The sequence below is a fragment of the Jaculus jaculus genome, chromosome 10 (assembly GCF_020740685.1).
Source record: "Jaculus jaculus isolate mJacJac1 chromosome 10, mJacJac1.mat.Y.cur, whole genome shotgun sequence".
Classification (NCBI taxonomy): Eukaryota; Metazoa; Chordata; class Mammalia; order Rodentia; family Dipodidae; genus Jaculus; species Jaculus jaculus.
The window spans coordinates 20943613-21004560 of record NC_059111.1 but is presented as its reverse complement, the minus strand read 5'-3'; the positions used below and the strand labels follow the sequence as shown (position 1 = coordinate 21004560).

The window sequence follows — 60948 nt, the reverse complement described above, 5'->3', positions numbered from 1 at the left end:
TGATGGGATGTTGTGTGAAGCCCTCTTACTCTGGAGCTACAGCTAGGATCCAGAACTGAGTACCAAAGGGACAGAAGCAGAGGTGCCCTTCAGATTCAGATCTGCCTATAGGCTTCCAGAGGGTCAGCAAGTACCGCCTCATGAGGGACTAGTGGGGGAGTAGGTGTGGGAAGCAGTCCTTGGCCACGTGAAGGGTACAGCACAGGGTTTGTGGCTGAGGCCACTTGCTTCCCTCGTCATGAGGGGTGATGGCCTCCCTGCAGCCGCAGGGAGTTTCCTGTAAGGAGATACATCTGCCTGGCATCCACCGGGTGGGTGAGGGTCTGCTTAGCTAGGGACTTGGTGGTGTGCCTCAGGGCTGCCTGTGAAGGGAGAAGGGAAATTGAGGGCAGGCGAGCGGCGGAGTGAGCGCTGGCTGTGTGAGCTAGCTGGCTTCGGCTGACATGCCAGCCTCCCTCCAGGGCAGGGGAGAATGTACAGGTCTCGCTTAACAGTCACCGGTCGATCACAGAGCAGAGAATGATATGGGGCAGGGCAGTAAGAGGAGTAGAGACTCTGCACCCAGGACAGCACATCCCGTTTCTGCCCCCCTTCCCTGTCTTAAAGGCCCAGAAGAGGGAGAGAAAGGGCAGTCTGGAGCCGGAGACCATGGCTTGGACTGTGCAGCTGGGGGGGGGGGGAGTTGGTGTCACAGCTCCAATCTGAACAGAAGTGTGATGGCAATGGCAGGAGCTGAACAGGAGTGCTGAGGACTGACAGGAGACTGTTCCCTAGATGAAAGTGACAGCGTAGCTGTGAGACGCAGTCTCAATGTCAGATGTCATTAAGATCCCCAGCAGGAAATGAGAACAGAGCACAACTTCACATTCATATCCCCAACAAATTGAAACTCTACAATAGACATGTTATACTTGCCAAAAAAAAAAAAGCTTTCAAAAAAGGTAAAAGAAGAAAAAAGAAAACCGAATTTTCAACCTTCTTGGGGCAGGTAATGTGCAAGGCTCTGAGATGTTAGTGAAGATGGTGGAGGGAACCACGGTGGGAGACCACGAGGATTGAGGACCGTGTCCTTCCTTTTACTCAGAAGTGACAGAAGCCCGCCTCACATTAGCTTAAGCGAAACTGGGGACTGACCCTGGAGCATCTCAATGCATCTAACTGAAAGACTGAGCCAGGCGAGGAGCAAGTGGGTATCGTGACCTGGGGCCAGGAATCTGTGAACCACAGACCCTGCAGGTTCTTAGTTTTTAAATTTTATTTATTTCCAAGAAGAGGGAGAGAGAGAGAGAGTGAGAATGAATGGGCATTCCAGGGGCCTGCAGCCACTGCAAATGACCTCCAGATGCATGTACCACTTTGTGCTTCTGGCTTTACGTGGGCACTGGGGAATTGAACCCAGGTTGTTAGGCTTTGCAGGCAAGCACCTTAACACTATGGGTTCTTATTTTTGTTTTCAGCTGCAGTCGACTTCGTTCTGCCTTTTCTGTGCAAATTGGTTTGCTCCACAAGACAGACCACTGGCTGCTTCCTAGTAGCTTGTAGTAACTTCTGCCATGGGAGAGGAGTGCCTCTTAGTGGATGGATAGACAGCCAGGGAAGCAGCCTCATCTGAGGGAATGGTATGGGTGCCCCAAAGATGTGCGGGGTTGGTCAGTCATGACTGGTAAGATTCTGACAGTGTGACACAGCACAAACCTTCAGCAAAGATGTGGCATTAACCACCCCAGGATGTCATGCCAGCTATAGGGACTATGGCGAAACTCACCTTGCGTGAAACCCACAGCCAGGGCACCAACAAGGTTGGTAGTAACAATAACCAGCATTTGTGTGCATGCGCCATGTGGCGAGGCTGGGCTCTCCGTGATTTCTGTTTTACCCGCACGGCAACTGTATTATTCTTGGCCTTTGCAGATGAGGATCCAGAGGCCTGAATAGGTTTCATGCTCAAGGTCATGCAGCCAGTGAGGGACAGTGCCTCTGACTTCCTGGGTCACGTTTCTTAGCCCCAGGCTCTCCTACTTCCAGAACTGGAGGTCTAGCCAGGCTTTGGCGTTTCTGGAGCAGGTCAAAAGGCTCAGAGTACAGTTCTGTCATGTGGACTTGCAGGCCATTCAGCCAAAGCCTGAGATGCTTCTTGGGCCCTGAGGCCTTCCTACAATTCGCTGAGCCACCAGTGGTCTCCAGAGTGTCATTATCAGCTCCTGCAGAGGTGATTGCTGTAAGCAGATCTCCATCCTGATGGCTTTGGGGGACATTATGGGCCCTGGTTCTCATCTCCTTGTCTCCTTTCATCCTTCATCACCTTTGGAATCCTCTCTCTCCCTCTTCCTACATTTACCCCAGACTCAGCTGTAGTTCTCGTCGTTTATGTGGGCTGCAGGCAGCACTGTGGTCAGCAGAGGGCGCCCAAGCCTCTTCACACCCCAGGGCCAAGGCCTGGCTTTGGAGAGGAGAGAGCTTAAAAGCCAGGCGAGGAGGGGCTCTGTGTTCCAGGTCACCTTTCACCCCTCCTCAGCTCCAACCTCATTCAGACAGTGGGGCCGTGTGCCTGCACCCCAAGTTAGCACATGTGTTCTCATGTGTGAGCATGGGTTGGGTATGAATGTGCTCATGGGTTGCCTGTGTGGTTTTTGTGCACTGATCTGTCTCTCTGAGTCTGCTTAGCCTTGGATAACAGTGGTCTCTAGCATGCCTCCGTGCGCATTGGCGTTTGCATGGCTGGATGTACTTGTGCCTCTGTGTTAGTGGGTATCTAGGAGCACCTGCATGTGAATTGATATGCCTTTGTGGGTGTTAATTAGTTGTCTGTATCTAGGTTTGCTTGGCTTCATGTGTTAGGGAATCAGGGTGTGTGGTTCTACATCTGAGGCTGTGTTTACGACTGGATCTCACCAAAACCTCTTTCAAACATTGAAATTCTTGTTTCTGTTCTTCCATGGGACAGAGAATGGGTGCCTCAGTGCCTCTAACCAATGCAAACAAACTCCAGATGCATATGATCTTGTGCATCTGGCTTACATGGGTACTAGGCAATTGAACCTGGGCCCTTAGGCTTCGCAGGCAAGCGCCTCAACTGCCCTTGAAGCTCTGCCTTTATTGTGTTAGTCAATCATCCTAGCAGTCCTGTGAGCAAGGCAATATTACCATCTCTTTGTACAGATGAGGTCAGTGGGACTCAGGGAGTTCAGTAGCTTGCCTAAGGTCACACAGCTAAGAAGTGGCAATGCCAAGATGTAACTCTTAGCCTTTATTCCAAAGCCCAGGTGGCTTCGCAGCTCCTAAAGCTACCCTGTCACGTTGTGCTTTACTCACAGGAAGACGAGAAGATGGGCCTGAGGTCAGCTCAGAAAGCTCCCAGAGCAGCTGCTGATAGCTGAGATGACCCGGCTGGGAACCTGATACTGGTGGGCAGTCTGTGGTGATTTCTAGGTGAAAGAACAAGGGAGCATACTTAGCTGTTTTCTGTGGGCTAGTTAGCTGACAGGGAGGGAAGGAAGGCCTGGGCTTGGGGGGAAGAGAAGGGAGAAAGGGAGAGCAAAAGGAAGTAGTAGTTGTCTGCTGTGTGGTTCCAGGTCTTTGCCCTCAGCTCAGTCTCTGAGGCCACCCTGGCATGGAACAGTGATGGGTACGGCCACTTGATGGATGGGCCCGGTCATATTGCTGGGTTGGTGTGGCAGAGGAGAATCTCAAGGCCTGAGGGTTTCTTCCCCACATGCCTGACATCAGAGGGCTTGGGCTCTGTAGGCCACCCCTGGGCACAGCTAGACACAAAGAACAGTTTCTCAGCACTGCAGGCATATCCTGAAGAGGGTTCAAGGTTAGATTTGTCTCTCTGATTAACTTGACCTCAGTGTTCCCTCCTTGTGGGCCAGGATGTCCTTCTTGTTCCTCACAAGAGGGCTAAGGCACTTTCTCTGGACAGACTTGCGCTTGGTTGGCCAATCAGACAGCTTCCCAAAGGAGCAGAGAGGTAAGACCTGTGGTTCTGTCCTACCCCTCCCCTTCCTCCTCACCAGACTTTGTCCCTCTAAAAGCAGCCAATAGGGCCGATCCCTCCTTCTTCTCTTTAGGCTGCCACCATTCTCTGCCCCTTCTCCCCCATCACTACAAATTCTATTCAAAGACCTTAGGGAGAAGGTCAAGTTTAATGACAATTTGAGCAGCACCTCTAAAGGACAGTAACATCAACACACACCATCTTTCTTGGACATTTTCCTCTCCCCTCTTCCCCCGTCTCTACCTGGGTCTCCCACCTCCCTGGCTCTTCCCTCTCTTGCTCTTGCTTCCCGTTCAGCACAGTGATGGAGCTGAGAGTCTCCCTGGCTCTCAGCTTTCCCGAGAGGCAGTGGGAAAATCACACCTTCACAGTAACAAGACCCTCCAACATGTGGGAGCAGTGCGGTAAGCTTCCCAGCTCTGGGCGTCTGGGTTGTTGAGACTCCCAGAAAGGACAATAAGCTGAAGCCCAGGAGACCATCCACAGTAGACCACCCAATCCACTGTCAGAGGCCAGGAGCCAGTTGCTTCCCTGGGATAGCCAAACACTCCCAGCATTTGGACATTGGCTGCTTTCCAGATCACACTGGATCCCTGGGACAGAGGCCAGGGAAGGGACCAACATGTCCATCTTCCTACAGGCCCACAGTTCTGCTCTGCTTTGCTCTGTGAGGTAGACTCACAGCTGGCAGCTGGGGCAAATGCTGGGAGCCCATAAAGAGGCTCTGGGTCCCACTGCACCAGGAGTGTGGGGGAGGTGAGCGAAGGCAATGGTGACCGTGTGGCAGTTGCCAAGTCCTGTGACATAATCCTTCTACTGCAGTGACACTCAGGCTCTCAGTATGACTTCACTGGATCTGGGGAAAGACATGCGCATTTGATTTTGTTCAAGCCAGTTCAAGCGGATGTCAGAACACCCTGGACAAGGGCAAGGGCCCGAACTTCAGGACCCCAACCTTGAGGATATGCTAACGTCAGGGAGGCAAAACCACCAAGCAGACCCTTGAGTCAGAGCGCCCCCTTCACAGATTGGCTTCAGAAGGGAAAATAAACCTGGCTGGTTGGTGGCTTGCACCCCTGTAGTCCCAGCACTCAGAGGTCGAGGCAGGAGAATTACCGTGAGTGTGAGGCCAACCTGGGCTACATAGTGAATTCTAGAACAGCCTTAGCTGCACAGGATCTCAAAACAACAACGACAACAAGAAATCACAAGAAAGCATCATGAGGCATTTTTCCCCCCAAAATAAATCATTTAGCAATTTAATTGCCGAATTTTTTTTTTTACCTAATTTAAAAGTGCTCATCATGTGAGTAATTGGACAATGCATTATTGAATTACTGAGGAATCTAATGCCTTAATTGAAGAAGCAAACATTTGGGTGCTCAAGTAGCTCACGGAGGACACCGAGGAGGTGTACACGTGATAGATGGAGCGGGGACCGGAGGCCTTGTCCCTTGTGGGCCGTGGGCCTGTCGGGGCCTCTCTGGTGAGCCGCCCCATGCCCCGGGAGCCCCAGCGCTATGGCATCAGGGATCCCGTGTGGCAGGCGCAGGCCCAGCCAGCCACACCCCTGTGCTGCCGCTGCCGCTGACTGGGCTTGGCCCGCTGCAGTTGGTGGTGGGTCGCTGAACCCTCCTGCTCTTGGCACCCTTCGCTCTCTCTTTCTGTTCTTTTCTTAACCTGTCCTTTCTGCCGCTCTTCCTCTGTTTCACCGTCTCCCTCCGTTTCCTTCTCTTCCCCTGTGCTCTCGTGCTTGTCTTGTTTGGTCTCTGTGGTCTCTCCACATCTTTTCTTGCCTGTCCTTGGCTGGCTCTATTTCCTTGGAGTTTCCGGTCATTCATTTTTTTGAGGGACATTCCTAGCTAAGACTAGTGCTGTGAACCTACAGACAGGATTTCCAGGGAAGTCCTTGGTGGCTCTTTGAAGAAAATGAAACCCCTGCTTTGTAGCATTTGCCCATTTTTCCATGGTGTGAATCTTCTCATGGTCCATTTTAGACTACCAACATGATGGTACTGAGCGCAGCACTGAGAGGAGACACACAGATTTGGGTTTCCTGGGCCAGCACAGCTTGGACTGAGGAGGGGGTTCCCTGCTGGCTGCCCACAGAGCAGCCCATGGTCACCTAGGGGACTCAACTCTAAAATAACACCGCACTTCAATCTGGTTAGTTCTCATTTTCTCTCTCTCTCTCTGTGTGACACACACACACACACACACACACACACACTGATCCCCTTTGGGAGTGGCCCAAAGCCAAGAACACTCACAAGGGAAGCCTCAGAGCTGAAACTCCTGGGCTAAATCACAGAGCCAAGGTGCGAATTTGTGTGGCATGTGGTGTGTGGTGTGTGTGGTATGTATGGTGGTGGTGGTGAGGGATTCTAGGCCAAGGGCAGAGGCCAGTGTTACGGAAGGGAATGTCGCTATTGCTTTGGATCTGGGTGGTGACTGTGGCAATTTAGTGTTACCAGCCTGTCAGTCCCGAGGCTGGAAAAGAGAGATGGTGTTGAAGAGGTAGACACGGGCCAGGATTAGGACATCCTCAGTCCTGAGTGAAGGGACCTGACCTAGTTTTCTAGGCCATGAAGAGAGAACATGGGTTACCCTCATTTGGTTTTCCCAAAAATGAGACTTAAAAAATATTATTCTTATTTATGAGAGAGGGAAAGAGAGAGAGAGAAAGCAAAAGAGAATGCACAACACCAGGGCCTCTAGCAACTGCAAATGAACTCCAAACGTATTTGCCGCCATGGGGCATCTGGCTTACACGGGTCCTTTGGAGTTGGGCCTAGGTCCTTAGGCTTCACAGGCAAGCATCTTAACCACTAAGCCATCTCTCCAGCCCAAAATGAAACTTTTTAATTTTTTAATTAATTAATTAATTAATTTGTGTGAAAAAGAGAGAGAGGAAGTGGTGTGGGCAGGTGGGGGGGGTGGAGAGAGAGAGAAAAAAAGAATGGGTGTGCCAGGACCTCCAGCCGCTGCAAACAAACTCCAGATGCATGCACCACTTTGTGCATCTGGCTTACATGGGTCCTGGGGAATTGAACCTGGGTCCTTTGACTTGCAGGCAAGTGCTTTATCCACTAAGCCATCTCTCCAGCCCAAAATGAGGCTCTTGATAAGGATTTGGGTGACAGCATTTGTTTGGAAGACAGTCCCAGGAAGTGAGTGAGGAGTGGGGATGTGAAGCAGGGAAGAAGCAGTGGGCAGGGCGGTGCCAATGAGCAGGTGATCGCTGCGGGCATCTGAGACTTGGTGCCGCCAGGCCTCTAATGGTGCTGAAAATGTCTCAGGGTTTCTCACCTGTAGCTGAGCAGTTGTGGGTGTTTAACCCGTTGGCTCCTGTTGTAGTCACTTTCACGTTGCTGCCATATGGACATCCAAACCGGGCACAGTTTGGGGCAGGAAGGGATTCATTCCAAGCTTACAGGTCTGGGGGAGGGGGCATTCTGTCCATGGCTGCAGAAGCTGCTTCCACACATCGAAGCAGAGAGAGACCCTCACCAGCCAGCAAACACCAAAAGCAGCAAGCACAGAACCAGCAGCAGACATCAGGGGCTCTGGCCAGAGCTCAGACTGCCCTGCACACCTTTGGGCTGGAAATCAGATCTGCCCCACAAACACACCTTAGGGCTCGACCCCAGGATCCGCCCTCCCAGTGACACCTCCTCCAGCCAGGTGGCTGGATACCCAAGTTACAAGCTTTAATAAAACACCTGAGTCTATGGGAGGGGACATACATTAAACTACCACAGCTCCAGTCTCTCCCATCAACGGCTGCTCCTAGGGTATTAATGCCCTGACTCTGTTTCCAAACTCACTCATAGGCCAAGCTCAATGTAAGGGCAAGAAGCACCCTGGTGAAGAGAAACCCGAGAGGCCGAAGGGCAGGGGTGCCAGAGCAGAAGCTACAGTAGGTTATGGCTTGGACCTAGTGGGGTCCATTGGACTGAGCAGCATGAGGCTGGTGGTGACTCTGCGGAGGAAGCATTGCCAGTGGGTAAGGGGCAGAAGCAGGGAGGAGTTCAGTTACTGAGAATGAAAGACAAGGCCCCCGTGGAGACTGTTCTGGAGAGCGTGGAGGACGAACAAGAGCGCTGCTGGAAGCAGCCTGGCACCGGGAAGAGTGAGCTGGGCGCCGCTCCTATCGTGGCTCTGAGACAGGGAGAGAAAGAAAGACGGTGGCCCTACGGGATCAGCAGCACGTCACCCCGCCTGCTGCTAGACCTGGACTGGCAGAGCGTGGGAGAGAGCTCCCAGGGTTCCCCGCCCCCCCCCACCTGCACTGCTTCACATTGAGAAGCCACGACATTCTGCTGCCACCTTGCACTTCTGTCCTATCCTCGGGAGTCCGGGATCAGCCCGGCATGACCCAGTTCCGCCGGCGTTTATTTGATTGATTGGATGCAGACAAGGCTCCTGTTCTCGGGGGAGCAGAGCCCGTGCTAGGCATCGCAGGAGGTGGGGAGAGGAGAAAGACCGAACCTGAAGTGTGGAGGAGATGCAGGTGTGCCAGGGAAGGCTGTGAGGGGCGTTCAGTGGGAGTGCCTGTGTGCAAGCCCAGAGGGGAGACAGCTCTTCTGTCCGTGGAAAGCTTCTCGAAGCAATGGAGTCTTGAAAGGTAACGGCATTTCAAGGCAGGGAAAGTGGGGACAGGTATCCCTGGACGTCAAGGGCTTATTCTGTCCTGCTTAAGCCTTCCTAGAGCTGAACACCATGCCGTCAGAAGTAGGGTTCATCAGTTAGAGGCAGGGTGTCGTGCCAGACCTTCCCATCTGTCCTTGAATAGGATCAGACCGCCCTGGTGGGGAGGTGCCAACGTAGGATGTGTGGCAGGAGATGAGGAGGGCTAGAGGAGGTGGTCATTTGCTTCCTTATCCCCTGAACCTCACCTTATACAGCAAAAGGGACATGCAGACACAATTGGCAGGAACCTTAGAATGGGCGGTACCATGGATAATTCAAGTAAGCCTGACATCATCACAAGAAGGAAACAAGAAGGTGAAGGGAGAAAATAGAAGGTATGACAATGTCAGCGAAAAGTTGAGCTGATGAGAGAAAGGGGCTCTGAGCCACCAAAAGCAGGCCACACTCAGAAGCCAGAACAGGCAAGGACATGGGTTTTCAAAGGAACCATCCTGAGTGGCATCTTGACTTTGGCCCAGTGAAACTGGTTGCAGACTTCCAGCCTCTGGTACCATCAGAGGCTCCATGCACACTGTTGTAATTTGTGGCAGTCTGTTATAGCAGCCAGAGGAGACAGATACCCCCAGAAGCAAACTGCATGAGGGCTTGCGTGTGCTTTGGAGGAGGACCAAGGGATGGGCTAACTGCTGTGTAGCTAAGATTGACTGGGGTGCCCTGGGACCACTAGTGGCCTTACGGAGCTGCCCACCAACGTTGGAGCAAGAGTCTTCTAGTCCATTGGCTGGAGCCTCCCTGGGCAGAGGAGGCACCTTGCCTGAGTCTGCTCCCTCCAAACAAGGGCGCTCTTGAGGGGAGATTCAGCTGCAAGACCTCAGCAGATCACACTTGGTCCTAAAGAGGCGCAGCTCGGCAGCACACAGCTCAGCATGTGTCTGAGCATCTTTTGCCTGTGGTCCAGAGGTTAGTTCTTTGACCGCTTTCTACCATCCTGGGTGTCCAGGATGCAACTACACCTCTCCTGGAGTAGGATGTTGTGAGGGGGGCTAGTCTGAATATCCCTAGTGACAGTTGTCAGGAGACATTTTATATGCATAGCTGCCATTAATCTTAGGAACTGTTATCTCCATTTTATTTATTTATTTGAACGTGTGTGTGTGTGGGCACGTTAAGGCCTCTTTCCACTACAAATACTACTTTTTGCCTCTGGCTTATGTGGGTGGCTTGGGAATTGAATCTGGGCCGCGGGCAAGCAAACGTCTTTAACCGCTGACCCACCTTCCCAGCCCCAATGATCTCCAGTTGGCAACTGAGGTAAAGTGAATGCTCAAGTTCAGGGCCAGGAGTCTCCCTAGGTCTAGTGCCTTCACAGCTCCGTGACATTGCCCCTGTTACCCACTATTTCTCACAAATAGTGTCATCTTGAGCAGGTCATTTGACCTCTGGTCTGTTTTTGTTGTTGTTGTTTATTTATTTCTTATTTTTCAAAAGAAACAGAGGGGCTAAACAGATGGCTCAGTCATTAAGATACTTGCCTGCAAAACACAACCACCCAGGTTTGATTCCCCAGTACCCACATAAAGCCAGAGGCACAAAGTGGTGCATGCATCTGGAGTTCATTTGTAGCAGCTGGAAACCCTGGTGCACCCATTCTTTGTTTCTCTCTATCTTTCTCTGCTTGCAAATAAGTAAATAAAAAAATATTTTAAAAGAAGGAAGGAAGGAAGGAGGGAAGGAAAGAAAGAAAGGGAGAAATAAAGAAAGAAGGAAGGGGAGACTGTAGTCTTTGTCCTGCTTTTCTCCTAGGGTTGTTTTCAGGGGTCCTCAGAACAGATTACACCTATATAAGTTTTGTCACCAAACCTGTGCCCCCACTGTCCTGACCCTCTTGGCCCAGCAGGTTTGCTCTCACCCCTGTTTTATCTCGCCAGCCCCATAGCTCTAGGCCTCTGGTCCAAGGGAGGGTGAAGTGGTGTCTCGTTGCTGGTGACTGTGGCTTTCGGGTCTGACTTGGGCTTGTCGTACAGTTTCCCTTCACCCTGGAGAACTGGATCTGGGACTAGAGGGTCCGTGTGCTCGGCCTCCACTGAGGGGCAGTGAGGATTGAAATCTAGCTCTGCTGGGTACTTTTTGCTTGGCACAAAGACATCATTTGCCAAGAACTGCATCTGCCTAGAGCCTTCTTTTCACAAAAGCCCTTCATTGGGTCTCAGGGGTCCAGGCATTCTGAGCCGTCTTTAGGAGCACAGGGCTTGTAACGCAGCCCTGAGACTCTGGCATTAAGAGCACAGAGAGGGCAGAGAGAGGTGCATGTGGGTGTGACAAGATGAGTGTGCCTCTGACCCAGTTCCATCCCCAAACCACTGGCTCAGCAAACTCTCCCACTGGAGCTACCTGGGACCTCTCAGAATAAGAGTTATGCCACTGGCTTTCCTGGTTCTGAGTCCATTGAGGTTGGACTGACTGGCACCCTGGGGTCTCCACCTTGTAGACAGCCTGTCTGGGACTTGTCAGCTGTAGTGACCATAGGCGTCAGTCCTCCTGAGAAATCCATTCTCAAATATTTATACGCAGACCCTTGAGACCCCTGGCTCCATTCTGGTCCTCATCCTCACCTCCACCACCCTCTCTTCTTCAACAGCACCCTTTCCATAATGGTGGTCATGAACCTAACCTTTGGCTTCCCACCTCACCCACAGCATCACATCAAATATCACCTCCTCCATCTCTGCCATCATTACCGCCACCCATACCAGTAACCTGCTGTGTGTGTTACCACCACCTGTGCCAGTACCCGCTGTGTGTGTTACCACCACCCATACCCTGCTGTGAGTATTACCGCCACCCGTGCCAGTACCCTGCTCTGTGTTACCACCACCTGTACCAGTACCCGCTGTGTGTGTTACCAACCACCACCCATACGAGTGCTCTGCTATGTGTTACCACCATATTACCACTACCCATACCAGTGCCCCACTGTCTCACTGTGTGGGTGTTACTACCACCAGTACCCTGCGGTGCCTGTTACTACCACCAGTACCCTGAGGTGCTTGTTACTACCACCAGTACCCTGTGGTGCTTGTTACTACCACCAGTACCCTGTGGTGCTTATTACTACCACCAGCACCCTGTGGTGCTTGTTACTACCACCAGCACCAGCACCCTACTGTGCTCATTACCACCACCAGTAAGGGAATGCCAATGTGACTGTTACCACCAACAGCCAACACCAGTACCCCACTGTGCTTGTTTCCACCAGCAGCAGCAGTACCCTACTACATCTGTTGTCATCCACTGTCCCCCACAGTGCTTGTTGCCACCACCAGTACTGTACCCCACTGTACCTGGACACCAGTTACCACCTCAGAGCCCACTTTTACCCTTGTGGTTACCATTTTCTGTCTCGTTTGCACCCCTGTCATCAGCAGCAACTTCACCTCCACTCTCCCTGCCAGCTTCTCAGCTGCACACGCCTCAACTCACGATGGGACTGTGCTTGGAAAAGCCTTCATAAATTGAAATCATGCTCAGGTGAACGTGCATGTCGTAAACAGAACATCGTAGTTTAGGTACTCAGTAGCAAGAGGGCATGCTACTGCACATGGTTAGCCTGAGAAGAGACGGAAATACACAGTCAGCCAGGTCTGGTGGTGGCGGCCTGCACTCTCAGCTATTTGGGTGGAGCTGAGGCAAGGAGAGTGAGGTCAAGGCTGCCTGGGCAACTGAGGACCTGTCTAATGGCTTAATGGCAAAGCATTTGCCTAGCATGCTGGAGGTCCTAGGCTCAACCTTTAGTACCTCAAAAACAAGGGCTGGAGGGATGGCTTAGTGGTTAATGCATTTGCTTGCAAAGCTAAAGGATCCCTCCCTGTTTGATTCTCCAGGACCCATGTAAGCCAGATGCACAAGGGGGCACATGCGTCTGGAGTTCATTTGCAGTGGCTGGAAGCCCTGGTGCACACATTCTCTCTCTCTCAAATAAATAAATAAGATTATATATATATATATATATATATACATATACATATATATATATATAATTTTTTTCATTTTTATTTATTTGAGAGTAACAGAGAGAGAAAGAGGCAGAGAGAGAGAGAGAGAGAGAGGGAGGGAGGGAGGGAGGGAGGGAGGGAGGGAGAGAAGGGAGGGAGGGAGGGAGAGAGAATGGGCATGCCAGGGCTTCCAGCTACTGCAAATGAACTCCAGACACGTGCACCCCCTTGTGCATCTGGCTAACATGGGTCCTTAGGCTTCACAGGCAAGCGCTTAACCGCTAAGCCATCTCTCCAGCCCAAGATTAAATATATTTAAAAAAAACAAAAAGAGCAAAATTCAAAAGTATGGTTTCTTCTAAGTTTGTATTACTCTTGCTGTACTGTAAAATTGAAACATTTTATATTGAACCGTCATAAATCAGAGACTGTCTGTATTTGCAACTATTACCATTTCCACCGTAATATCTGCATTACCTCTGCCACTTTCACCATCCTACCAGCATCTCCTCCAAACTTCAGCACCTAGCATTGAACCCTAGCTTTGAGACTCAGCTCAGAATCCATTACAAAAGAGTATCCCCTGCCGGGCTGATAGGCAGCTCCACCCACATGTTTTTTGGAGGGGAGGATCAGCCAGCCAGGTGTCTGAACAGTCCCTCCTCTTGACCTGAGTGCTGACCCTTCCTCTGGATGCTTCTGACAGGAGTCCATTCAGCTCTGCCTGTCAGCCATTCCTCTTCCTGAAGAGACAGCTGCTATCTGGTTGAAGGATGGGAACCAGTAATCTGGGGCTGTCCTTGTTTGCATAATGGTTGCATACATTTGCATCTCATTTATTCCCATCCTCTGAATACTGCACTGTGGGTGTTTGGGTACCATTTGCATATCACTGCAGGTGAGGGTCAGATCTTTAAGACTTGGGCACTTATTAATTCCTCCAAAGAGATTCTTTTATGCGCTGGTTCAGAAAAGAATATGAAATGCTTAATTCTGGAATAGTTCAGAAGAAGAGCTCCAAGATAGGGAGGTAGGTGGGGGGACAGGGAGTGACGCAGGGCCCAGCGCTTGTGGGGAGAAGAACTTTGATACAGTCCAGGAAGAAGCACTAATTGGGGAGGTTGGCTACAGAGAAGGGAGCTCTGTTGCTCAGTATTAATTTGAGACAGGACAGAGCCCTGGGCAGCCGCTCCTGTCCTTTCAGGGCCATGGTCCATTCACTGTGTGACCTTCAGCAAGTCTCTCCCTCCCCAGGTGGGGGGAGAGGCCAGAGAGTTGATCACTAATCCCTCTCCACTGGACTTCCACTCGCTACTGGGGCTGGTGGGGGGGGGTTGTCTGTCATTCATGACTCCCCTTGGGAATCACATGGGGAAGTTGCGAAAAGACCAGCACCTGGGCCCCATCCTCAGCCATTCTAATTTAACTGGTGGGCCCTGGGCATTGGCTGGTTACTTTTGCTTTTCTTCTCTTTTCATTTCTGTCACGTGTGAGTGTAGCATGTGTGCTGTGGTATAGGTTTAGTGCACGCATGTGTGTGTGCAGATGTGTGCGCCCTGTGTTCACGTGTGCAGTGAGAGGCTAGAGGAGAAATTTGGGTGACCTCCTCAACTGCTCTTCTGCGTTGCTCCCTGGAGACAGTTTCCCACTGAACCCAGAGCTGCTACTTTTCCCCCCAACATTCTTTTTTCTGTGTTTTTAAACTTTTATTTTTTATTTATTTAAGAGAGGAAACGGGGAGGGAGAGAATGGGCATGCCAGAACCACTAGCCACTGCAAACGAACTCCAGATGCATGTGCCACAGTGTGCATCAGGTTTATGTGGGTTCTGGGGAAGCAAACCTGGGTTCTTAGGCTTTGCAGGCAAGTGCCTTAACCACTAATCCATCTCTCCAGCCCTGGAGCTGCCACTTTTGATTAGACTGGATGACCAGTGAGCGCCTGTTTCCACTTCCCACAGTCTAGAATTACAGGTGTGGGCACATCCAGAGCTTTGGTTATTTAAAAAAAATTTTTTAATTTATTTGAGAGAAAGACATAGGGGTAGAGGGAGCTATGGGCACACCAGAGCCTCTAGCCACTGCAAACAAACTCCAGATACCTGCACCACTTAATGTATCTGGCTTTACTTGAATGCTAGGGTATCAAATCTGGGCTGTCAGGCTTTGCAAGCAATGGCTTTTAACCACTGAGCCATCTCTCCAGTCCTAGCATTGGTTACTTTTAAAAAATTTCCCTGATGCTTCTCATGTGCAGCCCAGACTAAAAGCTACTCCCAGAGATTCCATATTCCTTCCTCTACCACTGGCCTCCCTCGCTTCTATCTGGTGGTCTTATCCCACTGCAGGCTTACCTGGTCCTACAATCTGGCTAGAGAGATGGAGCTAGCGTCCCTGGGTTGAGGTTTCTGAATTGTATTTTCTTCCCTTCTTGGGCAGGCCTTTGGCAGGCCAGCCCTTACACTAGCCAGGAATTCTCTTCTCTTCCCCTTGGTTTTGTTCCATCCTACCTTCTCACCATTGGAGCAGGTCCAGAGAGAGTGATGCAGGGGCAGGGTGGGATAGGAGGCCCCCTGTCTATCTCCCCTTCACCCCTAGTCTCCTTGAACTTAAGCTGGTCTCTCCCTGCACACCTGCCCCATTCCTGCTACCCAGCTTTGCTGCTCTGAGTTCTGAGCCTGCGTAGCCAGACTCCCTCTTGGTTTCTCCTGGTCATCGTTACAGACCAACTGTCTGGAAACCAACCCTACAGGCCTCCCAGGCCTTTATCCTAAAGAAGAAATGTGCAGAGAGCATGAACTTGATTCCAAAACAAGACAGAGTAGGTGTGGCTGTATTTGGACCTTCCCAACACGTACTGGGGACACAAATTTTATTCAAACATTTTGTCTAATATATGTGTTTATATTTATTTACAAGCAGAGAGAAGACACAGAGAAAAATGGGCACACTAGGAACTCAAACTCTAGAAGCATGCACCACTATGCATCTGGCTTTACGTGGGTACTGGGGAATCAAACCCAGGTCGTTAGGCATTGCAGGCAAGCGCCTTAACCACCGAGCCATCTCTCCAGCCTCACAAGTTTAAAGAAGGAAAAAAGAAATAGGAAGAAACTTTTCCCACACCCCTTCCTCAACAGCCAAGCATCGCAGCCCACTTGTAGGTCCTTACTTGCTAAGAGCAAGGTGGTTTGAGAGATGGGGACCTGCCCTGCAGGGGACCCGTGTGGAGCAGTGAGCAGGGCAGGCAGTTCTCAAAGCAGCAGCAACCCCGGGTCTGTCACTGTAGTGACTACTGGCTCCCATTCAGCTCTAAGCGCCATGGGAACAGAGACTACGTCCCGTTCACACAAACAGTTGACGTACAGTGTGGGGCCAGCAGGCATCTCGCAATGAGTACTTCCTATCCTGTGGATGTTGATGCTCCCCTAAAACTCATATGTTGGACCTTAATGCCCAACATGAGGGGATGAGAAAGTGAGTCTTGGGCTGAAGAGATGGCTCAGCGGCGAAGGCGCCTGCCTGCAAAGCTTAGTGACCCAGGTTCGATTCCCCAGTACTCAAGTAAAGCCAGATGCACAAAGCTGCAAATACATCTGGAGTCTGTTTGCAGTGACTGAAGGCCCTGGTGCACCTGTTCTCTCTGTCTGTCTGTCTTCTCTCTGCTTGTAAATAAAGTAGAAATTAAAAGCAAAAGAAGTGAGTACTCCAGGAAGTGACTGTCATGACAGCCCCTTTCTCCTGAGTGAGATTAGTGCCCCAATAAAAAGAGGTTGAGGAGAGCCACCTCAACCCCCTTTGCCATACACAGTTGCAGCAACAGGCCACCACCTGGAAGACAGAACCTCTCACATGTTGAATTTGCTGGCACCTTGGTATTTGACTTCCCAGCTTCCAGAACAGTGAACACGACAATTGATTTCTGTTTGCAAGTGACCCGGTCTAAGGCATTTTTTATTGCAGTCTGAACACATTAAAACATTACTCAGTATGTGTTGAAATAAGCTATTTAGGCCAACGTAAGCTCTGGCACGATGCTATCGTAGGCTAGATGACGCCTAATGCTTCCCAGACTGGACCTTACTAGAAAAAAAGAAAAAAAAAAAAAAAAACCTTACTGGGTGATTGAGTCAGTGAGCAGAACCCTGCACTGATCGGGTTGTACACATTGGCATGGGAGGAGGGGGAAGGGGTGCTCTTGGCCACAACCCACAGGGCCTCCGGGAAGTCCCGGTGAGTTTGTATTTCAAAGGTCTCCATGCCCTCCCTCCATCACCTGGGTCTTTCAGTGTCTAGTTTTGCCCCACCTCACCTGTACAGCCTAACAGAGATTTCGAGCATGGTCCCTGGTATGCCAGAAGATCCTTAAAAGGACAGCAGGGAAGGAGGAGAGGTTCAAATGATCGCAGAGGGGAGGGCTCTGAGATCTCTACCTCAACTTCAGCCATGGGGCTCCTGGGAAAGACTGTATAACTATAGAGCAACAGTGGTTTTCAAAACAGATTGGGAAGTCATTGTTCTAGGAGGGAACTTAAGGATTTTTTTTTTTCTTTTCAGGGGAGAGCATGAACACAATACCCTACTACTACAAATCATGCAGTTGAGTTTCCCACATTTGGGGAAATTTCAGGGGCCAGCACATCTGGAGTGCAATGGATAGGTCTCGCCGTGGGAAAACCACTTTAGTGATCATGGTATCTCCCCTGCCAGGTAAGTATGAATTTTGGAAATTTTTTACTTTTGTTTTATTTTTATTTATTTATTTGAGAGCAACAGACAGAGAAAGAGGCAGACAGGGAGAGAGAGAGAAAGAGAGAGAGAGAGAGAGAGAGAGAGAGGGAGGGAGAATGGGCGCGCCAGGGCCTCTATCCACTGCAAACTAACTCCAGATGCATGCATCCCCTTGTGCATCTGGCTTACGTGGGTCCTAGGGAATCAAGCCTCAAACCGGGGTCCTTAGGCTTCACGGGCAAGTGCTTAATCACTAAGCCATCTCTCCAGCCCAGAATTTTTTAGGCTAACTTACACAACTAGGCCAAGAGAACCAGGAGAGAAAACACATTTGGGATTTCTAGAAACTTCTTCCAAGGTTAGATCAGCAAGATGCCTTACTATGGTCCTTTGGCAAAATACAAATATAATTATTTCACTCTTAAACTGTATTCCACGCAGAAATCTATGGTTTTAAATAGTTTTTCTTATGCAAGAGAGAATTGGCACACTAGGGCCTCTAGCCATTGCTGTTGAACTTCAGATGCATGTGCCGTCTTGTGCATGTGTGACAGTGCTCACTTACCTCACCTTTGTATGTCTGGCTTATGTGGGATCTGGAGAGTCAAACATGGGTCCTTAGGCTTTGCAGGTAAGTGCCTTAACCACTAAGCCATCTCTCCAGCCCAGGAATCTTTTTCTTAGTTTAGAGAGAGAAAGAGGGAGAGAAAGCATTGGCATGCCAGGGCCTCAGCCACTGCAACTGAACTCAAGATGCTTGTGCACCTAGTGGGCATATGCGACCTTGTGCTTGCCTCACCCTTATGTCTCTGGCTTATGTGGGATCTACAGAATTGAATATAGGTCCTTAGCCTTCGCAGGCAAGTGCCTTAACTGCTAAACCATCTCTCCAGCCCAGGAACCTTTTTAAAACTTATTTATTTGAGAGAGAGAGAGAGAGAGAGAATGGGTGCACCAGGGCCTCCAGGCACTGCAAACAAACTCCAGATGCATGTGCCCCCTTGTACATCTGGCTTATGTGGGTCCTAGAGAATTGAACCTTTGGCTTTGGAGGCAAATGCCTTAACCACTAAGCCATCTCTCCAGCCCAGGCCAGGAATCTTTATTTAGACAAACTGTCTTGGGTGGGAGTTGGGGAGATAAAGGAACTGGTAAAGTGGTTGGCTTAAAAGCATGAGGCCTGAGTTTGATTCCCAGAACCCACACAAAAATGCCCGCTGTAGTGGTGCATGCCTGTAATCCCAGCACTGGGGAGGGAGGCAGAGACAGGAGGCTCCCTGGCCAGCCAGGCTAGCCTTATGGACAAGTTCTAGGACAGTGAGAAACCCTGCATCACAAAAGGCAGGCAACATTCGTGAGGAATTACACCAGTTATCCTCTGGCCTCCACACACACACACACACATACATGCAAATCAATCAACAGTCTTGGGAACATACAGCTAAGGAGAACATGGTGTGTACATGTATCCATGTGCCTCTATCCAGCAGATGCTTTCTTCTTAACCATGCAGAGACAAGCCTGTGGGTGAGGCGAGGCCCCATTGTTCATTAACACACTCCCTACCCCGCCCTGGCAAAGGCAACCCCTGGAGCACACAGAGCCAGCGTGGGTGGGCGTGTTACTCGAGAGGAGGAGACTAGACGCTCACAGGGACACAGCAATCTTGGAGTGATGGTGGAGCAGTTATCTTCTCATAGCTAGGCCAGAACAGCCCCGCTCCCCGGAAGCAGTGTACGGAAGGAATGGGGTTTGTTTCGGCTCTCTCCAGGGAATGGTTCAACATGGGGAGGCATGGCAAGAACAGACAACTGGGGCGGAGGGGGGGATGTCGCATCTCCATGGCAGCTCGAAGGAAGTAGTCAGAGTCACCTAGTGCCGAACAACCAATGGGCTGGACCAACACCCAGTGCCACGCTTCCTTCAAGGCTTCAGCTCATCTGACATTCCAACCACCGTATGTGGTCACTGAGAGGGGCACGGTGGGAGCAGGAGAGTGGGAAAGATGCTTGTGCCATATCCGTGTGGACCAGGATCTGCAGCAAGACCAATGGTGCCCTCTGTCTGTCCATAGCGAAGCCCTTGGGAAGGTGTGTGTGTGTGTGCATGCGTGTGCGTGTGTGTGCACGTATATGTGTCCACGTACGCATGCTGCTGTGCCATTCTGGGACATCTAGCCAGCCCCAGTTCCTCTGTAGGCCTAAGCCCTTCTCCATGTCTGCCTGCAAGAAGGCCAGCTAGAGCCTGAGGCAGGCTGGGCAGGGGCTTGTGTCCATGGAATAACCTGGAGGAACACGTGGGCTGTATTTCCAGTGGGGGGGAGAGTGGCTTTCTGGGCATGGTCAGATTGCAGTGTCAGGAAAGGATGAGGAAGGCCAGAAGGCCCTGGTTAGCTCACAAGAGACAGGCAGAGGGTAAGGAATGCAGGGAGCTTTGAAGCCAGGTGGGGAACTGCGTGCTGCCCAGAGATTTGGCTTGTTCCTTCCACAGACACTGGTGGAAAAACACTACACACATGTGATCAGTGTGTTGGGAATAAGGAGAACACAGTGGGAACAGGGGCAAAGGCCAGGTCAGCCTCCTCCCAGGACCTGAGTCCCAAGTGTAAACCAATCCTTTTATGTTCCATGTTGTCTTCCACGAGTGTCTGGAAGACTTGTCATAGTTGGTCTAACCTACACATTTGTGCCCAGCCTTGGAGAAGAGGAGTCAGGACGAGCTGCTCTCCTAACGGGTGTCTCCTCCCTCTTACTACAATGGTCTGCTTGCTCACTATATAGCTCTGACCCCACCCTCACATGTTCCAGTGTCACAGGAGACACACAGCCCACCACAAACCAGTACTCCAAAGGCTGTTTCCACGGTGCTATATTGCCCGTGCCCTCACCCCAGCACCCACTGGACTTGATCTTGACCCCATGGTTGAAGAGTCACTTTCATCCAGTCCAGTGAGGTCATGTGTCCACTGTGGGTGTTGTATGTCCTCAGAGGAAGAAATCCTTTAGTGGCTGAGGAACCTGGGGGAAAGGAAGGCCACAGATGTGTGAGGTAAACAGACACTGACTGTTGCACATGTGTGTCAGTCTGTCCAGCCAAGAACATTCCCCTGAGCCCACAAGAGCCAAGCCTGTACCCAGACCCCTCGGAAAGGACAAAGGGGATGCAGGATGAGGTCTGTGGGCCCAGGAAGGGATGCCCGCAGCGAGGAGGCCCCACAAAGCAAGTTCCACAGGTTGCCGGTGGAGAGTGTGGCTGTGAAGTTGGATGTGCCTGCCGTGGGGCTGGGCACAAAGGTCAGAGAAGGCTTCTCGGAGAAAGAGATGATGCAAGAGGAGGAAGAGGCCAGGCGTGGCGGCGTACGCCTTTCATGCCAGCACTTGGGAGGCAGAGGTAGGAGGATCACTGAGAGTTAGAAGCCACCCTGAGACTGCATAGTGAATTCCAGGTCAGCTTGGGCTAGAGTGAGACCCTCAAAAAAAACAAAAAACCCCCACAAAAAAAAAAAAAGAGGAGGAAGAGGGCATATCACCAGGCAACCAACGTACCTCGCTTTGCATGAGCTCAGCATAAACCAGGCAGCCAGCAGAGATCAGCTCCTCGGCATCAAGGTCGATGAGGTTGTTGCAGGCCTGGGAGGGAGCATATGCCGTGTGTGTGTGTGTGTGTGTGTGTGTGTGTGTCTGGGAGGGTTGTGTAGGCAAATAGGTCTCTCTCCCTGGGCTCTTGGACACACACAGCACAAAAGCTGCTGATGGCGACAGTTATTAGGAGTCACCTGATGTCTCCCCAACCTGCCTGGCGCCATGTGTGCAGCTGTGGACAGTGGGGGGAAGGGATGGCTAAGCACAGCTTTCATACTGGGCTCTTGGAAGTCCTGGGGTTCCATCAGCTGTCTCAGATGAACTTAAGAAGGACTTGTTTTATAGCTGCTGTCCCAACTGTGGTGTTTCCCTCCGCCCCACCCCCTCCGACTTTGGCTGCTTTTTAAGCATGTTGGAAAATCCAAGGTCCTTTTACCACAGAGCCACGGGTTAAGTACAGAGGCAATGAGTAGAGCCCAATGGCCTCGGTTTCTTGGTATGCCAACTCAGAATGAGAAGAACACTACAGCCCCGACGATGGGCTTGTCCGAACCATACGGAGCTAGTCTGTTAAAAGCCTTTGGCACAAAGTTCAGTGCTTTGGCTCTCAATGCAATTCCCCTCTGGAGACAAAGGCAGCCAGAAGCTTAGGGTGATGAGCCTGTGTCCTGCAGGATGGATATGTGTGTGTGTGGGGGGGGGTTGGGGGTTTTGGAGGGTGACGGCTCCAGAAGTGCCCGCAGGACTGAGAAAAGGGCATGCTCACCAGGAGGATGGCATCACCGCTCATGCTCTCCAGCAGTGCCTGCTCGCGCACCATCTGCAGCATGCTGTAGGCCACCAGCACCTGGAAGTTTCTACAGGGCTTCCCGGTGAGCAGGACCTAGGGGCAGGGGCAGCGGCAGGCCTGAGCCAGGGCCCTGTGGCCTAAGACTAAGACACCCTGAGGATGGCAAGCCCCTGTCAACCATGCACTCAGAGCCACTCCAAGCCTCACATCTGGCTCACTCCTTCCCTCACACAGGGGAATGCTCACAGGGTTTTGGGTTCTGGTTATGGAGGAGGCCACGATGAGGATTTTAGGGAAGGCTGGGCATGGTGGCACACACTTATAATCCCAGCACTCAAAGGGAGGCTGAGGTAGGAGGATCGCAGGGATTTTGAGGACAGCTTGGGCTATAGGGTGAGTTCCAGGTCAAGCTGGGCTATAGTAAGATCCTGCCTCAAAATACTAACGCAAACAAAGACCTTAGGGAATTCCTCATCAGGAGAGACTGGGAAACTGTAGCATCTGAGTAAGTCACACAAAGGAAAACTTGATGGGAGCTCGGCAAGCCAGGGTCTCCCACAAAGACCTGGGGCTGTACCAGATTTAGGCATGGAGACCAGCAGACCAAGAGGGAGGGGTGAAGGTAAGAAGAGTGTTCTCATGGGACACTCAATGCCAGGTTGACATTTGGGCTGGGTCTTGCAGGCAGGAGGAGCCACAGGTAGTGGTGCGCTCCCAGCAAGACCATCTGCTGTCTGTGGAGACCGGTCAGAGGACTACGGCTGTCCTTGAGCCTGCCTTCTTCAGGAGTGTGGGCTCTGAGAGAAGCTAGCGTCCTGGGAGAAGGGAAGGCCCAAGGAGGGAGGGCAGACAGCTGGAGCAGGCCAGCTGAGCTGCAGGTCTGACCAACTCGACAGGCAGACGCTTCTGTGCCTGCTGCCCCGCAGAAGGACTAGCCAGCAGGGCCTTTGCACCCAAATTGACAGATTGATGCCCCAGCTTCCTCTCCAAGGCAGAAGCAGGGCTGCTAGCCCAATAACACCCCGGGCCACCGAATGCCATCCACAGCCAGGAGGAAACAGGAGGCAGGAGAGAGAATGTGCAGCCGCCTCTGTGACAGCTGGGGCACCCCCCCCACCCCCCTGCCAGCGTCTCACCTCCCAGAGCCTCCAGACGTCATCGAAGGATTTGAAGACACGCTGGAAGCAGAGGCAGAACCAGGGGAAGAGCGACTGCACGGCCCCGGTGCCCTTCCCTTCTGTGGGGAGAGAAGCAGGTGCCAGCCCAGCCCAGGAGGCTGGGTCAGAGGAAACAGCGGGGGCAACACACATGCTAAAGATGCCAATCAGATGAGGCCACAGCAGAGCCTGTGAGACCCAGAAAGCACACACACAAAAAGCACAAACAAAAAACCCTAGGTGCTACTTTCCCAAGTGGCCTGTTTGGAGACTGGGCATCGGTGCTCAATAGCACAGGCCTCAGCCCCCCCCCCCCCATATGTGACTTCCCCCACAGGGCCTGGAAGGAAGGTCCAGCGAGCTGGCTCTTGTCCCTCAGGCCTGGGGAGGGGGTGGGGGGCGTTGGCTGCCACCTTGGCTTCTGGCCCTTCCCCAGCCTGCCCTGGGGCGAGGTGCCATCGTCAGCAGCCGGGGCCACTCACTGAGGTGCTCGGCGAACGAGGGGTCCAGGAAGGAGACGAGGTCGCTGAGCACGTCCAGGTTCTTGCTCACCCCGATGTTGAGGACACAACTGTGCTCCTGCACGAGGTGGAGCCAGCGAAGGGAGCGTCACCCTCGCTCGTCCACAGGGCACCGTCGAACCGGGCCTGCCTCTCGGCCCCACCTCGGAAAAGCCTCGGGTCTGCCGCAGCCGAGGCTCGTGCGTGAGTCTGCGCGTGCGTGAGTCTGCGCGTACGTGAGTCTGCGCGTGCGTGAGTCTGCGCGTGCGTGAGTCTGCGCGCGCGTGCGTGCGTGCGTGCGTGCGTCCGGGCTACAGGCCATGTAGAGGAAGGAGGAGGAGACCGCACTAAAGGGAAGGCTTTGGAGGCCTGAGTAAGGCTGTTGGATTTTACTCTGGAGGCCTGGGGGAGCCCCCGAAGACTGACCGGAAGGGAAACTATTTAGGGAAGGGGAGGCCGGCAGGACCTGAATTCAGAACGGTGCTTCATCCCTTGTGGGTGCCCGTGCTTCCCCTCTTCCCACCGCCAGGAGGGCGGGAGAGGCCGAGGCTTCTGGGCCTTTGGGGTTGTGGGGGGGGGGGCGAATGGAGACGGCGAGATCGGAGCTGAGCCCAGCCGAGCCCTCACCGTTTTCTGCAGGAAGAACTGGAAGAGCCAGAAGGTCTCATGTTCATGCTCCACCATCAGCTGGAAGATCATCACCATGTCGTGGAAGCCCTTCTGGTACTCTGCGAAGGAGGACGGGCCGCCAGTGAGGAGGAAGAGGAGGAACGGGCCGGGACAGGCCGGGGCTCGGCCCTCCACTCACCCGCCTGCGTGTTGCAGACGTAACTCAGGAGCAGTATTTTCTCCAGCTTCTTCTTGTCCACGAGCACGTTGCCCAGGACGTCTTTGTCGTACAGCTTCTGGATGTCACATGCTGGATTGGGACAAGGGACAGGAAGGTAGCACTAGATCATCTCCAGCAGAGGGTCCATGCATGAATGGATCTCCTATTCCAAGAATATAGGTCCAAAGACATCCTAAGACGGGGCACATCAGCCCTCACCAGGCTCAACTCCTCGTCATCCCCTGGACTGTCTGGGTTTCTCCCCCCACCCCCTCATCCAAAGCTTTGACCAGGCCATACCCTCAGCCAAGAATGCCCCTCCCTGTCCAATTCACACTGAAGCTAGTTCAAATCCAGGGGAAGAAGAAAGGAAGGTAAGGTAGCAGGAACAGCACCACAGCCAGAAGCACATCCCAGATACAACTGGCATGGGTGGGTGGACTGACCCAAGCCCGGCTAGAAAAATTCCAGGCCCGAGTCTGCAAGGTAGCTGCCAGGCAGGAATCATCTGTCCCTGGAAGTGTCTGGGGAGAGACATGAATGACCTCAGTCCTCCTCCCACACCCCCTGCTCACCGATGTTGTTTCGGGTCTCTATGAAGTTCTGGTGCAAATTTTCCAGCAGGGGCTGGATTTTCTCATACACCTGGCACAAGGCTTCATAGTTCCTCCTGCAACAAGAGCACGGAGCCTGAACGAGGTGGCTTTCTCCTTCTGAGGGGGAACAACTGTGAGCGGCAGCTGCTGTTGGGCTCAAGGGGGATTGCCCCCATCTCTAATGCTTTCCCCTTTCCCAGTCTGTGCGGCCCTAAGCATTCCCCAGTGTGTGCCTGGAGCACTGCATGGGCACAGCTTAACACACAGGCTGTACGGTCTGACGGTGGCATCCCCACTCTGGTGCCACCACTTACCTACTGGGGGTCTGCAGAGGTCTCTGACCTTCCCTCTCTAAGCCTCAGTTTCCTCAGCTGTAGAGTGGGAGCTTTCCTGGTACCTGTGCCTCTGAGTTAGAAGTGCAGGGTGAAAGAATGTCTCATAGCCTGGCATGGTGGCGCACGCCTTTAATCCCAGCACTGGGAGGGCAGAGGTAGGAGGACCACCGTGAGTTCGAGGCCACCCTGAGACTACATAGTGAATTCCAGATCAGCCTGGGCTAGAGTGAGACTTTACCTCGAAAAAAAACCGAAGGAAAAAAGAAAAGAAAAAGAACAAAAGAAAGGAATACCTTGTGCACATCTTTATAATGTAATCAGTTGGTGAATGGGTGACTGTGATTCCCAAAAGGTCTGTCCCTGTCCATGACCCAACTCCCAGAACCTGTGAATGTGGCCTTCTCTGGAGAACAGGGGTTTTCCAAAATGTGAACTAAGGATTATTCTGAATTTTCCAGGGGGATCCTAAATCAAATGACAAGTGTCCTCACAAGAGACGCAAAGAGAGAAGGAAGTGTGGCCATGGAGACAGAGGGGAGCAATGCAGCCCCAAGCTGCAGAAGCCCTGGCGCCAACTTTCTTTGGGAAGTGAGGAGAGGAGGTTCGCGTCCCAGAGTCCTCAGCGGAGGCCAACACCTTGACCCCGCGCTTCTGCCTCCAGAATACCAAAGAAGAAACATCTGTTCTTGGCTGCTTGGTTAGCGGTGCTCAAGACTCCCCAGGCGTCCAGCCTGGCGCTTACATCCCCAGGGTCTGGAGCTATTCTCTGGCCCCTGTATGAGGACTTTCTACATCCTGTCTGGGTGGTGCCTCAGGGCTGGGAGAGGCCGCTGTGCCAGACCCCAGAATGGTAAGTCAGCCTACACCAAATGACCCTAAAAAGGAGGAACTCCACCACGGGGTCACTACGACTGAACCTGCAGGTCCCGAGGCCTCATATGGACAGGCAAGGCCTGCAATACATCAGAGACAAAGGGGGCAACCAGGTTGGGGGTGCAGGTCAAACTCTGCCCCTTTCTGCCTGGGAGCAAAGAGGCATGTTCTGGTCTCAGTGCTATACATCCGAGTCCCAGGGCCAGAGATGAGCCTCTGGTTTCGGGGAAGCACTTTTACCAACATCATGAATGCTCGCTGTGTCTCCCCCATGCACAATGACATACCTGTCTTTGTAATTTGGTTCCTACATCCACTCTGTGAAATATATTGTGATCCCTCCCCCATTTGATAGGAGGAGACTTGGCCTTCAGCAGAGAAGGTCATGGGTAAATTCACCCAGTATGTAAGCGATAGTACTGGAATTTGAACTCACTTCAGAGCCTAATTACAAGAGACGTCTCCAGCCAGATGGGACCAGAGTAGAAACCCAAGCAGGACAGTGTAGATGCTGGGGCCAAGAGGTGCCACCTTTTTGGATCTGTTCAAAACTACAGGGCATTGGGAGGGGCAAGCACAAAAGAATCTCACATTGACCCTGGCCTAAAGGAAAAGGTGAGGGGCTGTGGAGATGACTGAGTGGTTAGTTCAGAGCCTGTGTGCTAACTATTGAACCAAGATGTCTCAGCCTCGTAGCTCTCTGGGAAGATCTGGGAGGGTTGCTTCAAGGAAGTGCTCTCTCCGCTCTGGGCCTTGCAACAAGGGTGGGCTTCTGAGAGCAGATGATGGGGAGGTCAGTGTGGGTGGAGGGGAAAGCGTGAACACGTGAACTCTCCTCAGATGGGGTCGTGGTGGGGGATGGGGCAGTAGATCTGAGGCAGCTGGTGTGGTCAGATGAGAGGCACTTTGGATAAAAGAGCCAAGATTGGGGGAGGCCCTTGAAGTCAGGGTGTGCTAATTTACAATGTCAGCAAGCACTCCTGAGGTTTAACCTGACAGGAGAGGACAGGAGCAGTCCTCTGCTGGGTTTATAAGTCTCCTGCTGGGCATCCAGAGGAGATGTGGGCTGGGCAAGGGAGGTGGGATCCTAAATCAGCTATGGGCGTTGGGGGTAGCAGTTGGCAGAGACAGGAATGGAGTCCAGGGAAGAAGGTGGGCTTTTCACAAGTTAAATGTGCAGAGTGAAGTTTGGGGCAAGGTGATGAGGGGAGTTGTTGGAATAACCTCCTGCCTGGAGATGCTGGGATGGTCCATGGCTAGAGAGGAGGTCCTCTATATTATTTTCACACACACACACACACACACACCCCACACAAATTTGGAAATAAGTTCAAATTCCAGCAATATTGCCTACATTCCGGGTGACCTTACCCATTACCATTTTTGCTGAAGCCTGTCTCCTCCTCCTCCTCCATGCACACTCACCACACCTGCTGTTTATGGGTCTAAGTGGGGAAAAATAGGGGTCTTCTCTCAGAATGAGGTGTCTACTGGGCCGAAGAATCTTGGATCTGCAGGCTGGCTGGACACCCCCTGAGACTTGCAGGTCCACCCCTTCCCCCCGAAAGAGGATCTGGAATATTGTACCTCCTTGTGCTGTCCACTGTGAGCCGCTCCTCCCAGGAACTTTGCCATGAGTAGTAGCCTGTGAGGAACTTCCAGGCTTCCGTCCTTATGGAGGGGTGCAGGCCCTGGAGATGGATGGTCATGGGGACTTGAGTCATTTGCTCAAAAGACTACCCAATGCCATGCCTGCCCTCTTGCCATCCATACCTTCAACCCTCACCCGCCCCACCACTCAGTGTCAGGGTGAAGCCAAAGGTAGCCTGGGCCCCATACCCTTTCCAGGATGTTAATACAAATGTAGTCTCGTGTTCTGACCAACTGACCATTCTCATCGAAGAAGCTGTTCCACTCAGTCTTGTCAATGGGGGGATTTTTCTTTGCCTAGCAAAGACAGTCAGTTCAGCCCTTAGCTCAAGACCTGTGGTTTTCCTTCTAATGTAATGTGATTTTCAAATGCTAGGCTGTGGCCTTTTTTTTTTTTTTTTTTTTTTTTTTTTTTTTTTTTTTTTTTTTTTTGAGATAGTGACAGAGAGAGAAAGAGGGAGAGAGAATGGGCACACCGGGGCCTCCAGCCGCTGCAAACGAACTCCAGATGCATGCACCCCCTTGTGCATCTGGCTAACATGAGTTCTGGGGAATCCAGCCTTGAACCAGGGTCCCTAGGCTTCACAGGCAAGCACTTAACTGCTAAGCCATCTCTCCAGCCTGGTAACAGGAACCAAACAGGAACCAAAGCTCATAGCCTCTGACTCACTTCTCGAAATCTATCCTAAGGAAATCGCTGAAAATAAGTAGGGGAAAAAAAATCCTGTGTGCACAATAATTTTCATTGCACATTACTTACCAAAATGAAAAATGCAAGCGCTCTAAGTGTTCTGCAATAAGGGAGTAGTTAAATAAACTATGGTTTATAGACTCCATGGAATATTGTGAGGCAGATAAATAGATGTTTACAAGGAATGAATAATAATATGGAAAAATACAAATGTGAACAGAAAAAAAAAAAAAAGCAGAATACACAATTAGAAGCTCGGCATTCTGCCTGTGCGCCAGTACCCCTGTCTGCATCTTGAACGCCCTGGTCCTAGGGCAGCAGCACTCAGCACTGCCCAGCTTTGCTCAGGATCCTCCAGTCCTGCCGGAGCAGCGCTCCCAGCGTTGCCTATCTGCCCCCTGATCCCGTGACAGCCGCACCAGTAGTACTGCTGTCTACACTGCCCCTGATAGGTATCGTAACAACCGTGCCACATAAACTCTAACATGCAGGGCGGGGGCAGGGGCTTCACCAAAGTGTTCTTAGAAAAAGCACTGAAGGCTGGCAGAGGTGATGCACACCTGCAACCCTAGAACTTGCTGGTAAAGACAGGAGGATTGCCACAAATTTGAGGCTAAGCCTGGTCTATATAGTGAGTTCCAGGCCAGCCAAGGCTACGTGGTGAGACCCTGTCTCAAACTCTCTGTCCCACCACCAAAAAAAAAAGGAAGGAAGGAAGGAAGGGAAAAGAAAGAAAAAAAAAAGACTGGAGAAAGTCCTATGAAAACCCTGTCCGATAAAACCCAAGGGCTTATCTTTGAGCAGTAGGAGTATACTTTTTTCCAAGTATTTTCATCTTTTCTCTATAATAATGTGTATTGCTTTTATAATGGAAAAATATAAGATAAGCACTAATTAAACAATTTCAGTGCTCTATTTTATCTTCCCTAAAAATGTAAAGCAGTCCGTCACCAGGAATGTTTAGATAAGGTGTGTGCGTTTATATGTGTGTGTGAGGGCGGGGAGAGATGGGTAAGTTCAGTGCATACAAAGCCATTTGGAATACTTAGAATATCATAAATAGGAGTCAGGGTTCCTGTGGGATGAGGGAAAGGTTCCCGCCTGCCCAGTGTGTCTCCTGCTGCTGAAGAGAGGAGTCTCTTGAAATGCCACATTGCATAGACATGCTGGAGGACAGGGCCCAACAACTGACCAGCCACCTTCCTGTCTTCCTCCTAATACCCGAGTATGTACGTCTACAGTTCCAAACTAGATCCACACACAAATCATGTGAGGGGTTTCTTCTTCTTCTCCTCTTCCTCCTTCTCCTCCTCCTCCTCCTTTTCTCTGAGGCAGGGTCCCACTCTAGCCCAAGCTGACCTGGCACTCACTCCGTGGCCCCACCCCTGCCCTAGGTTGGCATTGAACTCACAGCAATCTTCCTACATCAGCCTCCCGAGTGGTGGGATTAAAGGTGTGTACCAGTGCACCCGGCTACATGAGGAGCTTCGTAACGCGTACGTTCTGATTCCAAGAGTTTGGGCCGTAGCCTATGAGGATGCAGTCTTCACAGTCTCACTGATCATGCTGTGGCCCATGGGCCATGTGAGGAACAGGGTGTCAGGAGGTAAAACACTGGAAACTAACAGTAGCTGTCCAGGGGCTGCAGGATGGAGGGTGATTTAACTATTTGCATGCCTGATGGGCTTGAGAGTCACTTTCTTTCACAACTCACTTCTGGGCCAAAGAGATAAGAAGGGTATTTGACACTGTACTGCCCTGGAGAAACAGGGCCCCCTGTACCCCAGCAGGTACTGGCATCGGTGATCATCTCCACACGTGGAGATCACTGGTTGATGAGGAGGACTTTGCAGCCCACTGCCTGGGGCGGTCAGGCAGCAGCTCTGCCTCTTGCTCATTGTGTGACTGTCAACTTGTTACCAAGTCTCTGTACTTCATTTCCTTTTTAATTTATTTATTTGCAAGGGGAGGGGGGGAGGGAGGGAGAATGGGTGTACCAGGGCTTCTAGCTGCTGCAAACAAACTCCAGATGCAGGTGCTATTTTATGCATCTGGCTTTACATGGGTACTGCGGAATCAAACCTGAGTCATTAGGCTTTGCAGACAAGTACCTTAACCACAGAGCCATCTCACCAGCCCTGCTTTGGGCTGAGAAGGCATGACTATAAATAAAGCTCTTAGAACAGTCATTGTACACAACAACTGCTTCGTGGAAGCTTATTTATTACTGTTATTAGCATTCTCCAAGTACGGAGCACTGAAGAAATATGAAACTGTTATTCAAGGCTTGGCGATCATCTGCAATAAACAAGTAACGTCCAGGAAAGAGGAACTCATTTTGCATTTTACATACCACTCTCTTAATCACTACGATAAATTAGACTTGATATTGACAAAAGTCATCATAATGAGTTATTGTGATTTTGAAAAAAAAAAATCCCGCGATAAAAATTTATACGATGGAGGCCGCCTTCTGAGGAATGGATGTATCTTATTAACGGGGCCTAACATACACGAACAGAGGCATGTACTGCCACCTGGTGGCCGCATACCAAAATTGTTGGCAAAAGCCTGGAAGAAAACTCAGCATCTTGAGGTGTGAACTTTCAAATCTAAAACTTGATATTAAGTTAGGAGGACACATCCGGGGAAGAAATAATGTTGGCTTGTAGGAGCTCCAGATAAGATAAAAGGGGACGTGGGTGTCTCCACCCGTGGGTGTCTCGGCCCTACTTATTGGTGCTGCTGGTGCAACTGGCCCTGCTGTACCTGTGTGGCAGATCCTGGCTCTCACTCTCCCACTTAGCAAGGGGAAAAGAGCCCTGGCGCAAACAAGAGGCCAAGGAGGGAGGCACTGGGATCCGGCATAGAACAGATGCTGTGATGGTACGCTTGAATCCCAGCACTCAGAAGGCTGAGGCGGGAGGCTCACAAGTTCAAGGACAGCTCTGTGAGACCCTGTGTCAAGCAAAACAAAGGAAGACATACGTACCAGGATGAAGGAGGCTGACCGCCTGGCAGAGAGGCTATTTTCTGGAGTCAGGGTGGTCATGGCCCCTGCTAACTGTTTTCATAGCAGCCTGGGACCATCATTCATGAGAACCCTGGTGAGGGCCAGAGAGCCAGGGAAGGAGATCTTCCTTTTAGGAGACGACTTGCATTCCCGAAAGGAACTAGGCCTCTGGTGCCTTCCCACACTTGAATAGCGCTAGCCAGCCATGTCATAAGGCCCCTGGAACCCTCATCACAATGACCTTGGAATGTGGTACTCTCACATTCAGAGGACACACACACACACACACAGAATCCCAGGTGGTAAATCTACTGATCACTCGGAAAAAAATAAATAAATAAATCACACTATGTAGGATATGTGTTGGAGGTCATGTTCCAAGGACGTAGGGGTTGGGTGGATAGGGGTGGTCAGGGTGGGCTTCCTGGGAGTGGTGGGCCATGAGTCTGGTCTCTGTACCTCTGGCTGTTTCCTAGGACTTTCTTAGCCTGTTATCTCACCAGACCCAATCATAGACTTCAAGCCTCAGATTTGGGGAGGGCTGCTTTCAAAGTTTCCATAGCTCACAGCAATCCTACTTCCTGAGTGTTGGGATTAAAGATCATGTGCCAATATGCCTAGCTTTTTTAAAAATTATGTTTAAGGGGGGCAGTGGGAATAGATGTGCCAGGGCCTCCACTACAAACAAACTCCAAATAACACAGATGCATGTGCCACTGTGTATCTGGCTTTATGTGGGTACTGGGGAATCAAACCTGGGTTGTTAAGCTTTGCAGACAAGGGCCTTAACTACTAAGCCATCTCTCCAGCCCCTGATTCACCTTTATTTATATCCAGAGCACAGTTTTGCCTTACCTAATGCGATTGGCCTGAGTGCAAAGTGAATGAATGATTTAATGGGACATGAATAAATGATGCCCTCTTAGAACTCATCTCACTTCCCTTTGTATGCATTGCAGATTTATGTATGTCCCCTCTCTCTTCTTACCTCTATCATTTTTTAAAAAAACGTGTGTGTGTCTGTGTGTGTGTGCACGCATGCATGCACTAGGGTCTCTTGGCAGTGCAAACGAATGCCCACCCATCTTTATTTTGGGGGGGGGGAATTGAGCAACCCAGGCCAGTAAGCTTTGCAAGCAAGCTCCTTTAACCACTCAGTTATCTCCCCAGCCCCTCACCTTTTCCTTTAGGCCAGGGTCAATGTGAGATTCTTTTGTGCTTGCCCCTCCCAATGCCCTGTAGTTTTGAACAGATCCAAGAAGGTGGCACCTCTTGGCCCCAGCATCTACGCTGTCCTGCTTGGGTTTCTACTCTGGTCCCATCTGGCTGGAGACGTCTCTTGTAATTAGCAGATGATCCGTCATTAGACAAACCAAACTGCAGTCAGGATCTGGAAGTTGGAATTCGGGCTCTGACCTCAAATTTGCATGCTTCCCCCCACCCCAAGCTACAGAGTCCCCAGGCATGAAGTCAGAATATGGTCAACCTCTGGCTTATTAGCTGAATGAATCAGCATCCATGTGGAAGTCTTGGGTGGACACAATGCATCGTCTCATTCACTGTAGCTGTTCTAGTGACCCGTCACGCTGCAGGAACCCTTCGAAATCACAGAACCCAATCCTCTGCCTGCCTCTGCTGCTCCATTCCCAATTTCGCGCCCCTTCCCCTTAACCTGCTGCCCCAGGTCTCTACAGAATGGGAGCGGGACCATGGGTGGGATAAGAATGAGGCTCCTTGCACATCAGGACGGCTCCATTCTGTGAGAAGTTTCCAAAGTGAACGCTGGGAGCAGAGAACAGGAGACACAGCGTGGGCGTCCCTCACTCTCCCACTCCCCGGGTGACGGATGCCTCTGCTCCTCCACATTAGCGATGCACACCACGGGGAATTAACCGTTAACCTCGCCTGAGAACAAGAAGGTCAGGCAAGGTGTTGGAAAAATCTTGAGTGCTAAATGCAACGGGGTTTCTAAAATGAATGTGGTGGCCGTAGATCACCCTCCGCTGAACTTCCTTTGACCTCTGGCTCTCCGCATGCATATGGTAGGCCATAAGTCTCCCCCAGCTTAGTCATATTGCTGAAGCCTCAGGCGGCAATGCAGAGGCTAAGTATTCAAATAAGATGGCATGACCCTGCACCAACAGGAGCACGGGGGTCTCCAGTGACCCCTCCTGCCCACCCCATCCCCCTGCCCAAGGCTAAATGGTCCTTGTTATGTCCATTTGTGTTTATAATTGCCCAAGGGCTTTAGATAGCCATGTGTTGCTTTTCTTTTTTTAATACTTATTTTTATTTTCTGCTGTGTATGTATGTGTTGTGTTCATATGTCATGTCTGTGGGCACATGTATGTGAGTGTGTGCACATGCATGTGGGAGCCAGAGGTCAATATCAGATATCTCCCTCAGTCCCTCTGGGCCTTATTTATTTAAGAGAAAAATAAAAAGAGAGAGAGAGAGAGAGACTTCTCTCTATATCTGCCTCTCTCAAATAAGTAAATAAAACATTAGAGAGAAAGAGTGGTGTGCCAGGGCCTCCAGCCCCTGCAGATGAACTCCAGATGCATACGATCCTTGTGCACCTGGCTTACGCAAGTAATGAGGAATTGAACCTGGGTTCTTAGGCTTTATAGGCAAGCATCTTAACCACTAAGACATCTCTCCAGCCCCCCCCCCCTCTTTTTGAGACAGGGTCTCTCATTGATGTAAAGCTCACCATTTTGACTAGACAAGCTGGCTAGCAAGCCTCTGGGATCCTACTGTTTCCACCCCTGCCCCCCAGCCCCCGGCACTGGGACCGCAGGAGCATGCAGACCCGGGTGTTAGTGGTTTGGACTCGGCTCCTCATGCTTATGCAGCAAGCACTGGAGCCACTGAGCCATCTCCCCGGCCTATATTACTCTTCTTGCCTGCATTTTTTTCTTCCTCTGGAGAACAACCCAGCTTGCCGCTTTAAATGTGTGTGCATTGCAGAGAAATGCGTCAAGGCACGAGACCCCAAGTTTTGAAACACCATTCTCAGAGTCTACAGAAGCCCAGCAGGCCCATCTTTGCTGTGGGGAATCTGGCTGTCCCTTAACTGACGGGGTTATGCTGTGATGAGGAAAGGCGCCTTCCAGGGGGCCAGGGAGGACCGCAGGTCCTCAGATAAGCAGTGAGAAAGTACCTAGGCTACAATGCCAGAAAGACCTGGGGCAAAATCGAGATATAGCTCCACCAGTGACCTGCCCAGCTGTAGGGAAAGGCAGTCCTGTGGGGTCTGTCTCTGACCCCTGCTCAGCCCAGAAGACAAGGAACACTGAATTTGTGTGGGCCTTATCACTTCCGTGGGAGCATCCTTTTGTGGCAACAACCTTTCTCTGTTCCGAGCTCCATGTGTGCTCCTTGATTCTCTTGGAAGCCGTGCGTCATGTGGCACCTGGCCAGGTCCCTTGCTCTATCCATGCCAGGTGGAGAGGGAACAGGGACCTTCACCCGCGTGAAAAGGCCACATGCAGGCCAGCACACTGTGGCAGCCTTGGACCGAAGCCCCGGCCCTAGGGACAGACAGCTCACTGTCGAAGTTGCACTAGTTCTGTCTCCTCCATGGACAAAGCACAGCTCTATCTAGCGCTGGGTGAATTGTGCACTTCTTGGTGACATCTGCCAGCCGTGGAGTGGGTTGACACCCTGTGCCTGCTGCTCCTGGCGGCAGGCTCTGTTGTGCCATTTGCTGTCTTCCTCACAATGAGACTCCTCCCGGGAGGCGGAACAGAAGTCATTTGCCTGACACCAGCTCTCACCCGGTACGAGTCTCAGAACCCTCCTGTATTGCCTTGGGGGATGGTGGTGCCCGCTGGCCCTCGAGGGTAAATGAGGTAGCGTAGGCAAAGGGCCCTGCGTGGTGTTGAGCGGAGGCACAATGCTCAGGTGCTCACAGTGCCCTTCCCAGCCTCGCCATTGGCGCTACGTACACCAAAGGCTTGTTGGTAAAACTCAGCCAAGATGCCGCCTTGATTCGTAGTAACATCTGTGTCCAAATTCAAAGGTGCCACCAGTCTGTCAGTTGATGCTTCCCTGCACGCCCCCAGAAACCTGAGACCAGGATTACTATTAAAGCAGTAAGGCCAATGTGAGAAACTGAGTTGACTCACATTCCCTTCTTGTCAACTCCACATGTGGCGGCTCTGAAACGCCATGCGGCCGTGTCCCTGCTAACGGGTAATGAGCCCCTTCAAAGGATGCCACCCCAGGACCGTCAGAGGCTGGGGCATTCTAGCTCCTCATAAAAGTCACGAGTATTCTGATTTTTATCCTATTGTCAACTGCCAGAGATCTTTGGTGCTAAAGCCCTTTGCTCCTATTGGTGAGGAGCTGGGATAAGTTTAGACTTTCAGCATTGGGGCTTTCTGCTCTCGCCCCCACAGAGCAAATTTCTGACAATGCCAGAGACAGCTGCATGTTGCCTGTCACCCGCATGAGCGGAGCAGGGATGAAGGTGGGATGGGTGACGATGGCTCTTTTCTGAGCACTGAGGTGGTGGGGGTGCCAGACCAGAGCAGTCTAGACACCCTGTGAGTCCCCTGACCTCCTTGGGGTGCTGAGGCATTATTAACAGCCTGGTTACTTAGGCTGCCCTTTGGATTACCTCCCAGCCAGCTATGGGTGATGTCAGAGATGACCCATAGGAGTCATTCCAGACAAGAGTGAACCGTCCGCCTTGGGCAGCAGAGGCCGAGCCTCTGAGACCTCTAGCCCATCTAGTCCTGCTCCTAGGCTGGTCTTTGCAGTTCTCCCCATAGCCTGCCTCCAATCCAGGGTCCTGGAAGCAGGCAGCTCTGACTCACCAAGCATAGGCCGTGTCCTCCCCACCCCCATCTCTCTCGCTTTCTCTCTCACACACACACATACACACACTCAACGTCTCCTGCTCATTTGGCTCCCAGAAGTTCCCTGTCACCTCTGGCCATTCCACAGCTGCCCTTGACTGAGCACTGGCTGTCAGCCTGAAGCGAAGGGCTTTATCTGTGCAAGTGCCAGCCTCGAATGCTCCCTGAGGGTGACAGGAGCTCAGGGAAATTAAGTTACTTGATCACCCAGCTGGTATGTGAGGAGACGGGGACCTTTCTTTGTGCCCAACTTTGCTAGTGAGCCAGGCCACCTCTGTGTCAAATGGACTTGCCTTCCTTGTCCTGTTGGCCATGGTGCATACTTCTGAACCCCTTGCTGACCACAGGGGACTGACTGGGCTACCACAGCCCCGCAGGGAGAAGCCAGTACCTCCCCTCCAGGCCCGGAGCCTCATGTGGCCAGGATGGCAGGGAGGGGCGGGATGCTGCAGCCCAGATTAGAACACGGATGGAAAGAGTGAAATGGAGAGGAAAAAGGACAAGACATTCCTGCAGACACCAGGGACTGCTAATGGAGGAAAATAACGTGGCTAATTACATCTCTGAAGGCTATCCGTTCCAAAATGAATTTTTAATGAAAAAATAATGCATTTCCCCTGCAACTTAAGTCGGGAAGAGAAACGAATGAGCAGAGCCTCCCCGCGCAGGCAAGAGCAGTGGCGCGTGTCCAGAGGCAACGGTGACCCCCTCACCTGTCACTTCCCCGGCATTCTCATCCCGAGCAGCCGCGCACAGCCGTGTCCTATGGAAACCATAGAAACTGGCTGCGAGAAACTCGAGAAAACTCCCTGAGGTACAAGCAAGAGGGCTCAGAGAAATAGAGGCGGGCCTCCATGGCAGCTCGGAGTGTGCACCCAGCCTCTCCACTGGCTTCCTGTGGGGGAAGACCTGGTTATTTTCCTCCTCCGTTCTCTCTGCTGAGAAGGTCTGGACCTTAAATCCTGAGGTGTAGAGACACACTCATTTTGTCCTGAAGGTTGGTCTCTAACAAGCTCTGGGGTTCTGTTTGGCAAGTGGGATAGGAAGAAAATCAAGGCTATTTCTCTCTCTCTGCTGGCAGAATCTATAGATCAGAATGAGAAGAGAGAAGCCTTCAGAGGTTTGCAGTCATCTGGGCTCACATTCCAGTCTTAAAACTCACCACAAGTAAGTCATTCAATTCCCCAGGTTCCATCTCCCTACCAACTACAAAATGTGGTGCTTGGTAGGTTTTCTGTGTGGTATGAGTAATATCTACAGACTGCTCATCACCATGTCCAGAAGACTCTAAGCACACGGTAAATCCTGACTGTTTGGGTTAGCATGTGCTCCAGAACATATGCCAACCTTCATTACCACTTTCCATGTATGTGTGTGAGGCAATCATGCATATAGGTATGTTTGTATGTGGGGGCATATATGTGTGTGCAGGAATGCATGCACATGTTTGCATATGCATGTGGTGGTCACAGGACAACCTCAGGTATCATTTCTCAGGTATGCTGCCCGTTGATTTTTTATTTTGATTTTTCAAGGTAGGGTCTTGCTCTAGCTCAGGCTGACCTGATATTCATTATGTTATCTCAGGCTGGCCTTGATCTCATAGCAGTCCTCCTACCTCTGCCTCCCAGGTGCAGGAATTGAAGGCATGTTGCAACCATGTCCTGCTTCACTCATTTTGGGGACCTCACTGATTATCGTATACTGACCAACCAGCCCCAGGAATCTCCCTTTTCCCAGCATTAGGATTACTGGCTTGCACCACCATTCCCAGGATTTTTAAATGGGTGCTAGGAATCAAACTCAGGTCCTTATGTTTGTGAAGCAAGCACTTTACTGACTGAGCTAGCTCCCCAGCCCTGACACTAACCTTGAACTCTGCACGAAGCTGGCTTGTGGGATTCTCCAGTCTGTCATCAGACCCCACTTGTGCCAGGCAGCAAGCAACACTGGGCTAGCTGGAGTCACTAAGGTAGCTGCCGACCCTCGGCCTCAGACAGGCTCTGTGGTCAAGGGCCCAGCTCTTGCTCCATTGCAGAGAAGGCCAGGGGCCCCCACCACCAGGAAGCCCTTGCAAGTGAAAGAGAAGTTGCCAAAGAGTTCCAGGGCTCACAGGTGCCCAAAACACAGTGCCTTTGGGCACATCTACCGTTCTGTGACATCCCTTGAATTCAGGGGTATGCAAGCACCCTAAAAGGCAGGGCTCTGTGCTTCTGTGTTCACTAAGCACACTCAGATCCTCAGAAGTGGAAAATGTGCACACAACCTGCCCGCAACACACGGCAACATACCTACACTTACATGTTTCCCCAAACAGTGCAGGGAATCTTCTAGGCAGAACTTGAACTCTGAAGTGTGTACGTGCGTGCACATGCACGTGTATACACACGTGCGCACGCACACACACAGCATCCATTCACAGGCCATGATGACAATTCCCCGGTGGTTTCTCTTCCCTGGAGAGATCCCAAGCTGGGGAGGCCAAAGAGGGAGTGGGTGGGGGAAGGTCAACCTAGAGGCTTTTGGGGGGACAGGCACGTGAGAGGACAGGGCAGAGAAGCCTCAGAACATACTGATCTGGGGCTGGAGGAGATGACAAAAGACACTGAAGATCCGTAGCAATTCCTTCTGGTCCTGGAGGCAGAAAGAAGGTTCTAGATCTGGCCCTGCACACTCCTGCCTGCTACCTTCTCTGCTCTCTCTCTCATCTAGCCTTCCAGTGATACTGCAAACCTTCTCTGTGGTCCGCAGTTTCTGAATAAGCCAGAGCAGGTACAGACAGAATGTCCTCATCATTCCCCAGGGGGCAGAAACCCCCTCAACACACACACTGCCTAGCCCACTAGTAGGATTCTGCAGAAAAAAGAAATGTGGGCGACACAGAAAGGGGCCAACGAGGTCAAGGTTATGGGGGAAAACAGTTTCAGGACCCGGGGAAAGGATGGTTCTGGAATGTGAACCCACACGGAACTCTAGCCTTGGCCACAGGCCGGTGGTCTCGACCACAGAGTGGTGAGCCCTGAAAAAAACATTCACAGCAACTATAGTTCATTGAGAGAAGCTCCAGAGAAGGGCAGTAACTTGCTCAAGGTCACACAGCTAATCAAAGGCATCCCTGTGACCAGCAACCGGGCTCCCGCCTCCTGGCCCGGCGTCTTTAGATCTCAGCGAAAGGTGATGTTTGAAAGCAGACTTTGAAAGAGAAGGAGCGCTCAGGCAGGGACGGGGGAGCAGGTCCTTGTGAAACTTTGATGGAAGAGTCTCAGAGGGCCTTATTTCTTAACATATAAGCATTCGCTTTTCCCTTTTTCTCATCTCTGAGGCCGAGCCAAGTGGAGGCCACCCAATGGTCAGTTGTGCTTATGCCCCTCGCCCCAGGGGTGGGTATGGAGGCAGCATAGGGCTGGGATGGGTCCCACCTCCTCTGCTCTGGTCTTGGGCGCAGTGGAGCACATGACTTGCTGTACTATGCAGAGGCTGAGATAAGAAGAAGGATTGATCTTCCAGCAGCTTCAAAGAGAACAGCAGTCTCTCCGGTCCTCCCCAGGATCAAAGTTCGGCGGAGGATGTCTTATATGCTTACCTGGCCCCCGCCACTAGCCCTACAGGCACATGGTCCACTCCTGCCACTCTGAGATCTTCCTCCAGGCCTCACTACAAACTAGAAACGACCCCCGCCCCCACCCTTCTAACCAGAGACTCAGCAGCTACCAGGAGCTGGGGGTCCACTTCTCACCAGCCTTGCTTCAGGCAGCTCAGCCCAGGCCAGGGCCTGGTCTGTGGGAGCTGAGATCACCACCATTGCTCAGAGAAGAACGTGAGGGAGAGAAAAGTGAGTCACTTGTCCAGAGCCTCAGATGGGGACCACCTTACTGTTACAGAATCTGTCCTTAGAAAGGCCCTGTCCAAAGGCGGAGAGACACATGCCTTGCTCAGAACTGTGGGCCCACCAGGAAGACTGCAGAGGTAACCTGGGGAAAGGAAAGGACGAGCCATTTCTAAGATGGCTCATTTTGGAAATCCTGAGAAATCTGCACTCTTTCCTCTCATTGCTCGTCTGGTGGGGGGTGGAATGCAGGTTGTCCTGCTACACTAGACATCATCTGTTTGCAAAAAGTGCTCTGTGTGGGGCTAGATAGATGACTTACTGGTTAAGGTGCTTACCTGCAAAGCCTAAGGACCCAGGTTCGATTCCCTGGTACCCACATAAGCCAGATGTACACGGTGGCACATGCGTCTGGAGTTTGTTTGCAGTGGCTAGAGGCCCTGGTGTGCCTGTTCTCTCGCTCTCTCATAAATAAATAAAAATAAGTTTTTTTTTTTAAAGTGCAGTGTGCAAGAAACTTTAAATGTGTATCCTTTAAATACAGTGTAAACCTGAAAGTCCTTAATATGTAGGTCAAGGCTATGGAAACCTCGAGAGGCTGTACGGCCTGGTGGTTGGTGGTGGGCTCTTGGGTCAAACTTACTAGGCTAGCATCCTAGCTCCTCAAGTTCATGGCCCTTTGAACCCATGGATTATTTAACAGTATAATTTACAGTATAGTCATGTTCCATGCAACTACCCTTTAAAATTTTATTTATTTGCAAACAGAGAAAGAAAGAGAGAGAATGGGCACATCAGGACCTCTAGCCACTATCAATGAACTCCAGATGCATGCACCACTTTGTGCATCTGGCTTTACATGGAACCTGGGGAATTGACCCCGGGTCCTTTGGCATTGCAGGCAAGTGCCTTAGCCGCTGAGCCATATCTCCAGCCCAACTGCGGTTTTTTTTTTTTGTTGTTTTTTTTTTTTTAAGCAAGGTTTCACTCTAGCTCCAACTACATTTTGGTCAACAACGGACTGTATAAACCAAGGTGATCCTATAAGATTATATTGCCTAGTGATTGAAAGCCGTCTCAGTTTAAGTACACTCTGTGGCATTCACACTGTGACGAAATCCCTTGAGGACACATTTCTCAGAATGGGTTCCTGTCGTGAAGAGATGTGGGACTGTACTTGGGGGATCCTTCACACACATGGTCTCCCTTTCTCTGCAGTTTGGCTTAGCCTAGTTTTAGTTACCTCTTGTCAATCATGGTTTGACCACGTTGAGTGAAAACTTCCAGAAGGAAATAGTTTACAAGTTTAAATCATGTCCCATTCTGAGTAGTGTGATGAAATCTCTCACTGCCCTGCCCATTCTGCCTGGGATGGTGATGAGCCTTTTCTCTAGTATACACAAAAATAGATATCTTGGGAGGGTGAAGACCATTGTCATATAACTTCTATTGCATATTGTTATAATTATTTGATTTATTAGTGATCATTGTTAATCTTTTGGGAGCTTGTATGTGTTGGTAGTATGTGTTGTGAGGTGTGTGTGTATGTATGTGTATATATATATGTGTGTGTGTGTGTGTATATATATATATATATACACACACATATGTGTATATACATATATAGAGAGAAAGAGAGAGAGAGAATGCACATGTGTGGAGTCCAAAGGAGAACATCGCATGTCTCCACATTTCTCATCTGTATTGATTCTTTGACAGTCTCTCACTGAACATGGAGGTAGCATTTTAAAACTTTTTAAAAATTTTATTTTATTTATCTGAGTGAGAAAGAGAGAGAGAGCAAGGGAGAGAGAGAGAATGGGTACACCACAGCCTCCAGCTGCTGCAAACAAACTCTGGACGCATGCATCACCTTGTGCATCTGGCTTACATGGGTTCTGAGGAATCAAACTGAGGTCCTTTGGCTTTGCAGGCAAGTGCGTTAACCACTAAGTCATCTCTCTAGCCCTGGAGGTGCCATTTTTAGTCAGGCTGGCTGACCACAGAGCACCAGCCATTCTCTAGTCTCTGCCCCCAACAGGACTGAGTTTATAGGCTTAGATGACCATACCCAGCTTTTTACTTGGGTACTGGTGATCAAACTCAGGCTGTCTCAGGCCCACTTACAAACCTGATGCTTCCACAAAAAGCACTCTTACCCATTAAGCCATCATTTCCTCAATGCCTATTATTAATCTTTTTTAAAAAAAATTTGTTTATTTGTGTTTATTTGAGAGTGACATACAGAGAGAGAACAAGGCAGAGAGAGAAAGAGAGAGAGAATGGGCACACCAGGGCCTCCAGCCACTGCAAACGAACTCCAGATGCATGTGCCACCTTGTGCATCTGGCTTACGTGGGTACTGGGGAATTGAGCCTCAAACCGGGGTCCTTTGGCTTCACAGGTAAGTGCTTATCTGCTAAGCCATCTCTCCAGCCCTATTTTTAATCTTTTAAAAAACTACTATTTGTTTGCACGTGTGTTTGTGAGTGTGTATTGGTGCCCCAGGATCTCTTACAAATGATGCCAGATGCTTATGTCCTTTTTCACACCTTTTATTTATGTGGGTGCTGGGGACTCAAATCCAGACCACAGGCTTTGCAAGCAAGTGCCTTTAACCAGTAAGTCATCTCCCCTGTTAATTTATAAAATTAAACTTTATCATATGTATATGTGTATTTTAATGAAAACTCACTACATAGAAAGCTTCATCTATCCTCCATAGATGGTGGGGAGTGCTGCCATACCTTTCTGTTATTTACTTTTAGTTTATTTCTATTATAGCCAGAGAATATACTTGGTTATCATTTCATTTTCAATTTGTTAAAGTTTGTTTTATGACCCAGAGTATCTTCTGTATTGGAGCCATTTGAAAAGACTACACATCACTCTTGTCAGAGACAAATGCCAATTCCACTGAGCTGCTGATAGCATTGTTTAAGTCATCTGCATCTTCACTGCTTTCCTCCTGACTTTTCTATTAGTTCATAACAAATATGGGCAAAAGTCTCCACATGTAATTGGATTTGTCTATTTCTCCTTTCAGTTCCATCATGGTTTTTCTTTCTTTCTTTCTTTCTTTCTTTCTTTCTTTCTTTCTTTCTTTCTTTCTTTTTTTTTTTTTGAGGTAGGGTCTAGCTGTAGCCCAGGCTGACCTGGAATTCACTATGTAGTCTCAGGCTGTACTCGAACTCAGAAAGCTCTTACCTCTGCCTTCCAAGTGCTGTGATTGAAGACATGTGCCACCACACCCTGCTCCATCATGTATTTTGAAGTTCTACTGTTGTGTCTAGAAGATGAACTGATTCCCTTAACATCATGTAAAATTCCTCAACAAAAATTTCCCTTGCCTGATATTAATACAGTCATTGCAGTTTATGAAACTATTGTAATATTTCATGGTTTTTTTTGCCCTTTTACTTTTTTCTTTGTTTTTAGTCTTTTGAGTTGTTTGTTCATTTGTTTTTGTTTTGAGACATGATCTCATGTAGCCTAGGCTGGTCTCAAACTCACTTGGCAGCCTGAGCTCTGAACTCCTGATCCCCCGCCCCTACCCCTCAGGTGCAACAATTACAAAAGTATGCCACCATGCCGAGATTTTTCTTTTACTTTTAACCCACCCCACATCAAATTTATCAAAATTAAATAAATTTATCAAAATTCACCAAATTTAAATTATATTTAAAGTGAATTTCTTATGGATTCTGCACTTGATCTTAGCGAAAAGGCCAAGAAGCAATTTCTTATGGATTCTGTATAGTTGGGTCTTTTTATTTTATTTTTAAAATATTTAATTTTATTATTTATTTGCGAGGAGAGAGAGAGAGAGAGAGCGCGCACCAGTGCAAACAAACTCCAAACGCATGTGCCACTTTGTGCATCTGGCTGTATGAGGGCACTAGGAATCAAACTTGAACCATCAGGCTTCATAAGCAAGCTTCTTTAAACAGCTGAGCCATCTCTCTGGCCCTAGTTAGGTCTTTTTTAAAGAAAAACCTATCCTGACAATCTGTTTTTTTAACTGGTATGTTTAAACCATTTTCATCTAATGTGTTTTGTCAATAGGTTGTAGTCAGAACTATCATTTTGCTTTTTGCCTTTTGTTTCTTCTGTTTTTAATTAATTAGCATGTGTGCATGAGTATGCATGTGCCGTGGCGCATGTATGGAGGTCAAAGGACAACCTTGAGATTTCTGTGCATTTCTTCCACCTTCTTTAAAAAAACAAAAAACAAAAACTTCAAGCAGAGAGAGAAAGAAGTGAAAGAACAAGAATGGACATGGTTATTGCTGCTCAATTTATAATAGCTGGGAAATGGAACCAGCCTAGATGTCCCTCAACTGATGAGTGGATAATGAAGATGTGGCACATTTATACAATGGAGTTCTACTCAGTGGTAAAGAAAAATGAAGTTATGAAATTTGCAGAAAAATGGATGGACCTGGAAAGGATTATACTAAGTGAGGTAACCCAGGCCCAGAAAGCCAAGCGCCACATGTTCTCTCTCATATGTGGATCCTAGCTACAGATGACTGGGCTTCTGCGGGAAGAATGAAAATACTTAGTAGCAGAGGCCAGTAAGTTAAAAAGGAGACATAGGGCTGGAGAGATGGCTTAGCGGTTAAACGCTTGCCTGTGAAGCCTAAGGACCCCGGTTCGAGGCTCGGTTCCCCAGGTCCCACGTTAGCCAGATGCAAAAGGGGGCGCACGCGTCTGGAGTTCGTTTGCAGAGGCTGGAAGCCCTGGCGTGCCCATTCTCTCTCTCCCTCTATCTGTCCTTCTCTCTGTGTCTGTCACTCTCAAATAAATTAAAAAAAAATTTTTTTTAAAAAAAAAAAAAGGAGACATAAAGGGAAGAGAAAGGGAGGAGGGTACTTAATAGGTTGGTATTGTATATATGTAAGTACAATGATTGTGATGGGGAGGTAACATGATGAAGAATGGAATTTCAAAGGGGAAAGTGTGGGGGGAGGGTGGAATTAACATGGGAATTTTTTTATAATCATGGAAAATGCTAATAAAAAAATAAACATTTAAAAAAATGCAAAAAAAAAAAAAAAAGCATGGGCATGGCAGGACCTCGAACCACTGCAAATGAACTCCAGATGCCTGTGCCACTTTGTGCATCTGGCTTAACATAGGTACTGGGGAGCTGAACCTGGGTCATTAGGTTTGCAGGCAAGCACCTTAACCACTGAGCAATCTCTCTAGCCTTCTCCACCTTCTTTGGAGACAAGAGTCTCTTTCCACTGTAAATAAACCTGGTCTAACTGGCCAGAGAGTTTTGGGTTCTCCTGTCCCCACCTCCCGTTATCACAGATGCATACGCAACCTTGTGTCTGGCTTCTGTGTGGGTGCTGGGGAATGGAACTTGGTCAGTCAGCCTTGCAAGCAAGTGCCGCTAACAGCTGAGTCAAATCCCTGACCCTGTTTTCAATTTCTGTGCTTCCTCTTGTCTCCCTTATTTTAGATTATTAGAATATTATTACAAAATCACATCTTAATTTATCTGTTGGCTTTCGCTTTTAAGATAGGGTCTCATGTAGCCCAGATTGGCCTTGAACTCTCTATGCAGTGAGGAATAACCTTGAACTCTAGATCTTCTTGCCTCCACCTCCCAAGTGCTGGGATTATAGGCTTGTGCCACTACACCTGGGTCTCTGTTGGCTTTTTTTTTTTTTAATTTTTATTTATTTATTTATTTGAGAGTGACAGACAGAGAGAAAGACAGATAGAGGGAGAGAGAGAGAATGGGCGCGCCAGGGCTTCCAGCCTCTGCAAACGAACTCCAGACGTGTGCGCCCCCTTGTGCATCTGGCTAACGTGGGACCTGGGGAACCGAGCCTCGAACCGGGGTCCTTAGGCTTCACAGGCAAGCGCTTAACCGCTAAGCCATCTCTCCAGCCCTCTGTTGGCTTTTTGACTATATCTTCTTACATATTTTTAAAGGGGTTGTCCTAGAGTGAATGAGTGTGAATATATATATGTGTGTGTATATAAATTTATCTGTATTATATATATATACACGCACTTAAATATGTACATATATGTATAATATCACTTTGAGATTGATGTAGACTTAATACTTTTTCGACTTCAAGTGGAATAAAGAAAACTTACAACCACACAGGACTTTTTCTCTTCCTTTTGTTGTTCTGAAGATTGCATAACAAAATTAGAAACCAGAAACCTTACCACATAATGTTTTACTTTTTACTCTCAGCAGTCCTATATATTTTTATTTTATTTATTTTGTCTTTATTTATATTTATTTGTTTGAGAGAGACAGAGACAGGGAGAGAAAGGTAGATACATAGAGAGAGAGAGAATGGGCACACCAGGGCCTCCAGCCACTGCAAATGAACTCCAGACGTGTGCGCCCCCTTGTGCATCTGGCTAACGTGGGTCCTGGGGAATCGAGCCTTGAACCAGGGTCCTTAGGCTTCACAGGCAAGTGCTTAACCGCTAAGCCATCTCTCCAGCCCTAGTCCTGTATATTTTAAAGTATTTAAGAAAGATGCTAGCGAGTGGGGAGACGGCTCAGTGGATAAAGCCCTTGTTGCACAACCCCGAGATTCTGAGTTCAGATCCCCAGGCCCCACATAAAAGCCAGAAGCTGTGGCAGGCTTCTGTAATCCTAGCAAGACTATGGCAAGAAGTGAGATGGGGATAGGAGAATTTGCCAGAAGCTCTCAAACAGAGTGATAAAACAAGAGACCCTGCCTTAAGCAAGTTGGGAGGTGAGGACCAACCTGAAGGGTGACCTCCATCTGCATGGCACACACGTATCTGTACACACACACACACACACACACACCAAATATATTCCTTTTTCTTTTTAAGAAAAAAAGTTAAACTGGCTATTTTATCTCTCCAGCTATGTGAGTCAGCTTCCCATCATTATAACAAAACATCTGACATAATTAACTTACAGGGAGACAGCTCACTGTGTAAGCATGAAGACCTGAGTTCAATCCCTAGTTCCTATGTAAAAATCCAGGCATGGGGAGATGGCCCAGTGGCTTAGGTGCTTGCCTGCAAAACTTAACAACCGGGGTTCAATTCCCCAGTACCTATGTAAAGCCAGATATACAAAGTGGCGTTGTGTATCTGGGGTTCGTTTGCAGAGGCCGGAGGCCCTAGTGCACCCATTCGCTTCCTCTCCCTCTCTCTTTCCTTACAAATAAATAACTTGTTTACAGTGGCTGGAGGCCCTAGTGCATCTTTCTCTCCCTCTCTCTTTCCTTACAAATAAAAAAATTATATATATATAAAAAAAAGCCAGGCACTGGCCCCCAGCCTGACTGGGGAAAAGACAGCAGACTCACTGGGGTTTGTGGGTCAGTCAGTGTAACTCAAAATGACAGCTCCAGATTCAGTGAGAGACCGTGTCTCAAGGAAACCAGCCAGAAGCATGACAAAGGACACCCCGCAACTTGCTCTGGCTCACATGTGTGTCCTGTCATATGTGCATCCATTCAGGATCTGAACCAGAGCACAGTTATTATCACTTTTGCTCCTCTTCTTTTCTTCCTCAAATTTCCAAGTTTCCTTCCACTATCATGTTGCTCTTCCCCAGAGGATTTCCTTTGGCATCCCTCTCAGCTCTGACATGCTGGTTAAAAAAAAAAAACCCAAAACTTAGTTTTCACTCATCTAAAAATGTCTTCATGTTGTCTTAGAAAAAGATTTCTTCACTGGAGAATTCTGAGTTCACAGTTCTTTTCCTTGTGCACTTGGGAGATGTTATCACTGTCTTCTGGCTTCTGATGAGAAATCTGTAATCATTTAAGCGCTGCTTGGTTGGATGTGATATATTGGATTCTTCTGGATGCTTCTAAACCTTTTTCTTTCCATTTCCCTGGTTGAAGATAGCGTTTGCTCAGATATTTTTTTTCTGAATTTATCCTTTTGTAGGTTTATGGAGTTTTCTTGACTCTATAAATGTATGTCTTTCTGTTAAATTTGCAAAGTTTTCACCCTTATTTCTTCCAGTGCTTCCCTCCGCACCCCCATCTGCCCCCGCACCAATCTTTCTCTTCTCTGTCTGAGAGTCAGACATTGTGACATTGTCTTGCAAATCTCTGAAGCTCCGCTCGTTCTTTTTGATCTGTTTTTCTCTGTGGTACAGATTAGATGCTATCTGGTGATCACATTCATTGACACTGTGCTCTGTCATCTGTTGCTAGTGGGGCTATTCAGTGAATTGCTTTACTTCGGCTATTGCATTTTTTTTAGTAGAAAATATTCTACTGCATTCTTTTTTAATCCTTTCCTGTGTGTGTACGAGGTATGTCGCGTGTTCTTGTATGTGAATGTGGGCGTGCACATGCCACAGCACGTGGAGGAGGTGAGGCGACCCTGGCCGTTGATCCTGACCTCCCACCTCATTGCTGCTGCAGTCACTAGGTACCTGACCTACAAGATTCTGGAGAATTCTCCTGCCCCTACCTTTCATTTCACCATACGTTCACTGGAACGCCAGACTCATGTTTTTTTCTTAATATATTTTATTTATTTGAGAGAGAGAGAAAGAGGTAGAAAGACAGAGCGAGAGAATGGGTGCACCAGGGCCTCCAGCCACTGCAAACAAACTCCAGATGCATGCACCCCCTTGTGCATCTGGCTTACGTGGGTCCTGGAGAGTAGAACGGGGATCCTCTGGCTTTGCAAGCAAACGCCTCAGCGCTAAACCATCTCTCCAGCCCCAGACTCTTATTTCTGTGCCCAGCTTGATGTGGATTCTGGGGACCCAAATTTGGCTCCTCATGCTTGCACATGGCAAGTGTTTTTATCCACTGTGACATCTCCTCAGTCCCAGTTCTTTTTGTTAGAATTTAAATTTCTTTGCTGAGAACTTCTATCTTCCAACTTATTTAAGTAACTTTTTTTTTTTTTTACTTCATGGACTATACTTAATAGCTGTTTTAAACTTTTTTTATGTAATAGTTCCATAGTTTGGACTACCTTGGGGTCAGTACCTGCTAATTGTCTTTTCTTTTAAGAACAGTTAAAGATTTTTTGGTACTTTATGTTTGGAACAAGGTAGGCACTTTGACTCTTATGTAACAAAATCTATTCGCTTCAGACCTCAAGTCCCAACCTGTCTTCTGCTTTGGGCCAGTTTTATACATAACCCATCTGCAAGGTGAGCATACGTGTTCATACACAGATTTAAGGGAATCTTCTCTTTAGCTTTCCATGAATTCCTTGATGTTCTGTGGCTCCCAGAGGTCCTTTTTCTGGTCCTTAAGCTGGAAACCTGGGGGGTTTGCCACTGCATATTATCACTCATTTTCCCTGACCTGGCCCATGTTCAGGGTAAAGTAGCAAGGTAAGAAAGCACCACCATCACCACTTAATAAAAATAATAAAAAACAATAATAATAACAATAATAGCAGCAGAGATTTCCCTCATTGCCATGGGGTCCTCTTTCTCAGTTCCTCTAAGCAGAGAAAGGATTTTCTCCCAGAGTTTTAGGTCCTGGACTGTCATCACTACATGATTGAGATTTTCCTTGGAACATTCACTAAAGAGATTAAAAAAAAAAAAAAGGGGGAGATTCTCTCCCATACTCTTGGTCTTATAGAGACCCCGGTCCTAAGTCTCCTGGCCAGAAAGAGGGTTTTTCTTAGAGTAGTTTTATTTGTATGTCTCTGTAGCAGTTACTTTCTTCTTGTTGGGGCAAAACACATGACCAGAGGCAACTTGTGAAAGAAAATGTTGTGTTTCTGGCTTACAGTTTCACCACTGCAGGGAAAGCACGGCAGGAGCAGGAAGCTGGCTCACATCTTTACGTAGCTGCACGGAGGTGGGGCGGGGAGGCAGCAGCAACACTGAGCTTTCGCCAGCACTGGGAAGCTAGGCTGGAAAAATAAAAAAAAAAAAAAGAAAGAAAGCTAGGCTGGGCTATAAACGCCCAAGGCCTGACCCCAGTGAAACATTTCCTCCAGCAAAGTTTCACCTCACAGAGGGTCCACCGGCCGGGGATTAAGTGTGAGGCTTAATCCCAACCATGCGAGACTAAGGGGGACCATTTCACTTTCAAACCACCACAGTCACTGCTCAGCTCTGGGGTTTGGGCCTCTCTAAAATCCAAGGTAAGAGATATGAGAAGAGGGTGGTAGAAAACTCATTGGCATATTGGTCTGTCTTGAAATGTTTGTCGCCAGTCCACCCACTATTGTTTACTTTTCAGAGTCCTTAGACTGAACTGTACGTATTTATTCCAGAGTTTTTATTCCTAAGCAAGGGGGGAAAAAAGAGGGAAGTATGCTTACTTTATCTTGTCTGTAATCACAAGCCTATAGACATGTAATTTTAAGTTGAAAGGAATGGGAGAATTTGACTGATTTTGCAAGCGGTATTGTGATATTTATGGCAATGTAAAAGTCACTATGCTTTTCATTATACTTATTCATTAGATTTTACAGCAGTTTTGCAAGCTCATGATGAAAGGTTTTGCTTGTTCAATTAGACATTTAAGTTACTTACGAAAATCAAATATATTAAATGTTTAAATGCAGTTGAAATTGTTTAAGCAAATTTAATTAAGTTGTAAATGGCACTCATTGTTTAAAACAGAGTATAGTTTTTTAAACTTGAGTTAATCAAACTTTAATTGAAGAAAAGTGAAGGTCTTGTTCTTAATTTATTATAGGTTATAAATAGACATGCAAGATTGGTACATGGAACTTACTTCCTTAAAAAAGCTATGTTTTAAAATGTGTATCCTTCATAAATTGAATATTAATTCTAAAGAGCTAACTAAAGATAGTATTTTTGTGTGCACACCCCCTCTCGCCATACACTCCAGCTCGATGACAGAGGGCTCACCTCCTCCACTCTCCGGCAACTCCCACAGTTGGAAAGATGTCTTTTTCTTTGCATCTGAAATCCAGAAGTCATGTAGACTGTAGAAGATGCAAACTTCTGGAGACAGACTGCAGACTTACTTTCACTCCTTTGAGCCTCAGCTTCCATATTTATAATATGCAAAAGTAAAGGGATTTAGAATTACAATGGAAACAACTCTCTGGGCCTGTCTGTGATGGGGGATCTAGATTAGGTCAATGAAGATCCACCCTAAATGGCTCAGGGGTAAAAGTGCTTGCTTACAAAAAAAAAAAAAAAAAAAAAATCCTGATGGCCGGGGTTCAATTCGCTTGTACACATGTAAAGCCAGATGCATAAAGTGGTGCATGTATCTGGTTAGTTTGAAATGGCAGAAGGTCCTGGCATGCCCATTCTTTCTCTCCCTCCCTCTCTTTGCTTGTAAGTAAATAAATAAATAAATATACTAAATATAGGTGGTCCAGTTGGCTAGGCAACCTGGACTGTAGGAAAAGGAGAAAGCTAGCTGAGCACAGTATTCATCACTCTGTTTCCTGACCATGATGTAATGTGACCAGCTGCCTCCTGCTCTTGCTAATATGCACTCCCCCCAGGTTGGACTGTATCCCCGCAACTTCCCCTGCTATGATGGGGTGTTCCCCTGGAACCTCAAATTGAAATAAAAGTTTTGCTTCGTTAAGTTGTTTCTGGTCAGGTTATTTATTCACAGTAATGAGAAACTAATGCAGGGGACCTATTTGAAAAGTTTCTTTTAAAGATTAAATGAGCCGGGCATGGTGGTGCACGCTTTTAATCCCAGCACTCGGGAGGCAAAGGTAGGAGGATCGCTGTGAATTTGAGGCCATTCTGAGACTACATAGTGAATTCCAGGTCAGCCTGGGCCAGAGTGAGACCCTACCTTGAAAAACAAACAAACAAAAAAAAGATTAAATGAGATGCTATCTATAAAATGCATGGGTTAGGGGCTGGGAAGATGGCTCATTCATAAAGTACTTACCACACAAGTATGAGGAACTGAATTCAGCTCCTCAGTTCTCAGTAAAAGCTGGTGTGATGGCATGTGCCCATAATCCCAGCCCTAGGGAGGTGGAGTCAGGATTCCCCAGGGTTTGTTGGTTGGTTTAACTAGCTGAGATGGTGAGTTCTGGGTTCAGTGAGAAATCTTAAAAACTAAGGTGAACAATTAAGGAAAATACCTCACATGGGCCTCTATACACACCATACCACACCACACACACTAAATAAATATAAAGTAAGTGTGTGTGTGTTTGTGTGTCTGTAATGCTGAACTCAGCCATAGTGGTAGTTGTAGAAATTGGGAGAACTTAGCAGACATGGTGGGGTCAGTTCCAGTGGGGCCACACCCTGTTCTGGGCCCATGAAAGGCAGGCAGAAACTGAGGTGAAAAGGAAAGTCAAGCTATGGAACTTGCCCCTCTGCCCTGCTACTTGTCGCTTCCTCCTGGTCCGGACACTGCAGACCATGCAGACCCATCGTCTGGAATCCCCAAGCGGTGGCTGAAAGATGGAGAGCTTTGGCCTCAGAGAAACCCATGCTGCTTCCGGGTGCTGCCTCCTATAGAACAGCTGTCTAGAATCGTCATGCTTCTGGAGCTGGGGGAATGTCACTCACGGTGTGGATTTGAGGACTGGATGAGGTGTAGCAAGATGCCCACATACCAAGATGCCTCTCTTCATGTGTCCTCCTCCACAATGGATCCTTTGACCTCAGCTAACCCAGTTAGCTTTTCTACAGTGACCCTGACTAATTCAGCTGAGGCATAGGAGGCCCAGCTTCCAGGACTGAATGCAAATGTAAAGGCCTCTCCCTTCGCTGAGACTCAGTTTCCTCATCCCTGCATTGAACCACCATCCCCTTTCTGCCCCATAGGCCTCTCACGGCTAAGGCTGCCTGCCTCGTGTGGAGATCTTAGTTCTGAGGGCAGTTTGCCCTGACAACGAGGCAGGGTTAGGTTCACTGGCTTTTGTCTCACCCTGACAGGAAACTGGGCATCTGTCCTTCGAAGGCCTGGCAACGGCCTCCATTGTGGCAGAAGCCGACAGATGCTCTCAGGCTTGGGTCTGAGTCACCCATTCACTCACCAGTCCTGTGCTCCCTCGTTCAGAACAAAAGCTGCTTTGACAGAAGCAGAAGGCTCCCCGGGGCTTCGGTGCCATACCCGCCTCCTCTCAAACTCCTTGCCAGCTGCTGTCGGTTCCCCTACTGCTGAACTTCTGAGGAGGAGAGTCTGGTCCTTAGAATAGGGATGGGCAAGTGAGAATGTACTCTAGACTTGCCATAGGAGCCATGTGATCTTAATTCACTGGGGTCTATATCCTGCAAGCCCACCCTCTTCCTTTGGGCCACAGCACCCTCTACCCCCTCTGATCGGGGCTATCGATTTCTGCCTATGTTTTCTTCTGCTCTGGGCAGCTTGTGACCCAGGTCAGGGGGCTCAGGAGTCCTGCCCTTTCTTGGATTTTTTTTTTTTTTTTTGCTTTTGTTTTTTTGAGGTAGGGTCTCACTCTAGTCCAGACTGACCTGGAACTGGAATTCACTATATAGTCTCAGGGTGGCCTTGAACTCACAGCAATCCTCCTACTTCTGCCTTCCAAGTGCTGGGATTGAAGGTGTGTGCCACCACGCCCGGCTAATCCTGCCCTTTCTACAGAACTTTCTGACATCCTTGCTCCAGAGTGGGCCCAAAGGGATTTCTGAGGTTACTGGGACTGCTGGCTGGAGAAGATGAGGAGGAGGAGGACCAAGGTGGGAGGTCAAAGACCAGTCCCTGGTTACGTTCCTCAAAGCCCAGTGAACACGCATGCGCACGCACATGCACACACAAGGGGCGGCCCGAGGCCCCACAATAAAAACTCAGGCACGCTGGGCTGCAGACAGGAAGAACCGCTTCCCTCGTGTCCGTAATCAAAACATCTCCTGGGGCTGAAGAGATGGCTCAGGAGTTAAGGGCGCTTGTTTGCAAAGCTTGATGGCCTGGGTTCAGTTCCACAGTACCCAGGTAAATCCAGATGCACAAGGTGGCGCATGCATCTGGAGTTCATTTGCAGTGGCAAGAGACCCTGGTGTGCCCATCTCCCCTTTTCCTAGCAAATAAATAAATATATATACATTTTTAAGATTACATTTCCTGTGTGGGTGGAGGTCATTCCCATCCCATGGCCATTTCACAGAGTGGACTTCACCTCTTACCAGCAGAAAGGATATTCAGTATCCAAAACTGAGTTGGACTTCCCAAGGTCACAGAAACATCAAGCACAAACATCCAGATGAAAAGCTCAGGCTTCTGCTTGCAGCCTCTCCATCTCTGTATCCAGCTCCTGCAGGGTGGGGTGGGAGGGAGGGGGGAGAGAGCAGAGCAGCAACTCGAAACCCTTCAGTATCCACCCACAGACGTTTCCCTCCCTCGAGCCTGCTCTGCTGGAGGGAGGGGGCCGACAGGGGAGGAGGCGAGTGCCCGAAGCGGAGCTGGAGCCCCTCCCTGTCAGTGACAGCATTCCTCCACCCTACAGCCCCAGCCCCCAACCCAGAGACCCCATGAGCTCCTGTCACTAGTATCACCTCTGTAGCTGTCCCAACCCCAAGCAAGAGCCGGGATCTGAGTGAGCAACCAACAGTGATGCAGCAGTAGGATGGTCTTGCCCCAAGGCTCTGGCCTCCTCTCCAACTTGCCATCCAGGAAGCTTCGCTCTCTAAGCAGGGACCAAGCTGCCCTGTTGGCTCCTGAGATCCCTGCTTTCTGTAAGCGGCACTAGGAAGGTCTTTCCCCCTTCTGGTTCCTTTTGCACTGGCTCATTTTCCTCTCTTCTCACCTGCCTCTAGAAGGTTCTAAGGTACAGAAATGCAGCCACTCAGCAGTCCTTCTTTCTGGCCCAGCAGAAGCTGCCCGGAGAGAAGACTTCAGCTGGTGTGTGTGTCCCGAGGATAGTCCAGGCCTCTCCCCATCCCCCACCCGCCGCTTTGATGGGCGGGGGCCCGACATTGCCCAAGCAGAGCTTTCAGATGAGATGACACTCAACAGGGAGGCCTCATTATCCCACTGGCAGGTTCAGGAAGGGGAAGGGTGCTGACAGTTGAAAGAAGCCAGGCCAACTCATTAGCTACCACTGACTATGTAAGGGATCAGCCAGGGCTGCTGGCAGGTGGGAAGCTCCAACACACACTGCGGGCCAGGGAGGACTGACCGGTGGGAGGAACCAGGCCAGAGCATGCAGCCAGGAGGTCTGGGGTTATATAAGAGCCTTCCACAGATGCTCAGCATTGACAGGGAGTGGGGAAAGCGGTCACCACAACCTTTCATTATCCACGTGTGGAAACTGAGGCTCAGAGAGAGGGTGGCCTCTGCCAGATGTCGTAGAGCAAAGTGGGGTCTAAAAACAGCTCTTAGAGTCTCCACTTGCCTTTTGTGATATCGCACCCTCAAATCAATAGCTGGAAAAATGTTGCTCCCTATACCTGGTTGCCCCATCTGGGAAATCTTGAGCAGCAGGCTGGGAGAGAACAGGGGGGGCTGCGGGTGGAGAGGGTTGTGGGCTTTATGGGCTGCTCTCTGGACAGTCAGCATCTACGTGCTGTCCCCAAGCTACCCCAGCCTCGTGAGTAAGAACTCCACAAGTGCTGTGATGAAGTTATAGGGCTCAAAGCTCCCTAGAACACAAAACAGCCAAGAGCAAAACGGGGCCATTAATGCAATCCTAGGTCATTTGCCGCCTCACTGTGGAACTGGCATCTGGCACAGGCGCAGAACCAGCTTCCAGGACTCCGCCCAGATTCTGTCTTCTCCGGGAGACTCTGCCTGCCTGGTCCATTGGTGGGCCGGGATTCAGACAGTGGTGTGCGGGCGTGCATGCGTGTGTGCGTGTGCATACGCTGCTGCCTCAACCTGTTGATGGGAATTGGTAAAGACTCACTTGTTTCCTTATCATACTTACTCTACCAGGCTATGGAACCATGGGGTTGCACCTCTGCTCTGCAGGAGGCCTCGTTTTCTTTAGCACTGACCAGCAGCATGGCAAGTGTCAGGATCAGACACAAAGGGCACAGGGGACCCTACACTTAGCCCAGGAGGACCTGTCCACTGTGCTCACCTGCTAAGGGCAGGTACTTAGTAGACTGGAGATGAGTTCAGTGATAGAGTGTAGAGTGCTTGCCTAGCATGGACAAGGCCATGGCCTTGATGCACAACACTGCAAAATAAATGCATAATTTTATGAACAAGAGCTACATTCCACAAAAGTGTTCCTGTCTTATCTGTTGACAGGTAGTGGCTATGTTTCAGGACCAGCTGTGCAAACAGGAGACATGGCTTCCTAGCTTGGTCTCCACGATGGGACTTTGGGGAGACATGGCTTCCTAGCTGGGTCCTCACGATGGGGCTTTGGGGAGACATGGCTTCCTAGCGTGATCCTCACAATGGGGCTTCGGGGACACATGGCTTCCTAGCTTGGTCCCCACAATGGGACTTCAGGGAGACATGGCTTCCTAGCTTGGTCCTCATGAGGGGACTTCAGGGAGACATGGCTTCCTAGCTTGGTCCCCACAATGGGACTTCAGGGAGACATAGCTTCCTAGCTTGGTCCTCACAAGGGTACTTCAGGGAGATGTGGCTTCCTAGCTTGGTCCCCATGATGGGACTTCAGAGAGACATGGCTACCTAGCTTGGTCCTCATGAGGGGACTTCAGGGAGACATGGCTTCCTAGCCTGGTCCTCACGAGGGGACTTCAGGGAGACGTGGCTTCCTAGCCTGGTCCTCACGAGGGGACTTCAGGGAGACATGGCTTCCTAGCTTGGTCCTCATGAGGGAACTTCAGGGAGACGTGGCTTCCTAGCTTGGTCCTCATGAGGGGACTTCAGGGAGACGTGGCTTCCTAGCTTGGTCCTCATGAGGGGACTTTAGGGAGACATGGCTTCCTAGCTTGGACCTCATGAGGGGACTTTAGGGAGACATGGCTTCCTAGCTTGGTCCCCACAATGGGACTTCAGGGAGATGTGGCTTCCTAGCTTGGCCCTCACGAGGGGACTTCAGGGAGACATGGCTTCCTAGCTTGGTCCCCACAATGGGACTTCAGGGAGATGTGGCTTCCTAGCTTGGTCCCCACAATGGGACTTCAGGGAACTTTTTTGGGCTTCAGATTCTTCCACTGTAACATGGAATTAATTAGGTCAGATTCAGTAGGTTGATCTCTGATTGTATAAGATCATATACTGAAATTGCTTCAGAATTTCAGGGGCATACTTATTTTTAAGAACTCATTCCTGGGGCTGGAGAAATGGCCCAGTGGTTAAGGCATTTGCTGGCAAAGCCAAAGAACTCAGGTTCCATGTCCCAGGCCCCACGTAGAGCCAGATGCACTAGGTGGTGCATGCCTCTGGAGTTCGTTTGCAGTGGCTGGAGGCTCTGGTGTGCCCATTCTCTCTCTCTCTCTCTGTCTCTCTCTCCCCCTTCTTCTCTCTCTCAAATAAGTAAATAAAATATTCAAAGACACTCATTTCACAGTATACCTACGAAGTTACCATGTTCTTCCTTTTCCTATGATTAGGAAGTCCAGGAAGAGGAGGGTCCTAGAGATGCAGGAACTTGACTAGGTCTCAGATGGGTCCTATTAAACACCTGTACTCCACAGTCAGTGTCAAAGAGCAAAGGTCTGGGTAGGTGACATGTAGGAGAGCCCTGTGCCAAAGGTATGGAATGGAGTTGCAAAACCCCGAAGCCTAGCTCTTCTCTCACTGGGCTTTCCTGGGGGGAGGTGAGACTCTCTTGATTTATGACTATTCTCATGAGACAAATATTAAAACCAAATCATATAAAAATCACAACACACACTGGGCATGGTGGCACACACCTTTAATCCCAGCACTGGGGAGGCAGAAGTAGGAGGATCACCATGAGTTCGAGGCCACCCTGAAACTACTTAGTGAATTCCAGGTCAGCCTGGACTAGAGTGAGACCCTACCTCGGAAAAACAAACAAAGAAATCACAACACCAAAAGGGGCCTATACATCACTTATTTCCCAAAGCCCAACCCAGAGCTTGGTGTAGACAGGAATAAGTGTTTATCTAGTTAATTTGATAAAAGAGATCTTGGATGATGGACTGGAGAGATGGCTCAGAAGTTAAACATGCTTGCTTATAAAGCCTGACAGCCTGGGTTCGATCCCCCGTACCCACATAAAAAGGCAGATATACAAAGTGGTGAGTGCATCTGGAGTTCATTTGCAGTGGCAAGAAGCCCTGCCATTCCCTTTTATTCTTCCTCTCCCCACTACATGTAAATAGAAAAAAATTTAAATATTTTATTTACTTATTTATTTGAGAGAGGGACAGAGGAGAGAGCGAGAGCGAGAGCGAGCGAGAGAGAGAGAGAGAGAGAGAGAGAGAGAGAGAATGGGTGTGCCAGGGCTTCCAGCTACTACCAATCAACTCCTGATGCATGTGCCACCTTGTGCATCTGGCTTATATGGGTCTTGGGGAATCGAACCAAGGTCCTTGGCTTTGTAGGCAAGCACCTTAACTGCTAAGCCATCTCTCCAGCCCTAAAATTATATATTTTTTTAATCTAGGAGATCTAGTCACAGAGATCGGGATAGAGAAATTCAGAGATGAAATGCATATTCAGAGTGAGTAAGTGTGAGTGTGTGTGTGTGTGTAAATGGAGAGGGAAAGAGAAGGAAAATAAAAGTGAATAGAGATGAGAGAGAAAGAGAAGGAAACTTACATTAAGACCCAAAATAGCAGCTGCTAGGACCAGCAGCCTGCCCTGAGATGGCCCTTTAGTTGGGGCCAAACTCAGCACTCTCTGAGCCTAGAGCGTTGGTGTCGCTGAGGACAGCATGTGCTGGTCCAGGGTTGTGAGGAAACCCCAGCTGGAGTGGAATGCACACAGGTGTGCATCTTCCACCCTGCCTGGTGGGTCCGTGAACGTATGTATGCTGGGAAGGTGGCGCCAGCCCTGGAGAGCTACTGCCTCTCCTGCTTGCCTGAGAAAGGTCTGTGATGTTCAGTCTCTGTGGTCAACTGGACAGGATTTAGAATCACCATGGAGACAAATCTCTGGGAATGTCAGTGAGGAATATTCTAGGAAAAAGAAAATATTTTCGAGGTAGGGTTTCACTCTAGCCCAGGCTGACCTGGAATTCACTCTGTAGTCTCAGGGTGGTCTCGAACTCACGGTGATCCTCCTACCTCTGCCTCCCGAGTGCTGGGATTAAAGGCGTGCGCCACCACGCCTGACTCTCTGGATTATGTTGATTGAGGTGGGAGGACTCACACTAACTGTGAGCAGAGCCATTCTGGGGGTTGGGGCTCTAGACTGAGTGAAATGGAGAAAGCATTAATCTCTCTTTCTTTTTAAAAAATCTTCGCTGATTCATTTGCAAAGAGAGGGAGAAAGAGGAATTATGGGTATGCCAGGGCCTCTTGCTATTGCAAACAAACTCCATTTGTAGGCACTGCTTTGTGCCTCTACTCCATGTGAGTACTGGGGACTCAAACCCAGACTATCAGGCATTGCAAGCAAGCACCTCTGGCCACAGAGCTATCTCCCCAGCATTCTCTCTCTGCTTCTTTTTTAATTAATTATGTAATTTATTTGAGCGAGCGAGAGAGAGAAGTATAATGGGTGTACCAGGGTCTCCAGCCATTGCAAACGAACTCCAGACGCATACGTCGCCTTGTGCATCTGGCTTACGTGGGTCCTGGGGAATCGAACCTAGGTCCTTTGGCTTTGTAGGCAAGCGCCTTAACTGCTAAACCATCTCTCCATTTCTCTTTCTACTACTTAATTGTGGGCCACATGTGACCAGCTGCTTCAATCTCAGGCTACCATTATACTTTGTGAACTATGATGGACATTAACCTCAAATTGTAAGCCAAAATCAACTTTTCCCTCAAGTTTTGTTTTTTTTTTTTCTGCCAAGTATTTTATCACAGCAATGTCACAGGGAGAAGGATTTGGGGAAGGAATAGCTGAGAGAGTAGGGAGATGATAGAGGGAACTCTTTCACAAAGCTCCCCCTAACAGACTGCCCATTTACCCTTACCTCCTCAGCGACAGTTCCTGAGCAGCCACTGCACACATCTGTGGCTTAGGAAGAACTTCCTGGTGCCCTACGTGGAGAAAGTCTCTGCTCCAGCCAGGTCTCAAAGGTGGGTGGGCTGGGCTCCTTCTCCCGTAGGGGTAAAGTGAAAACATCTGCTATTCCTCGCCTCATAAGAAATCCTCAAATGTCAAAACAATTTCCCAACAGCATTAAAAGAAAAAAAAAAAAACAAAACCCAAGTCTAATACATGGCAAAAATTAAGCTGAAAGAGCACCAATCCATATCCATCCCGTGGAAAATTCTAAACTTTTTCTGTACACTTGTATACTTGTATCACATCTGTGCTTGTGATTCTTAATTAAAATATGAATTGAATGCCTTAAATGCATGAGTAAGGAAAATAACAATTCAGGATGCTTACTGCTAATGTGAGATGAATTCTTGAGTACAGGTTCCCCTAAGGTAGCCTGCCTTCTTTGCAGGATGCTGGATGTAGCAATCTGCTCATTCCCTATAAACAGTAAAAAAAAAAAAAAAAAAAAATAAGCCTCTTCAAAAGATTATAGAGTGGGCAATGCTTTTCCATTGAGATGGCCACTAGCAGGATGTGGCAGTTTAGGCCTATAATCTCAACACTTGGAAGCTGATACAGGTGGATTGCTGTGAGTTTAAGGCCAGTCTGGTCTCCATAGTGAGTTCTAGCTCAGCCTGGATTAGTAAAAAAAAAAAACAAAAAACTAATAATTTAATTTACATAAAGCAGGCTGGAGAGATGGCTTAGAGGTTCAGGCACTTGCCTGCAAAGCCAAAGGACTCCAGTTTGATTCCCCAGGACCCACATAATCCAGCTGCATAAGAGGGCGCACTCATCTGGAGTTTGCTTGTAGTGGCTGGAGGCCCTGGCACACCTATTCTCTCTCTGTCTCTCTCTCTTTCTCTTTCCCTGTCTATTTCT

At 49.4% G+C, this 60948-nt stretch overlaps 1 protein-coding gene, 1 long non-coding RNA gene and 2 other non-coding genes across 6 annotated transcripts; 2 read left to right on the top strand and 2 right to left on the bottom strand.

Annotated features, from left to right (window-relative positions):
* The first annotated feature begins 11362 nt into the window (after positions 1 to 11362).
* On the top strand, positions 11363 to 26857 carry LOC123464005. Its single transcript, XR_006639297.1, has 3 exons — positions 11363 to 11475; positions 17199 to 17351; positions 25619 to 26857. It is a non-coding gene; the product is annotated as an uncharacterized LOC123464005 (long non-coding RNA).
* LOC123464316 lies at positions 17196 to 17359 on the bottom strand. The gene has a single exon (XR_006639541.1). It is a non-coding gene; the product is annotated as a U1 spliceosomal RNA (small nuclear RNA).
* Tbc1d21 (TBC1 domain family member 21) lies at positions 20260 to 31426 on the bottom strand. Of its 3 annotated transcripts, none has more exons than XM_045160158.1 (11): positions 31367 to 31426; positions 27873 to 27980; positions 27621 to 27724; positions 24805 to 24899; positions 24209 to 24319; positions 24028 to 24128; positions 23383 to 23479; positions 22880 to 22980; positions 21720 to 21836; positions 20918 to 21001; positions 20260 to 20389 (listed from the first exon to the last, which is right to left on the bottom strand). In XM_045160158.1, exons 1-11 carry the CDS (start codon positions 31424 to 31426, stop codon positions 20357 to 20359), a joined length of 1011 nt encoding a protein of 336 aa, XP_045016093.1. In that variant the 3' UTR covers positions 20260 to 20356. The 3 variants fall into 3 exon arrangements, with proteins under 3 accessions (XP_045016093.1, XP_045016094.1, XP_045016095.1); XM_045160159.1 differs by having other exon boundaries at positions 22880 to 22977; XM_045160160.1 differs by lacking the exon at positions 27873 to 27980.
* Positions 31427 to 60367: 28941 nt separating this feature from the next.
* On the top strand, positions 60368 to 60500 carry LOC123464132. Its single transcript, XR_006639379.1, has one exon. It is a non-coding gene; the product is annotated as a U12 minor spliceosomal RNA (small nuclear RNA).
* The last annotated feature ends 448 nt before the right edge of the window (positions 60501 to 60948 follow it).

What these genes read in the sequence shown, in the direction of transcription:
- Tbc1d21 (XM_045160158.1), bottom strand. Translation starts at nt 31,426, where the DNA reads ATGACCACCCTGACTCCAGAAAATAGCCTCTCTGCCAGGCGGTCAGCC. An exon ending in GGTCAGCCTCCTTCATCCTG is followed by an intron (nt 27,981 to 31,366) that starts GTACGTATGTCT and finishes TGTCTTTGCTAG; the next exon opens with GCAAAGAAAAATCCCCCCAT. An exon ending in AGAGACCCGAAACAACATCG is followed by an intron (nt 24,320 to 24,804) that starts GTGAGCAGGGGG and finishes GTCCCAATCCAG; the next exon opens with CATGTGACATCCAGAAGCTG.